The following is a 71,079-nucleotide window of genomic DNA, read 5'->3' as shown; positions in this document are numbered from 1 at the left end:
TGCAAAAGCGCCCTTGGTCCTCGGCCAGCGGAGATGAACGGGATCAGGAAGAGGCCCTCACGGCTTTTCACTAGTGTCCTTGTCCCTTCTTCCCTCAGACGGCCCAGGGCCGCACCTAAAGCCCACCTGAGCTCACGACCATCAGGCAACACAACACAAAGAAGGGACTGGACAGAGGGGCGAGTGCTCCACATCATTTAAAAAAACCTAAGAACGATACACGCTCCTTGTAGAAAATCTGGGAAATATAGACAAGCCCCTAATTAAGATTCAAATCAAACAGCAATGCTTTTTCAGCTGTCTAGACCTCAAGATACTTCACACGTGAACACATAAAGTCAAAGGCTGTCATGCTAAGATTCAGATTCTTAGCATTCATCTTAGATTCAGATTCATCTCAAGCGGTTTTTATTCCCTTCCACAAACCAAGAGATAAAATACTTAACTTTAAAATCATGACACTTGTACTGTCTGGTAAGTTATTTTAACATGTATATATTTGTCCTGTTTATTTTGTAAACATGTCTCACCCCTTTATTTTTTGTGTGCGTGCTAAATCTCTCCAGCTGTGTCCGAGTCTTTGTGAGCCCATGGACTGTAGCCCACCAAGCTCCTCTGTCCATGGGATTCTCCAGACAAGAATATTGGGGTGGGTTGCCATGGTATCTTCCAGGGATTGAACTCGTGTTTCTTATGTCTCCTGCACTGGCAGGCAGGTTCTCAAGAACATGAATTAAAGCATTTCTTTGCGGGCATGTCTCATCTTTAATTTACTCAATTCCAGGTTAGCAGTTATTTATGTAACTGCCATTTTTTCAGAATATATAAATAACGCTATGATATATATATGTGCTATAGCACCTGAGCATCAATCTCTACAAATATAAGAGCTGCCTTAGAAAGTGTGCACTTGTAAGGCATTCAATACCCTATGTCAAATTCACTCTACAGGGGGCTTCCCTGGTGGCCCAGTGGTTAAGAATCTGTCTGCCAATGCAGGGGACACAGGTTCCATCTCCGGTCGGGGAAGATCCACGTGCCTCGGGGCAACTAAATCTGTGCACCGCAACTACTAAGACTGCGCTCTGGAGCCCATGAGCTGCAGGGACTGAGCCCAGGCGCCCTAGAGCCTGTGCCCTGAAACAAGAGAAGCCACCGCAGTGAGAAGCCCACCCACTACAACCAAGAGGAGCCCTCGCTTACCACAACTAGAGAAAGCCCGTGCTCAGCAATGGAGACGGAGCACAACCAAAAATCAATCAATCAATAAAAATGTATGAAAAAGCACTCCGTAAAGGTTGTATCAACTTGCAGTCTCAGCAGCTATATCTGATAAGAGCACTTTTCTCAAAAATCTCATATTGAACAGCATAATTTTTAAAACCCGCAGCCAGTTTGGTGGGCAGAAAAGAGACAGGACATCTGAGTCTCAGCTTCTTTGTTCGGATGGCTACTGCAGGTGGATATTTTCCAGGTAGTGGGCCATTTGAATTCCTTGTGTGAATTGCTTGAAAATACTCGTTGCCTTTTGAATGTTGCATTAATTGCCAGACCTTACTGATTTACCAGTGCTATTTGCATACTAAGTATTTTAATTCGTATTAGCCGTTCATTAGAGTTAATCCCTACTCAGCCTTCTGGAAGCTGATTAGAAAGTCTTGCATGGATGTTGCTAATTTCCCGCCAATTTCTTGTTTGCTTTCTGATTTTGTAATGGATTTTGTAATAAGTTTTATGAAAGTTTTCTGTGCTCAAATGGGTTCATCTTTTTTCTCTATGACTTCTTTACCTATATGCTTAGAAAAAGAGGATATGGAACTGATATGGAAAAAAATTAGTAAATATTAAGACTGGGCAAAACCAGTTTAATCTAGGAATGAAAGAAACAAAGGAGGCGACGTCATACCTTCTGTTCCAGAAAGTAAAGTTCGCCTTCCTTGGCTGTTAGACTCTGCTGGGCTCCGTGTGCTTTCTTTGTTACTCTCTCTGCCCAGATGATGAGTCTGTGTTTAAAAATGTCTTCTCAGATCGACTCGACATAGCAGCTGAGGCTATTATTCTAACACAATAAAGAGGTTCCTCTCCTCCCCACCACCCTGCCCAACCCGGCCTCTATAATCCGGGGCATCTTCTTAAGCAAATCCATGTAGAGGAGAGCTCAGCCCCACAGGCAGACAGAAGGAGGGACACCCAGCTTCTCCACCACTTAGGCTGCAGTCCCACAACTGAGGACTAGCCGGGGAGAGCGCCAATGCCCTGACTCGTCCTCGGGACACCTTGCCAAGTACGTGCCGGGACCACCTCTTACAGAAGCCTGTGACAGCCTGGTCCCCGACCACAGCCCTGACGACGCCTATTCAAAGGGCCTGAGTGGAGCCCACGTGTTGCCACCTTCCACGAGACTCCCAGCGGTGGTGTCTACATCAGGAGTACCCCCTTCCCAGGCCCAGGCTTTGTTTCACAATTGAGGAGCAGGAAGCTCAAAGTGGGGAGGTGTTCATGGCCGCTCCCTGCAGAGCGAGGAGCCGCTCCCTTCAGCCAGCAGGCTGAAGCCTCGGAGCTACACAGATTCTCCAGCCCTGGGTCCCTTCTGAATCACTACAGTGTCGGATGGTGAATGAGCTTTCATGGCGGTCATAAAAAGCGACCACAGACTGGAAGGTTAAAACAGCAGAGACATGTTATACTCATGGTTCTGGAGTTCATAAGTCCCAAAATAGTTTGAAAAAAAAATAATGTATTACACTAAATGCTAAAATACACTTGTTTTCCCCAAGTAAATGCCAACTGAACCTGGCCAAAGGTAGTTATGAAAGAAACTCACCCAGAAAGGAAGAATTAATTATGAGGATGCACTTGACTTTTTTTTAGAGAATTAACAGTCAAAGGCAGACCTCCCAGGTGACTCAGTGGTAAAGAATCTGCCTGCCAATGCAGGAGATACAGCAGATACAGGTTCGATTCCTGGGTCTGGAAGATCCCCTGGAGAAAGAAATGGCAACCCACTCCGGTACTCTTGCCTGGGAAATCCCATGGACAGAGAAGCCTGGTGGGCTACAGTCCACAGAGTCATAAAGAGTCGGACATGGCTGGGCATGACACACGACCTAAGATTTTTCAGAAGACAATGGGTAGTAACTATAATTTATTGCTAGATACCCCTCTCTTGTGCCTCAGCGGAGAAGAATCCTATATGGTTCTGCTTTGTGGAAAATGCTGCTAATTAAGAACTAATTCCTAAATGACAATGTTAACAAGTTTACATGTGTAAACTTTGACTTCAAGTTTACATGTGCAATCGCTATCTCATTGGAACTGCACTTTGAGTAATTTAATTGCTTTTCTGGTTCAGGGGTGTATTAGCTCCTGTTTTAAGTGCTTATTACATATGACAGGCTCTGGGCAAAGCATGTTGCTGACATTATTTTGGGAGATAGATTTTAGTATCCCCACTTCTCAAAAGTAAATGAAGCTTCAAGATGTCAATACTACATGCGCTGCTAAGTAATAAAGTCAAAATTCACGCACATACATGCACACACAAAGTCAGGGTGTGGGCAGGGCCAGCGTCTCCCCAAAGACTCCAGGAGAGGACCCTCCTGGCCTCCTCCAGCTCCTGGCTTCGCTGACTGTCCTCTGCCTCCTCTGCCCTCAGCCTTCTCCCGGTAGCCTCAGGGCCGTCTCCTCCACATGTGTCTGTGGTCACATCTTCTCCTCTGCTTAGAAGGACTCCAGGCATTGGATTGACTTGATCATGTCTACAAAGATCCTATTTCCAAATAAAGTCATGTTCTGAGGTTCCAAGAAGGACACGGATTCAGGGCTGGGGTGGGGGGGACACTGTCCAACCAATGCACGTGGTCAGGTGGGAGGTGGGCATGGGATGGAGAATCCTCCATCAACGTGCCTGAGAGTCACTGGCCAAGCTTGTGCAAAACCTGCACGCTCACATCGCCCAGATGCTCCGAGCCAGGAAGCCTTACAAGCGTGTCCTTGGAGATTCTGACATATGGTTGTGCGTCCCCTTCGCTGGGGACAGCTGTGGAGCCAGGAACTACATTTCTCAGCCCCTTGAGTCGAAAGAGGCCCTGGGACAAGTTCTCATGGTGACACGCGAGCGGACATAAAGGGGTCCCTTCCCAGTCTGACTGGCTCAGAAGCGGGCGTGCATGCTCTTTCTCCTTTTCTCCAACCACCAGCTGAGTGAGGAGGACCACAGAGCGAGGAGTGGGGGGACCCCAGACACAGGATCCTGGATGACCTCACGGAGGGAGATAGTGACTGACCCACACCACCTGCGCACGACGCGTGCCCTGAGATGAGCAGGGTGCTTGTCACGGTAGCTAGCAGTCACCCTAACCGTTACAGGATCCCGGTGAGGAGGCATCGGTGTGGGAGGACTTGAGCCCTCCAGGGTTCCGTATGCCCCGCGTCCTCTTCCTATCACCTTTGGATGACCTCCGATTTGAATATGTGACTAATGTTTTGTATCTTTAACAAAATAGAAGTCAAAAGCATTTTTCCAGCGACCTTAAATAGGGACCGGCTCCTTCAAGTTCTCCTAGAATTGAATAACAGGAAGGCGCTGATGATCCTGAATAATTTCCATTTTGTCTTGGCTGCCAGGAAGTTCAGAGTAAAATTTTATGTTTAATTACAGCACCTAACTCGTTCCAGATTCCTGGAAATCGATCCGCCTCCTGCTCAGAGATTTCTGATCGGCCTTTAACTGTGCGTTCTTATGGTTTACGTGCATTTTAGGTTGTAAGCTGGCTCCGGTTCCTTTTTACATTTGGCAGCTAATAAACAATGAAGAATACACCCAGACATTGCAGGCAGTGACTGAGGTTTGCACTGGGGGCTGTCGCACACTGATTCTGGGGGCCAGCGAATCACCGCTGTCAAACGTGCAGCAGTTCCTGTTTCTATAAATCACCTCATCAATTAATGGAACAGGTGAATACTGAGCTCCTGCCAAGGACCTGGCAACGTGCCAGGCACCCAGACAGACTATGCAGACCTGCAGCGTTTCGCCATCAGGGAGCCTGGGTCTAGATGGGGAGACAGGTGTACTCATGAATGACCATGGTAACAATAAATATCAGGTAACACAGAACAAAAAAGTGTGAGTCTGAAGAGAACAGAAACACCAGTTTGGACTGGAGAGATTACAGGAAGGTGTCACAGAATCAAGGCATCTAATCTGGGTTCAGTGAGATTAAATAAAATACTGAGAGGCACAGAGCAGGTATGTTCGGAGCAAGGCCGAGGGAACAAAGAACAGGCTCGGCGTTTTTGAGGATCTTTTCATATTTTGTTCTTTATTCTCCCACCTCCTCTGCCCTGCGCGGGGGTGGACCGGCCAGCTCCTTTTTTCTTTATCATTATTTTTTGTTTTCTACTTAATGTGTAAAGTTACTTAAAATATTCACTTTGTCCTGGCATTACACTCTGAGTTTTTCCTAAGATGAAATCAAAATTCACCAGTCTCAAAGGTTCTGACCTTCAGGAACTTGATGGAAGTCTGACATGTTTCCCTTGGCAGAAGCTCGGGTTTCTTCCCGTGCCAACAATAAGAGAGTAAGATAATGTTGGTTTCAGATCTTGATTCTCCAGAAAAATGCCTCCGGCGTTGCACTTTCTGTAACATAATGGAGCGAACGGGACAGTTCCAAGAATTGTGCGCCAGGGTCCTCAGAGGACGCAGAGCTGGCTTATAATTATTGAGGACAAGCGTTCAAAGGCCCCATTACTCAGCACCTAGCCCTCCCCCTCGCCCCCCAGGAAAACAAAATGGCATGTAACAAAAGTGGCTGAGACAATCCCCTCTGAAAGGGCTGCTCATGCCAGGAGAAAACAACAAGTTAAAGAGAATTCTTTCCCATGGGCTCTCACCCTGCACACGCAGGATGGCTGTGCAAAAATGCTCACTTCCTGTGCTGTTTCCAGAAATGGGGGGTGGGGGCAAGGTCAGGGGGAGGGGGGCATTCAGGTTGGCCTCTTGGTCCCTTTGTGTGAGTCTCCCTCTGAAGGGGAAAGACCCTAGATTCACCCGCAGCCTCCCGTCTCCACGGCCACTCCCAGCCACTGGGTGCCCAAGGAGTCTCCCATGGCCTCCAGCTCCTTGGAATAGGGGTCCAGATCCCCCAGCTCCCTGAGCCTGGACAGCCTCTCTTTTCCAGTTGGCCCCCCCTCTTGTGTGGAGTCCTCTGTCACCCACAGCACCAGGAGCCCGTGGCTTGGGGACTCACACCTGCTGGTGCCTGGGGGGTGTGGCATGCAGAGGGGGGCATAACCTTGCTTTGCTGGACAAATGCACGACCAAAGAGGGAGGGGTCGAGGGGAGGAGGTGCTGCCCAGGCCCCTGGGACAGGCCGACGAATGCCCTCTGCAACCCTTCAGCCAAGACATGCCTTCCTGGTACCCAAAATGGGATGAATGACTCCAGCCGCTGGGATTCCTTCCCACCCTTGGTGCACAGACCAGCTTCCAGGCCAGGACAATATCTCCCAAGGCCCGAGTCCATCTCTGGCTGGGAGGACAGGACAGAAGTAAACCCTTCTGAGGCAAAGTCACAGTGCTCTGACCAAGGTGGAGTGAGGCTGGGCAGCACTGAGACAATGCAGGTATGCACAGCCCGGTCAGGTAGTGAGTCCATTCATCTGTGCATGCACGTGTTCATTCAGCTACGATTTACTGAGCATATACTATGGTCTGGGCTCTCAGGTCACTGCCTGCGGGCTCTCCTCCTACTGTCTGCAGAAGGGAGGGGGGCGGTGGCGTTCCACAGGGCAGGCTTAGCAGGGGTTAGGGGGCATGTGTGTCCCCTACAAGGCACTGGTCACTGAAGCAAACTGACCCTGTGACCTTAGCCAGCAACGCCTCTCCCCTCCCTTGTGACAGATCTCACTAATTCCTTCAGCAGAGCCCCATCGCACAGGCTCTGTGCTGCAGGGGAATCACTGATAGACTCAACATCACCCTCATCTGACCCGCGGCGACCTTCCCAGGGCCGTGACCCCAGTAATACCTGGCCCAAGGAGCAGGGGTCTCCTGGAGAGAGATGGCCCCCCCAGCAAGGGGCCCATACATCAGTCCAGAAAGAGCTATCCCCTTTGTATATTCCATGTCAACCTGGGAGCAGCCAGGGCCAGACGCCAAAGGGAAATTGTATCCTTTCAAAATGCAGCGGAGATAGTGCAGCACGGAGAGGGTCAGCCTTTCTGGGCTTCAGAAGGTCAGTGCACAGGCAGCAGGCACACGCGGTGTGCGGGGCCGCCATCCCGGCTTCAGCGGCTCTGAGGATGGTGACCTGCAGCAGGAGCCACACACGTGGATGGCCACATGCCGCCAAAGGTGCCATGGTGACAACCGGGCCTGGGAGGGCCGGTGGATGCATGCTGTCCTTGCCACGAACCCAGGGCTCCAGGTCACGGGGAGGGAGCCCCTCGAGGGACCTGGAAGACCTCCTGAGGACAGGCTGCGTTAGGGAGTCTGAGGTCCCTCCTCTGTGTGGGGCGCAAGGCACCCCAGCCCACAGGGTGGGAGCCCCTCCACTGGGCTCCGTAGTGGGTGGGTGGATGGATGGGAAGAGCTGACCCCCTGAGGCTGGGGCTGTGGTGGGGAAGCCTGCCTTTTGGCATCCAGCAGACCTGACTTCATGCAGGCCCCGCCTCCCTTCACTGTGTGGCCTTGGCTGACTTCCTCAACCTCTCGGAGCCAAAGCTTGCATCCAGAGCCTTCTGGTGCTCTGCTCACGGCCTTGGTCTAGACCTATTGACGTGCTCTGGCAGGAGACACCAGGGGCGGGAGTGAGAGCTGGGGCTTGGAGGCACAGAGTGGGGGTCAATTCCTTTGACTTTGAGGGTGTCATTGAACTTCTCCAGGCTCCCTCTTCCCCTCTATACAATAGCAAGACCACAGTACTTCCTAGAACTGGACTTAGAGTGTGTGTATTCAGTCGCTTCAGTCGTGTCTGACTCTGCGACCCCCGTGGACAGTAGCCCACCAGGCTCCTCTGTCCATGGGATTATCCTGGCAAGAGTACTGGAGTGGGTAGGCATTCCATTCTCCAGAGGGTCTTCTCATACTGGAGTGGGTGGCCATTTCCTCCACCAAGGGATCTTCCTGACCCAGGGATTGAACCAGCACCTCTTACGTCTCCTGCATCAGCAGGCAGGTTCTTTGCCACCAGTGCCACCTGGAAAGACTTAGAGGGATATAGGCAAAGCTCACAGCATGCTCAGCACCTAGAATAAAATACCTTGTGCCCCCCAAAGAATTATCAGTGTCACCCTATGGCACTCACCTCCCTTTACTGCATCTGTAAAATGGGGTGATAATTTCTTGCTTTTCAACATGCTGGGAGGATGCTGGGCAGCACCCTTGAGAGGCACACGGCTTCACATATGGGAAATGCTCCACAAGTGGCAATTTCCTCTTCCTCCTCTTAATTGCCCTTAATTGCCTTAATTCTTAATGACCCTGAACAGCCAAGCAGTCCTGGGAGGTCCTTGCCAGAGGCAAAGATACTAGGATGGTCAGCAGAGGCATGCCCAGGCCTAAGACATCCCAGTCTTCAAGCTAGAAGGTGCATTCCTTCCTCATTCCCAGGGACTCTGCAAATAGATTCATTAGGTGAATTTTATTCTTAATAGGTGTGGAGGAAATATTCCATCGTGTACTCAAGATTCCTTCTCCCCTACCAATAGAACTCAGCGAAAGACTTCGATGCCCAGGCTCTCTTGCAGCTATAGGTAGTCATGTGAAGCCATTCTGACCAATGAGATGTGAGCTGGGGTCGTTGCTAGGAAACCAATTTCCTGGATCCTGCTTCCTCCCTTCCTGCTTGACAGGCAGGGGAGGGGGTGCAGCCCTGCTGTTTTCATTTAACAGAGTGTCCTATGGCCCTCTTTTATCAGCTTCCATGGGCTTCCTGAAACTGCTTAATTTCCTTTTTTGCTTTTGCTTTTTAAATTTATTTATTTTTAATTGAAGGGAGGGGTCACCAACAGTTGGACATGATTGAGTGACTGAACTGAACTGAAGGATAATTGCTTTGCAATATTGTCTTGATTTCTACCAAACATCAACATGAATCAGCCATCAAGACAAGGTGTTCAAGACAGTCGCTCAGTCATGTCCGAGTCTTTGTGACCCCATGGACTGTAGCCTACCAGGCTCCTCTGTCCATGGGATTTTCTGGGCAAGAGTACTGGAGTGGGTTGCCATTTCCTTCTCCAGGTGATGTCCCCTCCTTCTTGAACCTCCCTCCCACCTCCCACTCTGCTTACTTTTCTTAAATGGTATTATTTCATTTGGAGTTCTAAATGTGTTGTCACAATGTGCTGCGTTTGAACTATAAATACGGTCACATGTTGTCATGACAGAAGGTACTGCATTTTAAACCTTGAATTGAAATCCAATACACCTACCGAAAAGTGCAGAAATCCTATGTGTACAGCAGGTGACTTTTTACCGGCCAAATACACCTGGGTAACCAGCACCCAGATCAAAAAACAGACATGAGCAGCCCCCAGAAAACTTCTGCCCTTTGTCACTCTCCCCCAAGGGGTAGCCCATATCCTGTGGCCTAGCAGTGTGGATTAGCTTTGCCTGCCTTTACGCTTGTCTGCAAATGGAATCCACAGTGTGTGCGCGCTTTGGCTTCTGGCTGCCTTTGTTCAACACCATCTAGGTGGGATTCACTTATTCTCGTCACTGTGAAAGATTTCACTGTATCTTCATTTGTAACAGCCAGTATTCTAACACCTGGGTGCACCATGCTGTATTTAACTGGTCCTCCTTTAACCAACCCGAGGGTTTCCATTTGGGGGCGATCGCAAGCAATGCTGCAGTTACACTCCTGAACACACACCTTGGTGTAGTTTCAAGCACAGTATCTCAAGGTGAATTCCTAGCTCATCTTTTGATCTACCTACTTCTGAACTGCTGGGCTGATTAACGAATCATCTAGTTCCCTTTATAATGAAGAGAATCTGATAAAATACATTCAAATGAACAGAACACCCAATGTCAGAGTGGGACCACTCCCTCACTCGGCTTCCTGCCTCTGTGAAGCACCCCCCCTTCCTCCCCTTGGGCTGAGGCAGCCTTGCAGCTCACAGCCCTTCTGTGGTGCATCCCTCCCATGTCTGGAAATGATTCAACAGCCTTGTGAATTTTATAGGCTCTGAGCATCCATTAGCAGACCTAATCATTTTCAGAGACCTGAAAGTCAAAGTTACCTGTGGTTCTGCCAAACCTTCACTTCTCAAAAGTTGGAATGGGGGAAGATTGTGTCCCCCGTGGTCCATGTCTCAGAGAGAATGGAGAAAAGGGTCTGGCCAGACCCATTTTCATTAAAGAAAGAGAATCCAGGAGGCCTGAGGGAGCTAATAAACAAGGTAGTAAGATGCGTTGTTAAGTGCAAAGAAGCAAGGTTGGGTTAAGGCAGGGTGCTCCCATATTCTGTGTGGCAACTGGGGGAAGGGGAGTCTTTGACACACACGTGAAAACAAAGCCTGCCCCCACTTGCGAGGCCCCTGTGCACAGGGAAGGAGCTCTCTGTCACCGTAGAGGGATTGTGTGGGATGGCGTGAGGGGGATGAAAGGGGCCAGACTTGGATTTCGCATGTTATTCCTTTCTGTATTGTTTCAGTTTTCTAGTCATGGGCACTGTGTTATTTTTTCTATTACGGTGTAACAATGTACCATAAACTCGCACATTTATATCTCACTGTTCTGAGGGTCTAGAGTCTGGGCGCAGCCTCACCGGGCTCTCTGGAGGCTGCCATCGGGGGCCGGCCAGGCTGCACCCTCATCAGAGGCTCCACAAGGGCAAGATTTGCCTCTGAATTCCCCCAAGTTTCTGACAGAATTCTTCTTCTTGCGGCCGTGGAGCTCATGGTGGCTTGCATCTCAGAGGCCAGTGGGAGAGTCTTTGACATCCAGGAGGGTGCCTCTGTCTCTCTTTTATGGGCTCTCACCTGATTAAATGAGGCCCACTCAAAAGAACCACCTCTTTAATCACCTAGAAATCAGCTAACTAAGGAAGGACTTTAACTACATCTGCAAAATGGTTTCACCTTTGCCATCTTCTGTGGGTTAGAAGGAGGTCACAGGGTTGCCTACAGTCAAGAGGAGAGAACCGCGGAGAGGTGTAAGTGTGGGTGTGGGGGCGTGCTGGGGAAGTCGGCGAGCCGTGTGGATTCCACCTCCCTCCGACATGCAGAACACTGACTTGAGGAACGTTAATAGGAGTTATCCGAGGAAATGGTCCATTGCTCACGTTTGGTTTTCTCTGTTTTCCTGTACATTTAGAAACAGAACCTGCACTTTTTGTAGCAGTACTTTGTAATGTTCATCTCCACTGCCTCTTGTTAGTTTCTGCAGGGGAACGCTGTCACATCCCTCTATGCCTGCCTCATGCTTACATGGTCAAGCACAACCATATAGAGCTAAATAGAGGTTTCACTCCCACACTTTTTGCCCCAACAAGATGGAACATTAAACATCACCCTGTAGGCTGGGCTATTTCTCTCCTCCTGTGGACACCTCTCTGATGCTTTTCCACCTCTTCCTGGTACCCCGCAGCACCTTCCAGGGAGGGATGCTCCGCTTGTGTCCAGGTTGCTTGGTTTATCAGTCGGTTTTCTTGCTTGCACTCCGTATGACGCTGTGACAGACATTCTTGTAAATATGACCTCATACGCTGGAGCTTTTCCTTCTGCAGGATGGATGTTCTGAGGAGAGACCTCTGGCCACATCAGTGTGTGTGTTGCATGTGGCTCTCTTCAAGGTCGTGGCAATCTGCATTCCCCAGGCCCTGATGAGCACGCCCTCTGCCCCCTCACTCTCCTGATTAAACAATTTGCCAGGCCTGAATTCAGATCCTGGTTTCCCCAGCTCCTTCCGTGTCGTCTGGGATAAACTGCTTAAATACTTCTGGACCTCAGTTTCCCCATCTGTAAAAGGAGAATAAGGATGGTACCCACTTCACGGGATGGACTTGGGGGTCGAATGTGTGTGCACACAAGGGCCCTGCACAGGCTGTGATTCAGTTCGTGGCAGCCACTCAGAGAAGCAAAAGCCGGCCTCCCAGGATCAACCCAAATCAGTGCTCCTCATCACCCTTTGCCTCCCCTGAGAGTCTTCTGTTCAAGCCTGAGTGGAAATGGGTTGTGAATACTAAACCTGCATCCTCCAGAAGCCAGGTCTCCCAAAGTGACAGGGAAAGCAGAATCATTAGCGTAACCATCACCACCACTGTCACTGTCACCTCTGTTGTCATGATGATCCCCACTTACTGAGCACTTATATTTGTTGTGAAGTTTCTCTGCAGGAAGATTGCCCTGAAGGGTGTCTCCCTTCTTAGACATGAATCAGACAGGCTTTTGGCTTTTAGTAGCAGAAACCCAATCCAAGACAGTTTGTACAATAAGGAAAACATACTGTCTCCCAGGAAAATTAGTTTGGAGGCTCAGAGGCTCCAGGGTTGGTTAATTCAATGTCATCAACAAGAACCCATGTCCTTCCTTCTTGCTGCTTGCCCATCCTCAGCAAATCAGCCTCTTCCTCACTATCACAAAATAGTTGCCACAGTTCCAGCTGTCACTTACAGATGTCCCAGTATCTGATGGAAAAAAACAAGCTGTTTCTTCTTTGTGTCTCTTTCTAAGAGCATGGCAGCCTAGCGGAGATCTGTGTACTTTCTACCCAAGTGCCCCTCTCCCATCTAGAGCCAGACGGATGTGCTCTGAGGAGTGAATGAATCCTACCCCCAACACTTACTACGTGGCAGGGGGTGAACCGCTTCACCTCTCTGTAACCCAGCTTTGTCATCTATAAAAGCTGATAAAGTAGTATCTGTTTCAGAAGGCTATTGTGAAGATTCCATGAATCACGAATGCCAGTCATGTGTACTTTAAGAGCCTTACCATTACTGCTGTCCCTGTTGTCACTGTTACTATTGTGGGTCTGGGGTAAGTCTGGCTTAATAAATACTTGAACTGCTGAGTGACTGACGGGAGGGACCTGTCACGTCAGCAGGCCGCGGGGAAGGGGAAGAGGTGTGGGAGAAGCAGGGGTTGACAAGCAGCCGGCACAGGGCCACCCAGCACGCCTGGATTTGGCGTTCGGACTGACTGATCCCATGCTGCAGGAAGACCCTGCACCCGCTGGGGCCCAACCAGCTGCCCCCAGACCGTCCTGGCCTTTTGTTTTTATCTGGCCTGCCCGCCAGCCCTCGGGCTGACACTCCGTGTCATTACTCTGCTTCAGACACTCAGGTACCAGCTCATTTGTCAATCAGCACGAGCGTTTCAATTGTCAAAGACGCTGCCATCTGTGTGCAGGCGCAGCCGGCTTCATAGCTGGGAAGGCCCCCAGCTGCTCCACGTGGAGCCGGGGAGGACGGCCCTGGGAGAGGCTGATATCAGGGGTTCGCTCAGCCCAAGGGAGACAAAGTGCACCCTGAGCCAGGCTGGAGACTCACACCAAAGGGATACGAGGATGCAGAGTCCTCTGGAACCGTGGCCCAGGGCCCCAACAGGTGCAGGTGACTGAATCCTCACGTCCCTTTTCTAGCTGAGCAACTCTGGACAAGCTACTCACCCTCTCTGAGCTTCCATCTCCTGAGAAAATGAGTCTGTCCAGCCTTTGATTCTACACCCAGTTCCCAGCATGAACAGGGCAGCCCAGGGAGGCAGGAAGTACACTCATGATGCTCTGGAGGGGGGAAGACGAGACTCCAGAGCAGCCCTGGCCCCGGGGCCCTAGGAGGCCACTCTGTGCTTGCGCCTCCATTTCCTGCCCCCCCAAAATCAGAAAGAGGGGGCTTTTCAACACGTCTGCCTTCTTACAGAAATATTCTTTACACTGTGGGTCTCTAGTGGGTTGTGAAATCAATGCAGTGGGCAGAATCCAGCACTTTTTTTTAAGAAACGGTATTGAATACAATGAAATATGAAAGGGTAAATAAGGCCAGGACTGTTTGGGAAGCTTTCCTGCGCTTCTCTGCGCCTGTAGAAACCGGGTCAGGGTGTGAACTCAAGTCCACACCATGGGCACAATCAAGAGGGTTGGAGAGTCACCACCAGCCGCATACGTTCTCAGGATCGCCTGTCACTTGTCACTTGACCACTGTTCCCTGCAGGGGCCCCGTGCCCGGTCCTGGGAGGAGAGGAGGTGAGGGGGCAATTAAGCTGGGCCCACAGTCCCACCCTCTCAACTAATCATCAGAAAAGAAGGACACAAATTACAGTCTTGAAGGTGTGATCGCGGCGCTGAGGAGGCACCTGTGAACAGGTGAGGTGTGTCCCAGTTCACAGGAGGGAAGTGATGTGGCATTTCTACTGATGCCGGTGGGATGGGAGAGGGGGGCGGAAGAACCATGGGGGTGGAGGCAGCTCCAGGTAAAGCTGAGACACCCCCTGAAATGACGTGTGTCCAGTTCCTCACACACATGGCCACCCTTGCAAGACTCCATGGCCAGAGCTAGAAGCCCCCAGGGCACCTGCTGCCATCGCTCCTCATTTTTCTTATCCACTGGCCCCGTAGTCCCGTGCGAGGGAACAGAGCTGAAGCCTGGGTTGGTCCAGAATTTGCATCCCTGGGGAAGGGAGGTGGACAGTCCTAGTTTTCCTCGTCCCAAGTCACTGGATGGGGCAGGTTAGTGGGATGGGACCAGAGATGAGTAAGGTGACCTGAGGGTGGGTGGAGGGTCCCCACACACAGCCTGAGGAGGGCCCCCCCCCGGGAGGCAGGGGCCGCGAGGGCTTACCTCTCTGCTCCTGCCGCTTGCACTCCGCTGCTGCACTGTAAACGCAGACGGCTGAGTCTCCGGAAGGGGAACTCAGGGAACAGGCCACCCCCAGCCCGGGTTCAACCCTGCTCCAGCACCCATGTCTCCCTCTTCCCCAGAAAGGAGCCTGAGACTCCCGTGGCCGGTTCTGCAGCGCTGCCAGCTTCCTGTCATTGCCCCTTAGAAAAGGAGAAAACTCCCGTTGTTTTAGGATTAAGTAATCAGCATGTCATTTATTTCTCCAAACCACAAGTGCAGGGCCTGCTGGAGATCTGGCATTGGGAAAGCACCAGGCCTTACGACTGAGCCCAGCTTCCTTTCCCAAGGAAGGTGCAGCGGGTCCTGCCAGCCGAGGCCCACATCCCAACTTGGCTGCAACCAGGATCCGGAAGGGGGACAGGAAGGGCCGTCCTCTGAGACCCTCTGAGGACCACCCCACCTCTCTGAACTCTACTGTCCCCTCCACAAAGTCAGCAGCAACCGCGGTCCGACAAACACTGTGCCAACAGCTCCCTGCCAGCAGGCCTGCTCAGGGCACCGCCCTAGGTTACCATGTTTCATCTTTAAAAATGGCACCTGAAAGGCAGGTGTTCTTGTCATCCTATTTTTACCCATTTTACCAGCAGCAGCCAAAGCTCAGAGACTTTAAGGAGCTTGCCCAAGGTCACACAGCCAGGATGGAGCAGCCCTGATCCCAAAACCCAACTTTTCATGACCTTCATCTTGTCCAGCAGCCCATAAGGAAGATGAAGCGGAGGTTGTGACAATACCTGTTTGTTTTTTTATGTCAGTCCTTCATTTCATTAATCAAGAGGTGGTTTTGCCTCCAAAGCCATTTTTAAGTGCACAATTCAATGGCTTTCAGTGTATTCTCATGTATGTATCACCATGGTCAATTTTAACATGTGCATCAGCATTCAGAGAGAGGGTTGCCTCCCTGGTGGTCCGGTGGTAAGACTTCCAACCCAGGGGGCCTGGGTTCCACCCCTGGTCAGGGAACTGGATCCCACACGCTGCTACTAGGAGTTCACAAGCTGCAGCTAAAAATCAACTAAAGAAAGATCAGAGGTGCCACACGCCGCAACCAAGACTCTTTGCAGCCAAATAAATAAACAAATATTTAAACAAACAAACGAAACAGAATGGCTGTGGGTCCGGTGATCATAGGTTCCAGCTGTCTGACCCCTGAGCCAATGCCACATGTTCTAGGTTTTTATTAGAGCAACACCCCTCGCCGGCATGGATTTCTGTATTAGTCCAGACAGGCTAGACATTGTCGCTCTGCGGACAAAAGAAGCCCTGGGCCTGCAGCGTCAGTTCTCCTGAGCATTCTCCGACAGGTTGAGGACTTCCCTCACCTCACAGTCCTGAAACTGCTGGCTGCTCCGTGCGTCTCCTCATTGCATCCCTGGGACAGCATCCCATGAGAACAGGACATGGCATGTCCCTGCTGTATCCCCAGGGGCTAGCGCAGCCTGGCTCGAAGGGTCCACCCCAGAAAGACCTGCTGAAAGTGCAGAAGGGGTGGGGGATGCAAGGGATAAATGCCCAATTAATGCTCGATAAAAGGAACGGCGACCGACCGAAGGAACGAGAGAGGGAGAGAGGGGAGGGAAGAGCGAGGAGGGGGAGGCGGCAGCCCCCACATTCTGAGCAGATTATGCTGGTGACCCAGGAGCTATTTTCCTAACTTCACAGAATCTAATAGAAACTGCACAGGGCCCAAAGTCAGAGTGACTTTAAGGTCAAGTTTCACTGCTTTTGGCACTGGCCATTCTGATTAGCTCATGCTCAGACTGGCGGCCACAAGTGTGTGTGATGAACGAGGAATGAGGAAGCAGTTATCATTTGGTAGCAAAAAAAAGTTTCAAAACGGAGACTCCAAGAGGGGGATGTGATAATGGGGGGGGGATGATGAGAGCCTCTCCCCTGGTGAATTGCCATGGATATATAAAGAGGGAGAGACTCGGTATTAAAAGATTTTTAAGGCAAGTCTGGCAAGTTTTAAAATATTATAAAATGAACATGCTTATTTCTGGGCTAGGAGTGAACACTGTTTAGAAGAGGCTCCAGACTGAGTGGGTAGGACCCACAGGTGGCAGCCTGTGGCCTCTGCTCCGGGGTCACCGTCCCAGGGGACGGAGCAGGGACAGGGGAAAGGCTGGGGCTGGACTCAGCCCAATGTTGCCTGATGATGTGAGAGAGACCGCAGAAGGGTGGGACCTCGAGGTCCTCAGGGCAACACTCTTCTTTGTGCTCAAGTCCTCTTTGCAGGACCCCCTTATGGGCTTGGATGCCCCCCCAATGGAGAACTCACTACAGCACAGGAAGGCGTTGTTGGACAGTTCTGTTGGGCTAGGGGAAGGGGCCATCACCATCCCCAGGCCTCCTGTCTCATCCGGTCCCTCCCTCAGCCCCTTCTTACCGTGAAGCTGTTTGTAAACAGACTCTGGGGCTCACAGTGGGGACTCAAATCCAAGCCTAGGTGGGTCCTAGCTCCAAAGTTGGGTCCTCCTGTGACCCCACACCTCCCCAACAGCAAAGCTGCATCGTCACGGGTAAGGAGCCTTGTCCCCTCTAGGAAGATAGACGCGCTCAGTCTGGGGGCAGGGGACGTGGAGTGAGGGTCCACGCCTCCCCCCACCATGTCCTCTCCTGGCCTGACTCCTTTATCAGGTGATGACATCAGCTGCGGGCAAAGTGTTCTCAGTCTGACTTTGGCCTGAGATGCCGTCTCCAGGTTAGAATCATTTTCACCAAAGTTGAGATTGGGTTTTTATTTGGCTTTGTTTGAGGACACCAGAGGAGGGGGCTCCTTCAGAAACATCGGATTCTCCAAAAGCTACAGTGGGGAGAGTTCCATTTCCTGACAGTGCCAGGAAAGGATGATTTCAGTGAGCATCGCTTCAGCAGCTCATCACCAGAGGAGGACCCGGAGGAGGCACCGATGTGGGTGGGTGTGGCCCGAGCTGCCCGGAAAAGCAGCACTTTCCTTCATCTTCACAAGGACCCTGAGGCCCCTGCGCTACCACCATTTTTAATGAGGAAACTGAAACTTAGAACACTGCACTAAATCTCCAAGGTAGGGTCATCAAGCAGATTCCAGCAAGGCCTTGCACGCAATGAATAAAGATCTGTTGACCAAACTTGAATGAACAACAAAGGTCAAACCGAACTCAAAACAGGAACAAATAAATTGGACAGAAAAGATAGGATGTGGGACGTTAATTATGATCGTAGTGTTATCTTGTGTTTTACATGACATCATGGAGCTTCTGTAATTTTTTTAGGAAACTTCCTTTTGATCCCTAATAAATAACAAAATAACAAATTAACAAGCATACATGCATACACACACACACACACACACATCACTTCTTGACACACACTTGGCTGAACTCATTGGTCCAGGCACCACACAGAAGCTGAAACATCCTTTCTGCACCAGCACTGACCCAGGAATTGAAATAGGACATTGAACCTCATTAACAAGTGTGGACCTGCAGTGTCTCTACTGAAAAAAATCTGTCCACTTATCAGGAGATGGCATTTCCTCAAGGGACATGAGCGTCATGCTGTAGGCGTGACTGAGTGCAAGGGAGAATCCGGGCTCAACACCCCGCCCGCCTGCCCCAGAGCCCCCGCCTCAGTGACAAGATCGGCGTCCTACAGCTGACACAACAAATGACCACACCCTGGAGGCCTAAAACAAAAGGAACCTCTCCTCCCACACTCTGGAGGCCAGAAGTTCAAACCCAAGGTGTCCCCAGGGTCACAATCCTTTGCAGACTCCAGGGGAGGGTCCGCCCTGCGTCTTCCAGCTTCTGGAGGCCCCAGGCAGCCGCTGGCTGTGGCCCCACCACTCTGACCACTGCCTCTGCTGTCCACGGCCTCCCCTTGGCCTGTGCTCTCCTCTCCCGCCTCCCACAAGCACACATGTCCTAGGATTCAGGATCCATCCTAAACCCAGGGTGACCTCGTCTCCACATCCTTAATCAATTATACCTCTGAAGACCCCACTTCCAATCCAGGTCGTCTCACAGGTTCCAGGGGCCAGGACGTGGACTTGGTTTTTAGGGGACACAAGCCAACCCATGGCCATGACCACAGCCAGATCAGACCTTCCCAGCAGCCGTGAGAGTGAGTCCTGTGGACCACGAGCTCATCTGCTCATCCCGCTGGCATCAGGCCGCTCACTGTGGATGCCCAAGAATTCCTGGAGGAGCACGTGGACGAGTGGGCAGGCAAGGGTGCCCAAGCCTGGCGGAGCCTGGGATGGCGACTTGCTCACGATGCCTCTGCCCTTGACGCCCTGCTCTGCTATAACAGCCCTGGTCCATCTAGTGCCTGCTGTGAGGATCAGCATCCTCAAGGCACCGGCAGGTCCCAGAGGCACTAATAGAAGAGGCAGCCTGGGCATCACCAGTCCTACTTCCTTACCTGCCAGGTGAGAAAACTGAAGCCGCACGGGGCATGGGTCCGCCCAGGTCACCCAGGTCAGCAGCCAGGTAGGGTCTAGAGCCCCTGCCCCTCCCAGGGAAGCCCCCGCCCCCTCATCTTCCTCCCCCTCCTCAGTCCGGGCCGCTCCCATGAGCTCAGCCCCTCCGCCATGCACCAGGCTCCGCATCTCATGCCAGTCTCCTCTTTTATTTCCCCCCATGCCAGAGCTTCCCCCACTGTCCTCACCCCCACTTTACAGACTGAGGTTCCCAGGGGTGAAATGCCTTCCCAAGGGTCTCACTTCTCCTGGCGAGAAGTGAAGCCAAGGCTCTAATTAAACTTGTCCTGATCTCCAAGCCAGGGGTGCCTGACCACAGCCAGATCGTGCTCACACTACCGAAGACAGGAGATAGCTCATGAGAGCACATAAAGTGTCCCTGGAGCACAACCACGGCCGTTGCTCGTGGGATCACCTGGGGCTGTCTGCCTGCAGCAACGGCACGGCTGAGTGACACGGAGGGTGCGATCTGCAAAGCCTAAAATATTTACTACCTGCTCCTTTACAAAGATGCCCGCTGACATTCTATACTGCTCATACTCTATCACACCATATTATATTGTACTTTCATATGTTTTATTGATTCTATTAGTCAGATTGTACGACGGTCTCAGCAAAGGCTACCACCCGACAAAGATTCAAGAGTTTTGCATGTCTGATTTCTTGGTCTCTTCATATTTGATTCTCACACGAAACCCACCAACGATGAACTTACAAGGGACTAAGCATTTCCCGAAATGATGGCCTTCCCCTTGGCGACCCTGTTTCCACAGGTACATTCCCCAAATGGATAATCCCCAAAGTGGCCAACTTAGAAGAAGAAGAAAGAAAGAGATGGAAAAGCCCAAGAAGCTGAACTGCTCACATTCGAACCAGAAGGTCCATTCACACTGATGTTCTATATGTCGGGAATTTTATGCCAAACGGTGACTCTCCTACATCAATAACGCATCACCCTGTCCCCGGCGGGAAGTGACATTACAAAAGCCGGAAAGGACATCAGACACGCTGGCTTGGCAGCCACAGGCACATGTGAAGCTGCCGTCAGAGTTCAAAGGAAGGGCTGTGAGGTGGGGCCACTGCAGGGCAGCATCACCAGTAATGTTTTTACCTCGTGGGACAGGACACGGTGACAGCCTGCTTTGACCTAGCCACCAGCTTCCTGACGCCCATGCTGAGCTGGCAGGGGGCTGCAGGGCTGGGTTTGGGTGGGCTGTGTGGCTCCTGGGTGTTTACCTGCTCCCACACGTGCCACCCAGCTCACCGGGCTCCACGCCCAACAGCCTCTGCAGCTGTGGTCCGTGTGAACCATTACTGTTGCCAGGGCTGGTCCACACTCTGAGGCCCGCTGCTTGGGAGCACTTTCACTGTGCTCTGCACAGGGGTAAGTGTGTAGCCTGGCAAGGTTGGAGTGGTCATGGCTCCCCCTTTATGACAGGGAAACTGAGATAGGTCAAGATTACCCACTGCAGCAGCATTCAGATCCAGAGATTTCATCACTCGTAACCACCAGGCTCACTCTCTCTACCCGGAAGCCTCCTTGGGAGATGCAGCCAGGCAAGCTCAGCCAAGGTTAGACCTGAGGGTGTGAGAGACTCACTTCTCCAGATAAGTCATCGAGCCTCCACATGGTAGTGAAATCTGCATCAGCTTTCCTGGTGAGACAGCTCAGGGCAATGGGGCAGTAAAAGGAGATAAGGCTCCTCTGGCCAAACAGGTGACTTGGTTTATCTGCTTGACTCATTAAACTGCTTGGTGAACTCCTACTCATCCTTCAAAAGCCAACTTAAATATCCCTTCCACCATGAAGTCCCCCTGGCCCCATAAAGAGAACTTATCAGCTCTTCTATTGTGCCCATGCAGTGTATGTGCTGTGGAAGCTTCTGTTATACCTTGCGGGTATGTGTCTCACCACCCTGTATGGTAAGTTCATCAAGGAAAGAAATTGTGTTTGGTGTACTTGGATCACCAACCTGTAGTAACAGGAAAAACAGCAACCAGCATTGACTGAGCATGTACTGGGTGCTGGACATTCATCTAAATGCATCATATGCGTGAATCCTTAATATTAACCCTAGGAGGTGGGTGTGGTTGTTATCCCCAGTGGTGGGACTCTGAAGCCAAACTAATGGGTTTGGATTCTGGCTCAGCCAGAAACCCTGAGCAAGTCACTCAGCCTCTCTGTACTCGGGGTTCTTATCTGTAAGATGGGGATAATCACAGCCACTACCCAATGGAGGGTTGAGACCAACCCGTGCTAGCTTGCAGGCACTAAAAGCTGGCCGTTACTAAAAATTAAATTCTGGACACTTGAAACTAAGTAAACTGTATTAAAAACAAAAGTAATAAATACTCAAAACTGGGACCTTCCTGGCAGTCCAGTGGCTAAGATCGCTCAGTCCCAATGCAGGGGGCCCAGGTTCGATTCCTCGTCAGGGAACTAGATCCCACATGCCACAACTAAGACTCAGCACAGCCAAATAAGTAAATATAAAGACAAACAAAATTAATATTTCAAACTCACTACTTCCAAATTACTTTACTATATTTTTACTGTTATCTCTGCTCTTAGGTTATTTATGTCCTCTGAATACTAAGAAACAGTGAGTATTCCTGACTCTGTCCATGTTCAGTGAGAGCTGGAAATCAGCCACAATGAGAGCATTTACACCATGGCATTCGGCAGATGCCGCAAATCAGGATATTTTTCCCCCTCAGAGAGCTGGCTGTTGAACGTTTACCAACCCAGCAGCCTAACCACCTGCAGTGAAGCGTCAATACCTGTAGCCATTGTCACTATTACTGATGGACAAGCCACAGAGATGAAATGACCCGCCCAGAGTATGAGAGACCAGACGCGGTCCCAGACTCCACAGCTCCAGAGCTGCCCCTTAACCAGCTAGAATTCTGTGCACACTGCAAGCAGCGCAGGCCCAATAAATGCTTGTTGGATGAACAAACAAACATTCAATTCATGGGTCTCAGATCTGCTGGCCACAGAGTGCCTGGGGAGCTTTGCTAACACAGCTCCCCACTGCCCCGCCGTGTTGGGCTCCAACACGCGCGTCTTCGGTGAGTGTCCCCGCCGCGGTTCTGGTTCCAGGCCCGGCCCAGTCTCCATTGCCAGCCTCCGCCCCCAGCCCGCTCTTGTGCTGGCTTACGGGCCTGCCCACTGGGCCCATCCTGCCATCCAGCCTGGAGGCGAGCGGTGGCTGTGAGATGGGGAAGCAGGTGGGGGCACGGGACACCCCCACTCCCCCCGCCAGTCTGTGCTCAGGCCTGGACCAGGAGGGCTCTTGAAGACCAATGGCTGTTCTCAGGCCTCCTCCAGCAGGAAGTGGGGAGCTGAGGGGCTGAGAAGGCCATGTTCATGTACACGACAAGATGATAAGGGTGAGAGGGGCAGGGAGCGCGGACGTTTGCGGAATGTGGACACACCACTTTGCAGCTGTGTGAGAAGTGAAGCAGGGCACACAAGGTCTTCCCCCATGTACAGACCAGAAAGCTGAGGCTCAGAGAGGCACTTGCCTACACTCCTAACTGCTCAGACCTGGAGCCTTGGTGTCCAGGCTGATTTCCCCCTAAAGTGGGGGTGAGAAGGGTGGAGAAGATGAAATTGGGGGTCCCTGTACGTCCATGTTTATACATTACCTTGGCTCCAGCTACTCACTAGCTGTGTGACCCTGGGCAAGTGTCTTCATTTTTCAGTGCCTGAAGTTCGCTCATCTGAAGAAAACAGGGAACCAATCGGCAGTCCTCTTGTACATTTGCTGCAAATGAATAGATACGGAAACGCTTCTTAGAGTGATGCACTGAGCGGGGCTCAATTACGTCAGAAACAGCAACCGCGGTAGCAGCTGTGTTGATACTGTCCCTTCACGGTCTCTCCTGGATGGCTCTCTTCTTTGAAAGGCGGCACGGATGGGAAGGGGAGGTGTCCTGGGGTGGAAGTCGGGGATGCTGGGTTGGAAACAAGCCTCATCCTGCCCACAGGTATTCCCTGGGGCACACACTGTGCTCTGAAGGTGCTGCTGACTCAATGGATTGTGAGGTCATAGCTAAGAGGGTGGGTGCCCCACAGACATCACACAACTGTTGGCTTGTGGTCTCCCTCAAGGCCCTACTCTCTCTAAATTTGTCTTCCCATCTGTAAAACAGGTGGGTAAGAGGATCAACCTCATAGAGCTTCTGTGAGTATAGAATTTTAAAGTGGAATTTTGCCAATAAGATGTGTTAGCCTGGGGTGGTAGGTCCCAATCTTGACTGTACATTAGAATTGTCTGTAGAAGCCAAAGTGTTAGTTAATCAGTCGTGTCCAACTCTTTGCAACTTCATGGACTGTAGCCCACCAGGCTCCTCTGTCCATGGGATTCTCCTGGGAAGAATGCTAGAGTGGTTTGCATGCCCTCCTCCAGGGGATCTTGCCGACCCAGGGATGGAAGCCAGGTCTCCTGCACAGCAGGCAGTCTCTTCACCATTTGAGCCACCAGGGAAGCTTGAAAAAATGCCACTGTGCCCCACCCCAGACCAACTGAATTAGAATTGGAATGAAGATAGTGATGATGGTGGTGATAGTGATGGTGTGGATGGAGGCAATGATAGTGGTAGTGGTGATGCTGATGAACGCGATAGCAGACATTATGATGGGGGTGGTGGTGGTGATAATAGATATCATGAAGATGGTGCTACTGATAATGAGAACAACTACCATTTTCTATTCTGTGTGCCTCAGGGATTCTCCCAAGTCTCCTCGTGGTCCCTTGGCTCACTTTCATCAGGTCTGTACACCAGTCAACGCCTCCTCCAAGAGGTCTTTCCTGACCAGCCCTCATACACCAGCACATCCCTGTCTTCAGCAGTCCCCACTCTGCTTTCCACTTCTTCCCTGCGTGTGTCTCCAGTTCACATTATATCACACATTGACTTGTGTACTTGTTGACTATCACCTGCCCCAACCCCTGCTGGTTGTAAACCCCCTGTGGAATCATGAAGGTCACACCTCAGAGTTATACTGCCTCAGGTATTTCTGCTCCTGGGGCAATAGAACCCAGCACTGAGGGTCGGCCAACATGCGGAGTGGAGCAGGCTTCGGTGATCAGAGGAGACTTCAGGCCAGGAGGTCTGGGTGCTGGGCACTGTAAGGGTCAAGAGCTAGGAGCTGGCCCATATCATCAGCTCCAATCTCTAAGCCTCAATTTCCCTCCCTCTAAATGGGAATATTCAGACCCCCTAACCTGTGCCGTTCTGGGTGAGGAAAAGCAGACCAAGCTGGTGAAACACAATGAGTGGTAGCCATCCCAGCCCCTTGGAATCCAGCATGGGGCTGGACACCTAACGGTGGCAGAGTCCATGCAGGGTCAGGTCTGGTAGGGGTGAGGTGCAAGGTCTTCGCAGTGGGACAGGGCTGGGTACAAGCCCCACTCAGCCTTTACCTGCATTTCCTAGACCAGGTGCTAACCTCATGTAGCGTCGGTCTCCGTTTCTGTAAAACGGGGTTGATGAAACCATCTCTTTTGGTTATTGAATGAAAGGAGATGTTACGCAGGATCACCTTGGATAGTGACACCTCCTCTGAGGAAATTCTCCCTTCTTGGTCGACCACTAGACTCTAAATTTAATGGATAGGGCACGAAAAGAGAGAAAAAGAAAAAAACAGAAAGCCTAGGACAAGAGGTAGAGAAAATGTGGACATGTGTGTGCACTCAAACGCAGGCCCAGCGGAGGGACCCCGTCGGCACATAAGCTGGAGGTGGGGGCAACCCCTGAAGCCTTTCCCCTGACAGCCGGTGGCGGCGGTGATGAATTTGTAAAGTTATCTCATTTTCCACTGTTTTAATTAGAGACTTGGGGTCTGAGGCCTCGCAGCTGGCGTCTTTGTGCTGCATTCTGCGGCCTGACAGAGAAAAATGTCTTCTCCAACTGCAGCCAAGCTCTGCTCCTGACCTGAGCGAGCGAAACTTCTGGGATTCATAAACTTGTGGTCTCTGGGCAGAGTGTCGTTTGAACCAGGCCTCCTCCTTGGGGGCCCCCCCCAACCTCCAGAGGCAAGGCCAGGGGGCCCGCCATCCCAGGAGGGCGCTGGGGAGGCGGCTGGGACCCGGAGGTGGCCCCTGGTTGCGTTTGGGGTCCTGAGCTCCCCGTCCACGGGCGATGGCAGCGCCTTTTGGCCTGTGATCGAGCCCAGCTTGGAGAGACAAGCTCTCTGCTTCTCTGAGACAATGCTTTTGATTGCAGCGTGTGTGCTCTGAGTAATCTAATTTATTGCTCATCTTTTGCCAAGTGATCTTTTACAACACAGCCTCTGATGAACGCGCAGTGGGGGTGGGGGCGCTCTCCACCTCTCCTGGCCCTCTGGCTGCCGGCTTCCTTGTGACTCACTTTGAAAAGAATCAGGATGGGACCTGGGGGACGGGGCGGGGGATGAGGGGACGGAGGCAGACACACTCCCATCCCATTCCTGCCCCAGCCGGTGGGTCCCAACCCCGAGTCCTCCTCCTTACCAGCAGAACGACAGTCTCAAGAGCAGTGGGCGAGTGGGGCGGTGGGGGGTGAATTAAGTCAGATGAGAAAAGCTGTCAGTTTAGGGAAAGGAGGTCCCTGTGGGATTCCAACAGGCTTTGGGGTGAAGAAATGCCTCAGGTGTGTGATCAGTGCTTTCGATGCTACGCTGCTGGGACCACCCCAGAGCGAGAAGAGGCCCCAACGTTCTCAGAGCGGATGTGAACTCACCATCTCCAAGGCCAGTTTGAAAGCACCTGTCAGGTGAAATTGGCGGCATTCTGTACCACAGCCAAGGCCAACCCTCCTGCCTACCTCTCAGGGAAGAAATCACGCCTTACACGCACATGTGTTAGTCCCGCACAGTGGCTGCCCCGAAAGGTGGCTGTGGGTGCTGGCTCGGTGACACTTAAGAAAATTCCTATGGCATTATTGCCACGGCAGGTAGGAGGAAAGTGCCTGTGACTGGGTTTACTGCTGACCACAGAAGAAGTGACCCCCACACCCTGAGCTCAGCCAGTGCTCATAAGATGCCCATCACAGACCCACTTCTTGACCTGAAAATCACACACAGGGTACTCTGCAAACATGAGTCAACTCCCTGCCTTCTTCATTAAAAAACAGAATTTAGCCCAGATTGTATACATCCCAGATGCTCAAAGGATTTACCGCCATTGGTCGCTTTCTGACCATACACAAATTGGGCAGATTAAGTCTCTGAGTAACTCCACTGTGTCCAGAACAAAGCTCCAGCACATTTACAGGAATATGAAACTATTTGGCAACCAGCAAGGCAAGGTTCACAGTATCTGCATTCAATTCACTGTCTTCCACAATGCAAAGAATTGGGAAAATGTAACCCATAACAAGAAGAAAAATCAACCCATCGAAAATAGAGGACTTCGCTGGTGGTCCAGTGGCTAAGTCTCTCCTCTCCCAATGCAGAGGGCTGGGGTTTGATTCCTGGTCAGGGAACTAGATCTCACATGGCGCAACCAAACAAATATTTTAAAAATAGTAAGAAATAGTACAGATGATAAATTTAGTACACAAGAACTGTTAAAGTCATTATAACTGTATTATAATAACTGTATAATGGGGGGTTGGGGGCTTCATCCAACACTGGCCTAGCCAACAGAAGAGAGACTCCTGAGAGGAGAAGCTGGGAGTCTCAGTTCCTGGTTCTAGAAGGTCCAGAATGATGGGAGGAGAGAGTGGGCAAGGGAGAGCCAAAAACCTACAGTGACCCTGTCAATGCCCTCCCCTCGTCTTCAGTCATATACCCAAATGTGCATTAAAAATGGGTATGAGTGGAAGACTCCAGTGCTTTGTGTCACGATGGGCTCAGAGATGAGAGAAGGAGTGAAGGATAGCTTGCTGATCAAATTGCAGCACCTGGATCCAGCCAGACCTGAAGTTGACATGCTCCTGGACTTCTCAGGTAATTGAGCCAATCTTCTGTTTTTAACTTGTTCAGGCTGAGCTGGGCTTCCTGAGATTTGCAAGCAGCCAAGGCTGCCCCGACACAGTAACTCACTCCCTCAGGGTCCCCAGGTGTCAGAGAACTAATCAGGGAAGCTTCTGAAGGGTTAAGTTCTGGTCAATGTAAAGCCCACTCCTCCCACTAGGAGCCTCTCCAGCTGAGATCCTTTTTCCAATCCCATAAAAGCCGGGCTGGGGGGCCCGGACGATTCTGACACCTCCTCCTCCTCGTCCTCTTTCATTTGAGCCATCTCTCTGCAGTGTCCTGCAGGGGATCACGATAAAGCTGGCAGCTGGCTATGAGGGGAAATGGGGAGGCCTCACCCCCTTCCAGTTAAATGCCTAATTAAAACCGAGGGCCGAGGCCCATGGACTCAAGAACATTAACCATGTGCCGCTGTCAGGCGGGGAGTTCACATCGCCCCACCAGAAAGGCACAGAAGCGCGGTTCTGGGGGCTGGGGCTTAGCATGGCCTTTGGCCCAGTGACCGTCTCCCTCTGCCCTGCACTCTCAGGGCCGGGGCTGAAGGCTCGCTCTGCCCTGGGCACAATGCGGTCAAGAATGCTGAGCACACGCCATTTGCAACAGGGCTTGGTGCATCCTCTGCCCCTCCTCCTGTCCCCTCCTGTCTCCCCCTCTTTCTCTATCGCTTGTCTAGTTCCCCATTGCCCTCTCCCTGCCCCTTCCCCTGCCTCGTACTCTTCCCGTCTTTCTGTCTCTCCCTCAGTCTCCTTGTCAACATCTGTGACTGGTCTGGGTGTCTGTCCATCTGTCCTAACCTCTCTTTCCATCCCTGTCTTCTCTCTCCTGGTTGTTTTCACCCATTTCTTTCTCTCTCTCTCCTGTCTGTCTCCTTCCTGACTCCTGCCTTTCTTCCCGGTTCTCTTTGCCCCCCCTTTTCTGCCTCATGATCAACCATAGCATCTGCTGGGAGAGGATGAAGACCCCAACCAGGAAGCTCTGGCTCTGAGCCACTTCGGGCCCTGGAGTGTGGGCCACCTCGTCCACCTTGTCAGGTCCTTTGGGGCCTCAGAGGAGCCCTGTGCTGTCTGTGGGCAAAGCCTCAGCCCAGGAGTGATGAGGTCTCCTGGTTATTCGGAAAACAGATGTCTGCAAATATTTGGGGAAGAACCACCTCCTGTGGGCCCTCAGCTGCCATCCCAGGTTCCTCCTGCCTCCTTGGCCTCCACTGGGGCCTTCGAGGCTTTGACTCTAGAGGCTGGACTGACCGTGGACCAGAGGCTGGACTCCCCAGATCCTGTGTAATGGGGCTTACATTAGTAGCTGTGCTGTCAGGATGAGGTGCCACATGCTGGCTGGCTTAAGACAACAGCAATCTCTTACAGTTCTAGAACCAGAAGTCGGAAATGGAGGTGTTAGCAGTGCCGTGCTCCCCTTGAAGGCTCCAGGGCAGGCTCCGGGGCTTTCTCTCAGCTTCCAGCAATCCCTGGCATCCCTCGGGCCGTAGACACATCACTCTGGTCTCTGCCTGTGTCATCGCCTGGCCGTCTTCCCTCTGTGTGTCCATCTGTGTCTTTTCTCTTCTTATAAGGACACCAGTCATGGATTAAGGGCCCACATACTCCAGCATGACCTCATCTCCCCTCGTCCGATCTGCAATGATCCTACGTCCAAACAAGGTCACATCTCTGTGTCAGATATGGATTTAGGGGGACACGACCCCACCCAGTAGGGTAACCGAAGGCTGTGTGTGCAGCAATTGGAAGCCCACTTGTGCACCATTGAGAAGGTTGCACAGCATCTCTGAGCCCCAGCCCTGACCCTTAAGACAGGGTGACAGAGCCACAATTCAGGGTGCTCGCAAGGATCTTCCTGCACGGGCACATGTACGGCAAACACAAAGCAGTTAGGATTACCCGTGCAGTGCAGTTTGCAGAGAACCCTGGGGTCCCCTATGCCCTCATTGACCCCTCCTTCCAGCCATAGCTGTGGCTGCTGTTGGGGAGAAGGGGTCCCAAGTGAGAAATTATTGGGTGCGGGATCGGGAGGTCCCCAGGAGAACAGGGGCCTTGACTGTCACTGACGCCTATGCTTAGAGACCAGATGCAAATCCCCCAAGTGGACACAGGAAATGGAGCTGGAGGTACAAAGAGGATGGCACAATGGGGACGAGTGGGCATTCTGAACCCGGGGCATCTGGGTGGAGGCATGTGGCGGGCAGCAGTTGGGCATCGTGCAGAGCCGGCTTGGACTCCAGCCCCATCGTCTACTCTCAGCCTGACTCTGAGCAAGAGGCGGAAGGGGCATGGGAAACCATGGGGCTGGCGGAGGACATGAGGTCTCCCCTACGAAAAACTCCGAAGAGAGTTAGAGACTGAAGGGAAGTAGTTCATGAGATGTGTTGCTGTGGGCGATGAACTGGCGTCCAGGGATGGCCTTAAAAAGACTCACATAAAGCAGGAGCTAGCAAACCACCATCTACACTGGTAAATGAAGCCTAACTGGAGCCCAGCCACGCCCACTTGCTTGGGAGTCGTCTCTGCTGCCTTGGCACTATGATAGCAGATTTGTGACAGACATCCCCGAAAATTTCCTAACTGTCTCTTTACAGAAATAGTCAGCTGACCCCTGAGCTAAAAGCTAGAACTCCCTTTTCTGGGTCACTTTCTGCAGCCAGATGGTGCCTCCTGCAGAGACGGGGCCACAAGCAACCCTGGGGAGGAGCTGGGTTCCAAGCTATAAACCACGTAGCCTGAGGATCACGTATGCTCAACCAATAGCAAATTGTATCTAAAGACCTTTCCTGGGGTTAAAAAGGAACAGAGTGACAAAGGAAATAAGGCAGGGAAATCAAGGGGTGAGGAAGATGCTGGTACTGGAAGCGGCTTCTCTCAGGGAAGGTCTGGTCTGACCCTGGGCTGGGACAAGAGACCCAAGCCCTCATGAGGGTTGTTTCCATGGTTCATTCACCTTTGGTTCCCCTCAATATTTAAGCAGCTATTTTAATCTAGACTCTGGTGTTCCACGCACACAGACTGCAGACAGCTGGAGCTTGTGGCCCCACCTCCAGCCAGGTTTTAATCAGGCAGCAGCCTGAGAATTGGCCCCCGCCCCGACTCAGACATGGGAAGAAAAGACTCGAGCCTAAGCGGGTCAGCATTTCACACCAATATCCAGGGTGGTAGGGGAGCAGGAGAGGCAGCCACTGGCTGCTCGAGGAAGTTAGGGAGGACTTCCTGGAGGAGGGGACTTTGATCTGGCCTTTAGAATTGAGTAGCAGTTCAGGAAGCAAACATGAAGGGCATACCTGGCCCCGGCGGCCAGCAGAGCCCCTCCTCCTGGCTCTTCCCCTGCTCTGACCAGGTGGTAAGAACACTTAATGCTGTCCTTAACTTCTACAAGAGAAGAAGCTTAATTGGAGCAGGCTACTTCCCTGGTGGCTCAGAGGTTAAAGCGTCTGCCTCTAATGCGGGAGACCTGGGTTCGATCCCTGGGTCGGGAAGATCCCCTGGAGAAGGAAATGGCAAACCACTCCAGTATTCTTGCCTGGAGAATCCCATGGATGGAGGAGCCTGGTAGGTTACAGTCCACGGGGTCGCAAAGAGTCGGACACGACTGAGCGACTTCCCTTTCCCTGAGTTCAGGGAGAGAGGGGACAGAAATGGAGAAGACAGAGGGAATGAGAAGCAAGAAGAGAAGAGGGGCCATGAAGAGAAAAAGAGGAGGGGCATCTCACACAGAATAGGGATCCCGAAATATCAGTTCATCAAAGCTTAAAACCATTGCTCACAGGTGCTTGGCATTTACACATCTCCTATGCAACCCTCAAAACCCTATCAAGGAGACACTGCTTCTTCCCTGTGCTATACGTGGGGACACTGAGGCTCACAGGGACTGGCTCAAGGCCACACAGCTAGGAACGGACAGCTTGGGACATGAACCCAGGTGGTCTGGCTGCAACCCCCTCACTCAAATGCCTGGTCAGCCTCACCTGCCAACTACCCACAGGATCTTTCCAGACACCACGGGGCAGGCGCTCAGAGCCTCCTCAGGGCCCCACCAATGGGCTGCGGGCTGGGTAGACTGAGGGGGCCCAGCTGGCGTGAGAGCCCCAGCAGGACTGCACTTGGCCAGTCCCCACAGCTGGTCACTATCCAGAGGCAGTGTGGTCACCTCTGACAGCCCCAGGCCACTTCTGCTGCTTTCTGCCTTCCCTCAATTCTTCCTGGTGTTCTCCCATAGATAAGGGGGGGACACTCAAGTTCACTGTATTTTCCCAGCCTGCAGCAGTGCTGCAGAGAGGCTGCCCTGGATTTCCCACCGAGGCAGCCAGCATCTTGGCCGGACTCTGAGGACTGCGGCTGGAGGCGGGGGACAAAGTGGCCAGGGTGTAGTTTCAGCTGCATGAGGACACTTGTCCTCCCTGGCCTCTGGGGCCTTGCTTTTACTGATCCCAGGGTCTTGCTGTCATCCGGAGAGCTCCCCACTTCCTGGGGGACCTTCCCCCTCGACAAGGAGTGTGTTGGCACTGCCTCTGAGTGTGGACATTTCTGTCCTCTGCCATCCACAGCCAAGTGGCCTACCTGCCCCCACCCCAGGGTGCCTGGCATGGAGTAGGTGATCGTTATCTAAGCCCCACTAACCCTTCTGGGTACCTCTGTGGAGCTAGTACTGTCTGAGCCACCTCCCTCTACTCCGCCCCCATCTGCCCCTGAGAGGCCCAGTAGGTGGACATCACTTCTGAAAGTCACCCAGCCCCAGGCCTGGAGGAGGCTCGTCCGCGCCCTAGGGGAGCATTACGTTGCCTCCAGGGGAGCAAAGGAGAGCTGCCCCCTCCTAAGTCGTCACCGCCAGCCCCAGAGGCAATTTTCCACTCTGCCTCCGGTGCTCGAAAACCCAAGTCTGAGTCTGAGAGCTAAAAAAATATACATTCTCCGATGACTAATATGGGGGAAAATCCAGGGCTTCTCAGGAAATAATAGTCCACAGGCCAGGTTACCTTTTGCTGGGAAACTCCCAGTTCCCACCAGAGAAACAAGAAAGGCCATCAATTTCCAGGCAGCTGAGCGAGTGCGAGAGAGCCGGGTCTCCAGGCACATCCCGTCGGCGGCGTGCGGAACACCTGTCCTGCGGCAGGAACAGACCCCTTCCGAGTAAACACTCGGCCTCGGGGAAGGAGCCTGGCTGGGGCGAGGCATCCATCCGCCCGGCTCCGGACATCCTGGACAAGAGTCCAAACGCTTCCTTCCACTGTCTCGGAGAAAAATGGCATCCTCGTCCAGCCAACTCTTCTTCCCTTTTCGACCGGAGAACCGTTCTGAGAACTTTTTCCAAGGAGCCAGAACTGCCTGGACATGGTCCCTGGGCTTGACAGAGTCTGGTGGCTTTTCTCATTCATCTTTCACTCCTTCATCTATTCAGTCAGCAGGTCTGCATTGAGCCCCAGCATGACAATGAAGCCCCCCGTGCGAGGGACCGTGTGGAACCAGGGCCCTTTCCCTGGGACTCTTGCACTGGCCCCCAGGAGTGGCCCGGGCAGCTTGCTGTCCATCAGCTCCTGCCCTGTTAGAGCTGCTGCTGGGGGGCGGCTGTCCAGCCCGGACCTGAGCTTCCCGGCCCTCCGGGCAAGTAAAAGGGAGAGTGGGACTCGGTGGGCAGTAAGGGATGTGGGGGACCCGTTGATGAAGAAACACATGTGGTCCGGCCTTGCTCTCTTTGCTTGCTGGGTGCTGGGTGCAGAGGCCTCCAGCACCCCAGGAAGGGTGGAGCCACAAGGCAGAAGGAGCCTGGGCTCTCAACTGACTACCCAGGAGCTGCCTCATTAGACAGCGAGAGTGCAAGAAACTCAAGAGGCTGGACTCCGCCCATGCATCGAGTCTAAGGCACAGGACCAGCCTCCTGAGTGGAACGCTCTCCCAGGCCAGGGAGAGATGGCGGGGCATTGGTGCCCGACGTCTGGTGGTAATCAACAAGCCCCCGGCGAATCTGACCAGACTCTCTGGACATGCGCTTCCAGAAACGATGTGCGTAATTTGCATAAACATAACATCATGCACACGGATTCAGGCTCTGCCAGGGGAGGGTCATCCGCTTCCCCAAAACCCTTTTATGGGCATCTGTGAGGTCCCGCCGCAGATCTCTTAGCAACTGAGAACTTAACTGTTGGGCATCAACTGGCAGTCAGAGTTATGAGTTGAAAGCAACAGAAACCATCTCCAGCTGATAAAAGAAAAGAGGAATTTATTGGAAGATCCTGCTATGGCTGATCGCTGCTAACTAGGGGGGCTGGAGAATCAGACCCAGAAGCTGTGGGCACAGAACTTATGACACCCACACAGCACCTGTGCGCTGAGCCCTGCCCACACTGGCAGCTGCAGCAGATGCTCCCTGCCCCCCTGCCAAGGCTAGGCACCCCAGGGAGCGGGCGCTGAGATGGGGTCAGCATGAGGGCCAGTCATCAGGGAGTGGCCTTGAGAGGAAGGAGAAGAAAAGAGAACTGAGTAGAGGGGGACGCCGAGCTGTGAGGTGATCCCAGCCAAGGACTCTGCCGTCCTGGTGGGGAGCTGGGAGCTGGGCTGCACTTTCAGAGCTGTGCCAAGTCAGGGTGAGGGGCTGGGATCGCACCCCTGTGGCCTGGGTTGTCCAGTGTGGGTGCCACATACAGATAGGACATACCCTTGGGCCACATGCGTCCTGCCTGGCCATCCCCAAAGAGAGCACATCTCTGGACATCCTCTCAGCGCCCAGGGAGGCGAGTCATTAGTGAAGGGGGATCCAGGCAGAGCCCCACAGTGCCCACCCCTCCCCAGCTACCCCTCCAGAGAGAACCAGCCATGGCCCCCGCTTCTTGCGGCCACGAGCTCCCAGCTGGAAGTCCAGGCCGGGCGTGTCTGGCCGGTGGAGGCCAGCCCATTTGCCCACAGCCCAGCTGTAGCGGAGCCGGGATGCTGACTACCCGCAACTGGTACTTCTCTCCTGGTCTCTGCCTCCTCCCTTCTCAGCACAAAAGGAGGGCGACCCCCTGAACACAGACGAGGTGATGGGTGGCCATGGAGAATGACACGCAGTCACCACTCACACAGGTGAGCCAGTGGTCAGTCAGGGCTCCTCAGGAGACAGTCCAGGAGACTTTTTAATAAAAGAAGACTCTTTACAAAGTGTTGTCATGGAAATCACAAGACAGTGCAGAGTCCAGCGCTGGGCGTGTAGGGGGCAGGATTACTAAAACCCCAAGAGAACATCAGGAGCAGACGCAGCTGACCCCAGGGACCCAGCAGGGAGAGCCTTGGGGAGTGAACCCCTGGTCCCTCTCCTCCCTCCACCTTCCAGGTCAGGGAATGTCCCCTTTCCCCGACCTGCCCCAGACTCGCAAAATGAGAACGAGCTTACCAGCTTACGAGTTTACGTGTGTTGACTTTTCCCTCTGTGTCAAGCATCTCACTAACACTTGACAGATCATCATCTCACTTATCCTCACCCTGATCTTGGGAATGACCTCCATTTTATTTGTGGCGGGTGCCCTACTCTTGGTCCTCACTATGACTCTTTCCCTGCACCCCGACCTGACCCCTGGAGCCAGCACCTGCCCTCTAGGATGTGGGGTCAATGTCCTGAGTCGGTTTTGGGTCCATAAAGCAGGTGGGAGAACTGAAGAGTCACCCTCCTGCAGAGAGATGTTCCCACTGTGGATTATGGAAAGCAGGGTGTGACTACCTCAGCTCCCTCGATGCCCTGGATGCTTCTGAAGTGCGCATTCTCCTTTGTTTTCCAGATTTTCTCAGTGGGTTTAAGCTCCAACAACCCCCATTTTTAACTGTCCTGACAACATGACTGCATGGCTCCTTCCCTCCTGGTCTCCCCTCCCCACTCCCTGTATGTTCTTCCTGTGACCACCTCTCAAATAAACTCCCTATTCAAGTCCTCACTGCAGGCTTTGATTTGAGGAGAGACTAAGAGGAAGAAGCCCAGCGAGGTTAAGTGACTCACCCCAGGTCACACAGCCTCACTCAGGTTGAGCAGCCAGGCCTTCTGGTGTCTCCTCCCCAGGACCTTGCTGAAGCCCCAAGTCTTAGAAATGGTGGTGTTCCCAGATTCAGAGACTCCCCAAGTTCCTGGACGGGTGCCCAGTGAATGTCGGGGTTCTGTCTTATGTGTGTCAGGCATGGCACAGAGTGTGCTTCCAGGAATGCCCCACGAGGAGCCTGGCATCGCCTCCTGGCTGGTAGCCAGCCGCATCCCTGCCGGGCGCTCGGAACGCGGGGCCTTCTGTTCCTGTCCACAGTACAGACGCAAGGAGGGTCTGCTCAGTGTCAGCGGAGTGAGCTCCAGCACAAGGAGCGGTGGGGAGCGGGGGACGGGGGACTGGGGGGGATGTGCCTGGTGCTCTGCATTCAGAGCTGTGCGCCGTCCTCATAGACAACCCTCCCACCCCGCCCCACCCTTCCCCTCCACCTTCCCAATGTGGCTCTGACCGTGTCACTCCCTGGTCCAAAGTCCTGCCCAGTCCCCTGGAATAACATCCTAAGTCCTTAACCTGGACCACAGCCCCAGTCCCCATGCAGTCCAGCCTCCTCCTCCTCCACGTTCCCCCACATGGCCCGGACTCCCAGGACGGGGCAGGAGGGGCGGCCAGATGAGCATGGCTGTGAGCTGACACACAGACCCCACGAGCTGAGGCGGGGGGTGGGGGCAGGCACCGGGCTCAGCACCTCTTCCGTCTACCAGCTCTCCCAGCAGCGGGGAAACTGAAGCACAGAGAGAAGCTTAGGGCTCGCCCGGGGTAAGGGAGCTACTGACTCGCTCAGGTGGATTCCACGGTAGCTAGGTGACTCTACCCAGGGGCCTCCCCTCAAGGGGCAGAGAGCTGGGACATCGAGGACTCCGTGGGACGTTGACACAAGATGAAAATGAAGCCGAACAGGAGTTCTCAGAGGGCTTCCAGGAGAAGGTGGCACATGAGTTGGGCTGGGAAGGCAGAGAAAGGTTTAGATAAATGGGAAAGGACTCTGGAGCAGCAAGGACAGTGAGTGAGCATTTGCGGTGACACGAGCCAAGGAAGGAAGGTGCCCAATGCCTCGGCCATTGGGCTGCAGAAGCGTGTGTCCAGCTGCAAAGAGGACAAGCAAGGTGAGTTTTCCGAGCTGCCCATCGCCCTGGCACAAGAATCTGTTCACTGAGGGGCCTGGTCTGAGAGCCCATTTTCTGTTGCAACTTCCCAGGGCATTTCGAGTGGAGTGTGAAATCACATTTGCACAGAGGGGTGAACCTTTCTGAGGAGCCATTTATCCCCCAAAATAGGTTCGCAAGGCTTGTAGGAAGCTGAGCCCGTGAATCCCATTATACACAGCCCTGGGCTTCCTCAGCCCCGTGTTCTCAGCTGCCCGGAGGAGGCAGCTCTGTGAGAGTGGGCCAGGCTCAGTCTCTTTTCTGTTTTTGCACCCTTGAATGTCTGGGTGCACGTTTACCAAGTGGATGCCTGTGTTGAATTTGGCAGTGGGTTGCAGGAAGGAGCTGGGAAGCCCTGGAGATATTTGGACCTGGCGAGGAGGTGGTCGTTGGCTTATAACAAATTTGCATTCCTGTACATCAGCTCCGCGGGGCTGGACTGGAAAGGAGGCTTATTCATCATCCAGGGTGGAATTCGGGCCCTGGGGTGGCTGGCTTCCATTCCTCTCCCTTGCCCATGTAATCAATCATGTAAATAGCAACCAATCTGTAAGGAACAATAGAGTTGTGTCCTGCGTTGGTACTGTCCTGGCACAGCCGAGCTCTGTGGGCAGTGGGACTGGTCACGAGAAGGAGACGCACTCAAGTCTCGCAGCAATGGAATGAACTGTGTCCCCTCCTCCATTAGTTCAGTGTTGCTACCCTAACCCCACTGTGATGGTATTGGGAACTAGGGCCCCTGGGAGTGACTAGGGTTAGATGAGGTCACAAAGGTGGGATCCTCCTGATGGGATTAATGGCTTCATAAGCAGAGAGGAGGGCTTCCCAGGTGGCTCAGATGGTAAAGAATCTGCCTACCAATGCAGGAGATGTGGGTTCGATCCCTGGGTCGGGAAGATCCCCTGGAGAAAGGAATGGCAACCCACTCCTGTATTCTTGCCTGGAGAATCCCATGGACCGAGCAGCCTGGCGCGCTACAATCCATGGGGTCGCAAAGAGTCTTACATGCCTGAACGACTAAACCACAGCAATAACTGCAACAAAGCAGAGAGGAGGAGAGTTGACCCTGCTCACATAAGGACACAGGAAGAGGGCGGCCGTCTGCAAGCCAGGAAGAGTCCTCACCAGGAACTAACCACGCCGGTGCCTTGATCTCGGACCTTCAGCCTCCAGAGCTGTGGGAAACAAATGTCTGTTGTCTAAGCCCCGAGTCTGCAGTGTTCTGTTACAGCTGCCTGGGCAGGAGGGTAACACAGAGGAGGGGGAGATGACTCACCAGGCAGTAACCTGGGATGGAGACCCAGGACAACACGATGAGAAGTCAGCGTCAGGAGGTTCAACAAGAAAGTCAGGTGAGGTGATGGGAGAATGCAGGGCTCCTCCTTCTTCCTTTTAGGAATAAAAGCCCTTCCCAAAGCTTCAGGAGGACACATGGCTACCAAGGTAGACCCCACTACCTTCTGCTGGGTGTGGTCTCGTGACTGTTCTTGCTTGGGGGGGCGGTGCATGAAGGGATGCGATCCACATCCTCACGGCCCTCAGATCCACTCTTCCCTGCCCTGGTCTAAGCGCTGATGTGGAGCTAAGCTTCTGTCTTATGGGCACGAACATCCCCAGGAGGTGACAGAGCAGGAGAGTGGCTGCTGAGTCCCTCCGCCTGGACTGTCCACCCCTGAGAGAGAAGCTGGGCTCCACAGGTGTGAGCTGCCGTCCGGAGGGGCCTGTTTGTTGCAGCAGCTGAGCCTAAACCTGACTGATCCATGGGCTGAACAGGAAGTTTACCCCCTGGGGAGCTGTCCTCACCCTGAAAGGATCCTGTTTTACTCTTGGGAGGAGGTTTGCTGTGGATTCAGTGGCTTGATATCAAGGCAAGTCAGATAAGCTCTGCTCAGAGCTGAGGCCCGTGAGGCAATGCTTCTGCCTACACGTTGGCCAAGATGTGTTTGTTTCCCTTGAGAAGCCTGGAATGACCAGCTGATCCATCAGCGGTACCTGGGCTCCCAACAACCCAGGACAAGCACGGGACAGGAATATAATCAGACCTTTGTCTTGTTAAGACACTGAGATTTGAGGGTTGATTGTATTTTTTTTTAACTGCATCAGAACCTCAACTGTCCTGACTGATGCACTGGCTGTGTGACCTTAAGTGGCTTACTCAGCATCTCTGAGCCTCAGTTTCTTCACCCTCAATACCATGGAGACGTGAAGATGATGCTTCTGACCTAATTCATTTTGTGGACAGGTTGAGGAAAAACTGTATCTTTTAAGTGCTTAGCAGAGACCCTGGCACTGGCTGGTCTCCATCAGTTCTTCTGACTCCTGCCAGTTCTGATTGATCTGCACTCTGCCCCACCCCCACCCCCAGGCTTGTCCACCTTTCCTTCTTCCTTGACTTTATTCCTGGACTGCTCGGTTTAGCAGGGGCCCCTGGGGTTTTGATGTGTGCTGTTTGACACCCAGGTGACATGTTACAAACTCCAGGAGCCTCTGTCAGGAAGACGAGGCCACAACGCTTGTTAGTTCCTCTGAGATTGTAGATTTTTTAATTCTTTGAGCCCACCCTTTCCATTAGCTGAACTTTTATAGCTTGGAAAGAAGACAGAAAATTGTACACACTTCCAAGAACTCTTAAGGCAGTTTCCATGGCATACAGGGCTCATTATGTCCATGCCTACGTCCAAGTTTGGGACCCAGAGACTTTAAAAGCCCCACAGAGAGCTGGGCTTGCTCCGGGCCATCCAGTGTGCGGGACAGCAAAGGACACAGGCTCTGGGCAGGCAGCCTGAGTCCCGGCCACGGCTCTGCCCCTGACGACCTGCTGCCTCACCCTCGCTGAATTCTCTGTAAAATGGGACAATGACAATGTCTGCTTCAGAGGGCTGCTGTTGGGTGAAAGCAGTTAATCCGTGAAAAGAATTTAAGAGCCGTGACTGGCATGAAGCAAAAGCTCAGAAAATTCTAGCTGCTGTTATTAATATGATTATTTCCAGTTTGGATCTGGAATAGCCTGCCTTTCCCCTGCCTGCTTGCTCCTCCTGGAGGGCCTTTCCTGTCCATCCGATATTCTCAGCCACTGCTTCTGACATTCAGATGAGTCGGGATCCCCTGTGTGGCAAGTCATGACAAACTTGCTAGAAAGAATTGTTCAAGTTCTGGAACTGATGAAATATGCAAATGATTCACTCCTTGCTTTATAAATTAGACTTGATTTGTAGATCAACATAGCATATTAAAAAGCAGAGACAGCCCTTTGCCAACAAAGATCTGTACAGTCAAAACTATGGTTTTTCCAGTAGTCATGTACAGATGTGAGAGTTGGACCATAAAGAAGGCTGAGCGCCAAAGAATTGATGCTTTCAAACTGATGCTAGAGAAGACTCTTGAGAATTCCTTGGATGGCAAGGAGATCAAACTTGTCAATCCTAAAGGAAATCAATCCTGAATATTCATCGGAAGGACTGATGCTGAAGCTGAAGCTCCAATCCTTTGGCCACCTGATGCGAAGAACCAACTCAGTGGAAAAGAGCCTGATTCTGGGAAAGATTGAGGGCAGGAGGAGAAGGGGACGAAAGAGGATGAGATGGTTGGATGGCATCACCAACTTGATGGACATGAGTTTGAGCAAACTCTGGGAGTTGGTGAAGGACAGAGAAGCCTGGCGTGCTGCAGTCCGTGGAGTCACAAAGAGTTGGACACAACAGCGACTGAACAACAAAATACACTTTTTAAATTAAACCTAATTTTTGGGGGGGTCACACCCCACAGCATGTGGGATCTAGTTCCCTGAGCAGGAATCGAATCTACACCCTCTGCAGTGGAAGCTGCAGAATCTTAACCACTGGACTGCCAAGGGAAGTCCCAAGTTTCTTTGTAACTTGTAAATTATTTCTTGCTTTATAATTTAGACCTGACTTATTCTCCCTCTCACAGCATCATTCTCACTTGCATTGCTGATATGCCTTCTTTTTAATGGTATAAATCTTTTTGTTAAAAAATATGTCAGTAAAACAAGTGAAGAAAAATTAGAAGATACAAATAAGTGAAAATGAGAAAATGAGAATCACCCCAGCTGAGAGGGAAGCACTGTTGACCTGTGGACATGTTGCTTCTGTATAGACGCTCATCGTAGAATTACACGGGCGACCTCTATTTCTCAGACACTATCCCTTTCGACGTCATTCTGAAACCCAGTTCTCTCTTTTTCCATGTAAGTTGCCGGCACTCAGAATGTCACATGGGGAATCGTGAGGTGCACAACCACCCAGGGCTTTTGGGTGGTGGAGGTGGACTGGGAGAGGAGGAGGGGGCTGGCCAGGAGGTGGTCTCTCTGGAGCAGGGGCTACATCCTAGAGTGGGTTCCACCTCAAGTCAGCTGTTGGCCCAGGCCTTGGGACTACGGGGTGGGCACAGCTTCTCTCTCAGGGCCCCCACTGGGCCAAGAGCACCTCTGCAGAGAAGGGAAGGAGTGGTTGAGAGCCCTGAGCAGGCTGGAGGAGCAGGCTGGTGGAGGGGACATGGCGGGGCACCCACTGTGAGCCATCTGCCATCTGGGTCAGTCATCCTTTTCCTGTTCTGCTCATCCCCTCTCGCTCATTGCCCAGGGCCCCCTCTGAAGGAGCCAGTGGACTGCTCCGGCCTCTGACTTCCAGCTGAGTTTGGTCAATAAGGGGTTCTGGCAGGAGCAGAGGGTGGCAAGAGGGTGGAGTCTGACAGGTGGGAGTGGGGAAGGCTCCCTGTTCTAGACTCGGGGCGCTTGTCAGTTTCCATGGACCCTGCCCTTCATCAGCCTCTCTGTGGTTCCCCAGTCCATTGTGTCCACCCCGTTCTGCCAGGGCCTGGCCTGTGCAAGGGCTTGTGGTCTAGCGGGGAGATGATCGGATGCAGAAATAGGGCCCTGAGGGGCCCTGGGCTCCTGCCCACAAAGACATCAAAGCAACCCAAGGATTCTGGGGCTCTTGCTCAGAGGACACGGGAACACTGGAGAGGGACATCCCCAAGGAGAAGTGCCATGAGCCCAGCATCACCCCCTAAGAAGGGAGCTGCCTTAATCCACTGGGGTGAGGGCTTCTCCTGCCAGGCCCTGTGCTGGGTGCCAGGGCCACTGTAGGACACGGGCAGGGGTGTCCACTTGCCTAACAGAGGTGCGTGCCAGCAGGCCAGGCAGAGAGCCGAGATGCAGAGGAGCAGATCAACGAGATCACTGCCGATGTGGACAGCCGTCCTGCAGGGGACACGCAGAGTGGTCACACCCGAGGTCAGCACTGGCCACAGTGCGGCGGGTCCCACGGCTGACACTGGGCAGTGAATCAAATTGACCCCCACACTGAGAGATACTGCCCTTCCCCCAAAGAGGACACTGCTTTCCAGCCTTCTGATCAAGTCTGGGAGAGACCCCCCACTTAGAGCTCAGAACTCCTTCGCCAGCAGTAATCACCGGGCCCCACCCCACGCCCCTCTAACAGGGGGACGGCAGGGCTGAGGTGGCGACGGGCCTGAATCCCATAGCAGTGTTTTCCTTTTCAGTTTTTATCTGCAGAGATACTGTTTCTGTGTGGTGATGCTGGTTTTCTGTTTACAGTTAGAGGGGCAGAGTTTCCTTTCTAAAATACATGCATTTAAAAAGTAAAAGGAGAATCCAGTTAAATAAATAGGCTAAATAATTAAGGATTCAGTCCAGGAGGGAGGCCTGGCAAGACCAGCCGCCCTGGTCTCGTGATTTCGGACGTTCAAGAACCCTGTGGTCTAAAGCGATGGTTCTCAGAGAGGGGGCCCCGGCCAGCGGCATCATTGGCCCCCGGGAGCCTGTAAGAGATGCGCTGTCTCAGCCCCCGGCCTGGCCCCCCAGGATCAGAACTCCCGGCCCTTCCCGTGGGCCCAGCCCTGTCCCTGGTGGAGGGGTGGGGGGGGATTGTGACACTTTCCCAAACCTGAAAGCCGCTGCCCTCAGCCTGTGCTGTTCCTGCTCAAGCGGAGCAGGAACTACTTAGAAGCGAAAACACTGAGCCAGGACCCCCGGGGCTGGCCTGGCCAAGGGCCCTCAACCACGCCGCTCAGAGACCTCGCAGCCTTCAGCACTCAGCTGACTCAAGATGGATGTCCGGGGCTTTCCAAACGGGTTCGCGACGCCCTGCTCCTTCAGGCTTTCCTTGACGCCAGGTTCTCTGCTTATAGGTGCTGGCACCCGCCAGGGATGAGGGGAGGGGGAAATGATCACCACGAAGCAGGGGGCCTCCAAGTTTTGGGGGCTGTTACCATCCCCCCACCCCCTGACTCAGACAGACAGTCTAGATCTCAGAACCCAGAGCAGAGGCTCATGGGTGACACTAACCTCCCCAAGAGCCATGCGCAGTGATCATTTTTATCCTCGTTTATTTATTTTTTTAATGCTGGTCTTGGCATACTATATTGATAACAGATCAGGGAGGATGGGCAAAGCTTTCCTTAAAGGGCCAGACAGCAAAGATTCTATGCTTGCTGGCCATGTGCTTCTGTCACAGCATCTCAAGTCTACCCCTGCGGCGTGCTCAAGGAAGCATTCCTTGCGGGCCAGGAGGCAAGCAGGCCTGCTGGCAGTGATGTGCAGCCCCATCCGGCCCCTCTGCGCCCACCTGTCCCTCCCCCCAGGGGCCATCGATGGCCCGCCGCTAAGGCCTGCTCAGACACTGCCCTCAGTGGAAGGGAGAAGCCCACCTCCACCGACCGGTCAAGCCTCAGATCCAGGACAGCTCCTCCCAGGACAGACCAGGGCCTCGTGACCGTGACCTTACAGTCCAACCTCCCCACCCTGGGCAGTGCTTCACCCCCACCAACTCCCAAGACAGAGAGATACTGTCAGAGCTCTCAAGAAAAACCTCTGTGCCTCAGGGCTCATCTCCCAGGGAACCCGTGGCCCACCAGAAGCTGCCACCAGCTATGAGAAAAACCCTGAGTGAGCCCATTTCTTGGACTCAGGAGGCGGCCCCCAGTGTCCAGACTTGAGGACAAAGCAAGGCAGCGCCTGCCGGCCTCCCTCCCCCCCAGAGGCTAGATGCTCTGCTGCGAACCCAGGAGATCCAGCCCCAGGTCGTGCAGATGCTGGTGGGGCTCCAGGCCGGACCCCTAGCATGAGGCTTCCTTGGATTAACTTGCGAGTCTCCAACAGGTGGCAATGTTTACTGGGCAGGAACCTACCTAATTATCTCACAGATGCTCACCTGGAGCATCTCAGTCCTTCCCTCCTCCAACCTCTCCATCAGCCCTGAGAAAAGGAATACACAGCTTTTAAGTCCCCAGGTTCTCGAGAAGCTTAGACTGGACAGAAGAGATGCACTTGGCCTATGGCAGCCCCTCTGAGCCAGCCCCCCAGGGAAGTAGAAAGTCCAAAGGGGTGTGGTTCAGTAACAGGAGACCAGCTGCACGCTGACACAGGGACAGAGAAGTCACAGCCAACGATCATGAAAAGAGAGCACCGACAGGCAACGGGATAAACAAACTGCGGTCCGTCCATACAGAGCAATGCTACTCGGCAATCAAAGAAACAACAACACAGATGAACCGCTAAAATATTACGTGAAAGAAAGAAGCCAAACACGGAAGAATGCATGCTGGGTGGTTTCCTTTGGATAAGGGTCCTGAACAGGCAGGAGTAGTCAATAGTGATAGAAAGCAGATTGGTGTTGCTCGGTGATGGGGAGGAGGGCTGCCAGCTGACCAGGGAGGCACACGCAGAGCTCAGAGGGTGGTAGGTGCTCCATCTTGATCTTGGTAGTGGTTACGTAACTGAACACCATCGCCCAACTTGGTGAACGGCATCTCCATGTGAGCAAATCTGGCTGGCATTTTAAGAGATGGAAACCAAGTCTTCTCCCCTTGAGAACAGGCCAGAGGTCGTGACTCACTTCGAACAAATAGAATTAGTGGAAATGACGGTGTGACTTCAGAGACCTGGTCATTAAAGACGCTGCGTCTTCTATTCTAGTCTCTCTCGGCTCATTCCCTCAGGGGGAGCCCTCGGCTCTGCTGTGAGGATGCTCTAGCAGCCTGTTGGAGGAGCCCTTGAGGGGAAGCGCTGAGGCCTCCTACCGGCGGCCACACCAGGGAGCAGCCCCTCCAGCCCCAGCTGAACCATCAGATGGGGAGACAGCCCTGCCGCGCTCCAGCTGCGTCCTCACCAAACACCGGCCAAGCTGTCCCGGAGTTCCTGACCCTCAGAAACGAGGAGGTAGTAATTGTTGGCTGTTTTAAGCCACTAAGTTTGAGGTGAGTTGTCACACAATAAGAGGTGAGTGATAAGAGAAAAATGCTGTTTTCCTTGCTGCTGACCTGTCAGTACACAGTACGGTGCCTGGCAGTAGGCATTCAAATTAATATTGATGGGTGAATGAAGAGTATGTGAATTAAATTATAAAGAAAATAGGAACTATTGTTCGAATATTGTATGATAGCCTTAAGGGAGATAAGAAAGCATTTGTTGTGGACCTACTACGTGCAGCCATTACCCCACATTGGTCTATTAACCTCACCAACAACCCCCGAGATGAATAGCTGCTGTCAATGTGCAGACGTGGAAGCTCTCTTGTGCTTGGAGGCCCTGTCCGAGGGCACAGCCTCCCTCACCACCAGCACCCCCACCCGAGCGGTGCTTGTGTCACAACCACTGACCCTGCACTGACCCGTCATCATCACCCAGAGTCCACGCTTACATCAGAGTTCACTCTGGGCCCTGACACGGACCTCCTTCATCCCTAGAGCCCTCAGTTCCTAGGAATGTCTTCTCATTGTAGAAGCATAACTGATGTTTGCTACACTGAATTTGAAGAGGGAAGAAAAATGATAGCGGGAAGAAGCGAAGTGCAAATATGAAACGTCAGCTTTCGGAAGAGGACACCAAGGCATGGAGAGATTCCATGACTCAGATGCAAACCATGGGCTGGTCGCGACCCAGCTGAGCCGAGCTTGAGAAACTGAGATGAGCAACTTCTCATCGAGGGAGCTCCCCTATTCGTCACTGTCATGGTGTCGTTTTATTTTACTTTTTAACTGACTGCAGAGTAATAGACGACTTTTTTGTAGAGATTGGAAACTACAGAAGAGCCTAAAAATTTCACGTCATCTACCTTCTCCCTTAGCCAAGAAGAAAGCAGTCGTGTATTTGGTGTACCTTCTTCTGATCATCTATACCATTTTTACGTAATAAGAACGGGAATCGTATGATGCATATTATGGGAAGGGTTTTTCAGCCTTGGCACGATGACTGTCATTTGGGCTGGATGATTATCTGTTGTGAGGGGCTGCCCTGTAGATTGCAGAGTGTCTGGTGGTACTCTGCTGCCTGCACATGCCAAGAGCTCACCCAACTTTTAACAACCGAAAATGTCTCCAGATGCTGCCATACAGATATTCCTCCCCAGCTGAGAACCAGCTACATCATTGCCTGCTTGTTTCACCTCCTCAGATGCCATAAGTGTTTTTCCAGGCCATAGGCATATTCTCACACAGAATGTTTTAATGGATGCTTGGGTTGTGTCTAATCCATGGGCCATCGTCTATTTACCGACACTCTTGGGGGCATCCCTGCAGCTTCCAGTTTTACTCGGCTTGTTTTCAAACCCTGGGCATCACTTCAGTCTTCACCTCCACTGAGGAATATCTGCACTGTGTCTGGTCCAGAAAAATACAATTTTTCTTTGTTCTGCAGAAAGTGCCCCGGGAAGTCTGGGTGGACTGTGGCTTCTGTAAGGAACTCTCTGGCAGGAGGAACTGCTTTCAAAGACTTGGCAAGCACAGCCTTCACCTTGCTGTGGATTTCCTGTGACGAGCTGGGGCCCTGAGATGCTAAACAATAGAGCCTCGGTGGCACGACCTCTTCCCTCGCTGCTGGAAGTCACTACAAAAAGCTCAACACTGCTTTCGCAACCAAGCTGCTCAGAACTAATTTAAAACTTTTGATTAAGCCAGCATCTAAAATGGCAGCCTCAGGCTATTCTTATTTCCTCTGAGTAGTTAATTACAGAGCTACTGGTCGACCTGGCCAGTGTATTGGATGAAATGCCTCAAACAGGGCTCCCTGGGGAGCCTGGAGTTGTAATGGAGAGAAGCTTGGACTGGGGGTTGGAAAACCTGGGGTGCTAGTCCTGCAGTGTGGACTTAGGAGGCTTAGAATCTGTGTGAGCCTCAGTTTCCTCATCTGTAAAATGGGAATAACACCTCCCGTATCCAATGCCCAGAGATCTTGGGAAGGTCCCATGAGTTTCTGTATCTGTAGATGCTTTGCAGAGTGTCACAACTTATAGAAATGTCAGCAACCAATGGGAGACTTACGTCAGGAGCAGGCTTTGTAACTATGATGCTCCTCCTCAATTAGATACTGTTTCCCTCAGGATTCAGGGCAGGAAAGAGAAGTCATTCTAAGAAGTCAGATAATGACAAGTGTTAGGAAGGATGTGGAGAAGGTGGAACCTTTGTATTCTGCAGTGGGAAGGGAAAATGGTATGGCTACTGGTAAATCATCTGGTGGTTTCTCAAACAATGAAATGTAGAGTTACCACATGACCCAGGAGTTCCACTCTTGAGTACACACCCAAGAGGACTGAAAACATCCGCCCACATGAACACTTGTACACAAACAGTTACAGCAGCATTATTCCCTAGAGCCGAAAAGTGGAAGCAACTCACATGTCCATCAAAAGAAGTGAATGGATGAATGGAATGTGATCCATGCCCACAAGGGAACAAAACTCAGTCACAGAAAGGAATGGCACACGACGCAAGCTACAGTGTGGGTGAGTCTTGAAAACACTCTGCTGAGTGAGGGAAGTCAGACGCGGAAGGCTGCTCGGCATGATTCCATGTATATGGGGTGTCCAGAACAGACAAATCCATACAGACTGAGAGCAGGTTGAGCAGTTGACTGGGCTGGGGGATGGGGAAATAGGAAAGGTTGCTAAAGGGTACGAGATTTCTCTCTGAGCTGGTGAAATGTTCTAAACTGCCTGTCACGATGCTTGCACACATCTGTATAAAGCAGCCAGGTTGAGCAAAGTCTTGGGCGATACAGAAAATAGTGCTAATTTTAGTTCTGATTTTCAAGTCAAGTGGGGATGACAGTGGCTTGTGCCTTTGTGTGTGATGTTCCCTGTCACAGCGTCGCAGGGAACACACAGCAGATGCTCAGAAAATAAAGGCCGCCAAGTGAGAGAAGGAACAAGTGGGTAAACAGAGGATGGAAACCCTGCTATATGTGGCTTATTCAATGATAATGGACGAATCTTAGCAATACCATGAAGGAGGCGGGAAGAACTGGGAGACCAGGATACACACAGATACTATTGATACTATGCATAAAGTACATAACTAGTGAGAACATACTGTATAGCACAACGAACTCTTTTTAATGCTCTGTGGTGACCCGAGTGGGAAGGAAGTCCAAAAGGGAGGGGATATATGTGTATATATGGATGATTTATTTTGCTGTACAATAGAAACCAACCCAACATTGTAAAGCAACTATCCTCCAATAAAAAATTAATTGAAGAAGAAAAAAAAAATAATAACATGACATTAACATTTTCAGTCCCTTTCTTTGCTGAATGTTATCCCATGTAGGAAATCTGTTTTGCTTCTTTAGATCTCGCTAGTTTACCCAAAAGTCAATAATAAAAATGATTTTTTACATATGCATTCACTCGCTACATGCTAGAGCACTTCACTCATACTGAGACGTGGGTCCTAGTGTTATTTCCATGTTATAAATGAAGAAACGGAGCATCTCAGCTGCTCTAGCGATGTAACGGCCTGAGGTACAATCGCATTCAAGGTCATTCATTGCAGCACTAGAGTAGCAAAAGATTGGAAACTAAACGCCCAACAAGTAGGCACTGTTTAAATGAATGATGGTATATACTTTGGGTAGAATATGATTTAGCTGTTGAAAAAAAGAATAAGGCAGGTATTTATACACTGATATAGAAGTATCCCCAAGATATAGTAATTGAAAATAAAAATAAAAGCAAGAGAGAGCACAGCATGTGTCAGATGCTATTATGTATTTTCTGGTACATGCTCTGGTTTTATCTGGAAGGATATTAAGCAAATAGTAAGAGTGGGTGCTTCCAAAGAGGGGTCTGAGAGGCTGGGTGTATTGTCAGGAGAGGCATGTGTATGCTGCAGTAACAAACAACTGCCTAGGTCTAAGTGGCTTAAACGACAGAGGTTTTGTTCTCATGTGTACAAGACGGACACAGGACAACAGGGGTTCTCTGGTCATAGATCACTCAGATGAAGGCTGACGGAGCCGTCACCATCTCTGACAATGCTGGTCATCAGAGAGCTCTGATACTCTGACAGTGAGCTCCAGCCTGGAAGTAACACGCATCACTTGTTTTTTTTTGCTTGTTTGTTTTGAGTCATGCTGTGAGGCAAGTGGGATCTTACTTGCCCAACCAGGGACCAAACCCTCACCCCTTACATTGGAAGCACGGAGTCTTCACCACTGGACCATCAGCGATGTTCCTAACATGTCACTTCTGCTCATAAGTCCCTGGTCAGCCCTTGTCACGTGATTCCCCAGCCACTGAGGGGCCAGGAGATGGAAATCTATGTGCACCTGGGGGTGGAGAACCTCTGTGCAGTATTAGTGCCAGCCACCCAGGAACAGACGTGGGCGGGAGGGTAACTTTTTCCCCATAGACCCTTGCAAACATTTGAATATTTTTCTTGGGCATATACTGCCCAAGCATGAATGGAAATGTCTAACAAGCGCCTCTATCAGAGTAAAGTAACAGGCAAAGTAGGCATAATTTCCAGGGAATCTAGAACTGAGAGGCCACAGATCTTGCCAGTTGAGAGGGGGAGGGATCAGTGCAGGCTATTTGACTTTCATGGTGCATTTAAAGAGCACCTACTGTGTGCTGGGGTGGGCTCTGTAATGGAAACATGAAGGAGCTCAGAGTCAACTGGAGGGAAGCTGGGACACTTGGGTTCAAGCCCAGGCTCTCCCTGGGTATCCTCATTCGCGTCACCCATTTACAAATGGGCCTCCAAGCACCTACTATGGACGGTTACACCGAGGGGGTTGAGGGTGGCGTGAACGGGGATTCTCTGGTCCACAAGGCACCTCACAGGTGGAAACAAGTGTGCATCTTCACCCGCTCCACCCCCCAACACGTTTGCAACAGGACATAGAGCCACCTCTGGGAGACCTCCATCCTCCCATTTTCCCCTCCTTCCTTTCACTTCCTTCTTTCTACTAATGGACCGACTCTCTGGGGTTAATCAGACCACTTTTCATTCTGTTAAACAGCATCATTTTTGATCTCTCCACTCAACAAATCTGCACAAGCCACGTTAGAAGTTATTTGTGGAGCATAATCTGCTTAGTATCTTATCAAAACTTTGAAAGCTGTAATTCAGTTCAGATGGGGCACTTGGGGGCTGCAAAGGGGGAGGGAAAAAAGAATGTCAGAATGCTGGGATTATCAAGATTTGGATTAGCAGGCAATTTCCTGAGTTCGCCGACTTCATAGATGAGGTCAGAGAGGTCCGTTCTGAGTGGAGCCCATTAATCTCCGTTGTTAGCGAGGAAGCGTTGGAAAGTGCAGGTGTTAACAGTCTCCGTGTTATTTTTGGGAGAATGTGGATTGAACACCCGCAGGAAGTGTACTATTCCCTTGCCAGCATCCTGGAGTGTTATTTTAGGCAGCAGAACTGAGGCTTGTGAGCAGAAGCTGGCTTTCAACACACCTTTAAGGCAAGAAGGGTACTCTGCAGGCAAGAATTCTGCTGCAAAGGTGGGGAAAATTAAAATAATGTGCTCTGCAAGGATGCTCATAAAGGTCGTCCATAGACCTCTCCAGGAGAGCAACGGCCTCAGCTAGGTCCATCTGACTTGGCGGAATATGTGGACCCGTCCTAGTTCTCTGTGTCAGATGGGCAAGTCTGAATGAAACTAGCCCGCACGCACACACACACACCCCAACTCAGCGTGCACACCTCTGCCTACATAAGGGCTGTTTCCCCTCTAATTTGAGGAGTTTACTCTTTAAATATAGATTATAAATTCTAAATTACAAAAAAAAAACCCAAAAAACAAAAACAAGAGTGTGTTCAACCTTCCTGAAAGGCTGTGTTGGAAATGCAATGGAATTTTCTCTTTTGCCCCCACTCCCCCAGCTGCACAGCAATTTGGAGTGAACGTCAAGAGCATAAGCTCTTAATGCCCAACTGCCAGGGTTCTGGCTTCCCAGCTGGGGGCCCTTGGGCAGATTTCTTACCCTCTCTGTGCCTTAGTTTCTCCATCTGTAAAATGAGGGAGGACGTAACTGTAATAACGTGTCTATCTAAAAAGGTGGTTTTGTTGAACTAATGCGAGTACAGGCACACCTTGCAGACATAGTGGCTTCAGATCCAGACGCTGCGAGAAAGTGAACATTGCAATGAAGAGAGTTACACAAATTTTTTTATTGCTCATGCATATAAAAGTTATATTGTACACCTGAAACCAATATAACATTGTAAATCAACTCTGCTTCAATAAAAAAGTGATGTTCACACTGTGCTGGAGTCTACTGGATTGCAATAGCATTACTAGTATTACTACTATTACAAGACTATAGTCTCAAAAAAACAATGTGCAAGGTAAAAAGCAATTCTTACCTTGAGTAAAAATATTTCATTGTTAAATATTTTATTGTTAACAATGCTATAACATCAAAGCAATAGCAAATGTCACTAATCACAGATCACTATTACAAATACAATAAGTTCAAAATATTGAGAGAATTAGCAGAATGTGACACAGAGACTTGGATTGAGCGAATGTTGTTGGAAAAATGGCGCTGATAGATTTGCTCACCTCAGGGTTGCCACAACCTTCACTTTATACAAAATGCTGATACCTGCGATGTGCAATAGAGTGAAACATGGTAAAATGAGGTACGCCTGTAAACCACCTGGAACAGCACCGGGAGCGCGGGAGGTGTGATGTGAGCTGGTTTTGAGGATGACAGTGGTGATGGTCACAGTGATGAGGGTGAAGGTGGTGATGGCGATGATGTGATTGATGATTATCCTGGTCCACGTGGGTGGCTAGGACAGAAGACCCTAGATGGGGTGACTTATAAGCATTTATTTCTTATGGTTCTGGAGGCTGGGAGGTCCAAGATTAAGTTGCTGGCAGATTTGGTGTGTGCTGAGAGCCCACCTCCTGGTTCATAGAAGGCCAACTTCTTGCTGTGTCCTCGCATGGCAGAAAAGGCAAGAGATCCCTGCATCTTCATTAAGGGCACTAACCCCATTTATGAGGGCTCTACTCTCAGGATCTAATGACCTCCAGGCCCCACCTCCTAGTACCACCACACTGGGGATTAGGTTTCAATGGATGGATCAGGAATATGGGTGGGGTGGGGACACAAACATCCAGTCTATAGCAATGTGGCTCCCTGTGTTTAAATGCATGATACACACAAGCTGTGGAGTCTAGGAATACATACGGGGTGGGTATTCATGAAGCTTGTGTTCTTATATCCTGAGACTACTAATTAGAGAGATCACTTGTGGTTAGCTGTCAACCAGCAAGCCCCACTGAATGGATTAAAATATCTCCCAGGGCTTGATTAGGACCTGGGAACACTTGGTTAGAGAGTCTGTGGTCATTTCTAAGGACAAGGAACTCCAGCCCCTTCCTGAGGAACACAGGCTCCACTGTGTAGATTTCGCTGGGAAAGTGAGATGGACAGTGCATTTCCCACGCACAAGAAGACCATCTATGCAAAGAGATGGGGAGAAGCAGAGAGCCCTCTGGCCTCATGACAACCTGCGAGATAAGATGCTGACCCGGCTGTTTCACAGACAAGGAAACCAAGTCCTGGAAAGACCACACACGGGGTGGAGGGAGCAGGCAGGGTTTGAAGCTGTCTACAGAAATCTCATCTCGAGCCAGTCACACCAGGGGACAGCGTGTGTGACTCGGCCGAGTGCTGCTGCTGTTCAGTCGCTCAGTCGTGTCCGATTCTTTGTGACCCCACGGACTGCCGACGACCAGGCTCCTCTGTCCATGCGCTTCTCCAGGCAAGAATACTGGAGGGGGTTGCCATTTCCTCCTCCAGGGGATCTTCCCGACCCAGAGATTGACCCCACATCTCCTGCATTGGCAGGAGGATTCTTTACCACTGAGCCAGCTGGGAAGCCCTGCTATCTGTGGTGGCTGCCAAGTCCAGAGTTGGCATTCTCAATCTTTCTGCCAGGGTGTCTCAGACCCTGGTTCAGGAGGTTCTTCTTCAGGCAGATGTTACAATGCAGATTCCAGCCGTGGCCCCGCAGATGTGCTCAGCTTGGAGGTCCAGACGTGGGTGAGGAGTCTGCACTGCACCGCGGCCCCCAGGTGAGAGGACTGAGGGACACTGCCCTTGGAGAAACATGGATTTCTACTCCACTGCCGCTGGTCTTCAGCCACAGTCTGGGTTTTCTAAAACAGCAGGCCAAAGGGACCAACCCTTTCAAGTGGACTTTGTTGAGACACTTGATGTCCAGCATAGAGGAAGGCAGATAAAGAAACAGCTCAGGAGCAGAAGATGGAACCGCAAAGCGGGCTCCACTGCTTCTTAGCCGGAATGTCACTTTGGGCCTTAGTCTCTTCATCTGTAAGATGGGTGCAACGGTCCTCATATGGTCAGGGTCCAGGAGATGAGGCTTCTGAAACACGATGCTATGTGTCCACCACTAATGACCCTCATTCCCAGAGCCTTCAGCCCCTTCTTCCTGTCCACAACAGAGAACACATCCCCAGGTGCGTGCCCAGCCTTCTCTGGGGAGGATAACTCAGCAGACAGGGTCAGGGTTGGGGACTCATCAGTCCCACCCAAGCCCATTGGAAGCAACAGCTTCACGTGGAGGAGGCTCTAATTACCTCACACAAGGAGGCAAATGGGGGATAAAATTACTGGCAACTCGAGTCATAAATACTTACTTTCCCTTTTAACGTTTTTACGATACTCCCTCTTTTCAGATGCAATAATTTACCCTAATGTGTTCCTCCTGCTGTGTTCTCCACTCATCTGACATCTGTGTAAATGTCGGGACAGCAGAACCAGAGTAAATCACATTCTACTGATTCTATGCATTTCATTCTACGGTGCAATGCTGAAGCTGCATCAGCTTTACCTGCCAGCGTGAGGACCGAGAACACCAGACTCTGCCCTCTGTGTTATCTTGATGAACAGGACATAAATTTTAACTCCCGCAACTGGAAGAGTACCAAAATGCCATCGAGTTGGTCTGGATGTTTTTTAAGGAGTTGGGATGGAACATATTTGTCTCATCCCGTTCACCCGGGGAGTCATGGATCAGTGTCTAGTGGGCCTGCCTCTAAACACTTAACGAGAGAACTTCGGAAGGACATGCGGAGAGAGAGGCTACTTGTTTTCTAAGATCACATCGTATGGGAAAGTTTCCCAAATGGAATTTTGTTGAGGTCTGATGTCATTTAAAGAGATAGACAGTGTCTCCATTGGGATTAGGCTCCAATGAGGAAGACAAAACAAACAAACAAAAATAAGTAATGGATGGTGGCTTAAACACACCATATTTGATTCTTTAGCATAAAAGAAGATAGTCAAGGCTGGCGTGGTGCTTCCATGAGTTTAACAGGGGACAAGACTCCTTTCAGCCTCCTACAGGGTGGCCTTCCTCCTTATGGTCCAAGATGGCTGCTGAGCTCTGGCCATCACATCCAAGTTTCTGATGGCAGGATGGAGGGAGAGAAGAAAGTCCATGTCTTCCTTCTTTTTAGAAAAAAAGAGTTTTTTAGAACTATTTTTAGTATTATTATTTTATTTTTGGCTGTGCTGGGGTTGTGCTTGCTGTGCTGGCTTTCTCTAGTGGCAGTGCACGGGCTTCACATTGCCCTGGCTTCTCTTGTTGCAGAGCACGGTCTCTAGGACTTGTGGGCATCAGTAGTTTCGGCACATGGGCTCAGCTCTTGTGGCTTCTGGGCTCTAGAGCACAGGCTCAGTAGTTGCGGTGCTCGGGCTTAGTTGTTCCATGGCATGGGATCTTTCTGGATCAGGTATTGAACTCACATCTCCTGCATTATTGCAAGCAGATTCTTTACCACTGAGCCACCAGGGAAGCCCTTGTTATAATTAATGAGTCAATACTGATACATTAGCATTAATGAAACTCCATACTTTATTCAGGTATGTATGTGAGAGTTGGAATATAAAGAAAGCTGAGCGCTGAAGAATTAATGCGTTTGAACTGTAGTGTTGGAGAAGACTCTTGAGAGTCCCTTGGACTTCAAGGAGATCAAACCAGTCCATTCTTAAGAAATCAGTCCTGAATATTCATTGGAAGGACTGATGCTGAAGCTGAAACTCCAATACTTTGGCCACCTGATGCGAAGAACTGACTCATTGGAAAAGACCCTGATGCTGGGAAAAATTGAAGGCAGGAGGAGAAAGGGATGACAGAGGATGAGATGGTTGGATGGCATCACCAAATCGATGGACGTGAGTTTGAGCAAGCTCCGGGAGTTGGTGATGGACAGGGAGGCCTGGTGTGCTGTAGTCCATGGGGTCACAAAGAGTCGGACATGACTGAGCGACTGAACTGAACTGATACTTTCTTCAAATTTCCCAAGTTTTCAGCTAGTGTCCTTTTTCTGATCGAGGCTTCCATTCAGGGCCCTCACACTTGACACTTGGTCACCAAGTCCCCGTAGGTGCCTCTTGGCTGAGACAGTTCATGCCCCTCCCTTCTGAGGAGACTTCCCAGAGGTGCCACGTGACGTGTCCTCTTGCTTCTCACTTCTCTGCATGACCTCAAGTAGTCACATGGCAATGCCAGCTGCAAGAGAGTCTGGAGGTGAGTCTTCCTTCCCGGTGCCATGCGGATGGCAGAGGACTAAGGAAGAGGTGGAAAATGGATCCTGGGGACAAAGAACAGCTCCTGCCATGGAAGGGTCTTAGGAGACCACCCTGGTGGGCCTTTGATGTGTTCCTAACAGCCCCAGTGGGCCAGGAAAGGTAAGCAATTACCCTGCGGTCACTCAGCAGGGCCCGGAGAAGAGCCCACCAAGTGCCCTTTCCCATCTCCCAGGCTCCTCCACACTTTCATCCGAGCAGATTCCAGCTATCATCCTCCTCTCACGTCAAGCCTCCGTTCAAGCCCCGCAGCCTTCAGGAAGGCCTCCCTCATCCCTGTCACCCTGGGCTGGATCGAAAGGACCAGAGGATGTGTTCTCCAGCAGGTCTGCTCGGTGAGTGCTCCCTGTGGGGCCAATTTTGTTTGCTCAGGGCTCCACACTATCTCCTGGAACCCTCAGAGCCATCTCACAGAGCAAGTGTGATTATTCTCCTAGCTTCATATAAGAGGCGGCTGAGGGCTGGCTCAAGGTCCCACTCGGCTCGGGATGGACCTGGGTTCCCAGGCAGACCCATCTCCAGAGCCCACGCACAGAAGTAGCGTCACATGGTGTAGGGCTGGGCCACCTGTCTCCCTCACGCGGGGATGGGGCATCTGTGGTCTCTGGGAGGCTCTCCCAGCTCCCGAGGGTCAGCAGGGCTGGCTCCTGCTTGGGGACCCGGAGGACCCCTGCCCCTGCCTCTCTGGCCCATTCTGCCCCTGTCCCGGCTCTGCACGGTCGTCACACGACAGTCTTCTCGGTGTTGGTGGGTCTGAGTCCGAATCTCCTCCTCTCGTAAGGACACGAGTCATCGGATTAGGGCTCATTCTAACCCAGCACGACCTCATCGTAACTTGATTAGACACGATTTCCAAATAAGGTCACTGTCACAGGTCCTGGGGGTTAGGACTCAAGCACACTCCAACGCACCCCAGGGAGCTGGGAGGAGAGCTACCCACATCAGCACAGTCCACTGGCCTGCCGGCTTGTTTAGCTTCTGTAGCAGAGTGTCAGCGAGAAACTCGTGTCGCTCTCGAACGGGGACCTGAGAGGGCTGAGTAGGGGAGGATTCACAAGGGACCTACAAGGGGTGGTGCAGCCATCTCAGCATGAATGGGGGGCTGCTCAGCTGGCTGAGGGGCTGGTGGGAGGAGTTCCCAGCGCCCCTGGAGTAGAGGCCTCCTGGGAGAGAGGCCTGTCTGCGGGAGCTGGGGCCTTCCCCAGAGGGACATGGACGATGTGAGCCTGAGCAAGGCCCACAGGCTCCCCACCGGCTCTCCCCCACCCCCTGCTCTCTTGCTGGTGCTTTCATTGGCTGAACTCACACGGAAGCCAAGCCAGGGGAGCTGCATTAATACTGTACAGTGTGTTACATGTCACAGCCTCCAAGGGCAGAGTGGAGAAGAAGAGGTGGCGGGAGGGTCCCACCGGAGGGTCCCACCCAGGGTCTAAACCACCCTGAGATGTGCTGACCGCCCAGGGCTCATGGAATGGCTCCCCCTTGGCTGGGGTGCAGGCGGGTAACCTGAGTCCAGCCCCCGCTGAGATGCCTGGCACCGACATCCCAGTCTGGGGGCAAGGCTCTCTGGGGGTCGCTGTGGGGCCACCAGCCTGGTTCAGGATTTCATTTCCAGGCTCTCATCCCACATCTCACAACCTCTTAGAAAGTCTGTGTGCTCGCTAACATGCTTTTCCAAATGCCTTCGCTCCCGGGACAGGCCAGAGTGAAGGTCTGGTTCTAACTCAGATTCCTAAGTGATGTCAACCTGGGTAAATGGTCTGGATCCCCCCCAAGGGAGAGACCTCACCCTCGGCCGGGCTTCTGAAGACACTTGGAGTGGAGGGGCTGTTCCCAGAGGTGTGAGAAGGGGCTACCAGCAACTCCCAGAAGACACAGACACACTCAAATCTGAGTGGGGAGAAAACGCTTTCAGAGCCCGGCGGAGCCCCGGACCCTGTGAGAGAGAGTGGCGTGGGCAGAGGGGACGTTGCTGCCGCAATGCCGCAAAGGAGGGTGACCAAGAAGAGTCTGATGTCTCTCAGCGCCCACCCCCGCCCCAGCCTCCTGCTGCCTCCCCTGTGGAATCCCACGGCGAGCCGGAGAGAAGAGATCCTGGGAGCCCAGTTGCACTGTCTTCCTCCTCGGGCTCAGCAGGACACAGGGCTGGGGAGAGTGTGAGGCTGAGCAAACCCCTTTCCCGGGGGGACAGACACCTGCTGTGGCTGCCGGGCACTCTCCAGAGCTTCACCCACATGACCTTGTCCAGCCTGGATCGTGTGCAGCCTCTGAGACGTGCTGGCGGGCTGCAGCTCAGGCACCTGTCCAATGCAAGGCCGGAAGGACAGCTACCCTGTTTGCACTCACAGCAACCCTCGTGGCTAAGCAAGATGTGTATCTTGTCCCCTTTTTCAAGACAGAGAAAACAGACTCTGAGAGGCCAGAGTCACTTCTTGAACGTGTGTCGATCAGTAGAACAAGGGCTGGAACAAGCACCCTCAGGCTTCAGGAACTCAGCCCGACACAGGGTCCTCTCTCGTCAGGTCCAGCCCAGGATGTGGGACGGGTGATCCGCTCCATGTGGTCACTCCAGAACCCAAGGCCCGTTTTCCTAGGGTCGTGGAGTCTCCCACTGGATCCCAGTGTCCAGTCAGTGGCCAGGGGATGGTGAAAGATGGTAGAAGTTTAGGGGCCAGCCTGGCCATGGCAACAGGGCGCTCCTTCCTGTATCCGTTGGCTGGAACCCAGTCTCGGGGCCCCACCTGACTGCTGGGGTGGGGGATGAAGTGCACTGTATGCCGGGAGGCAGGGGTGACATCACAGACTCCATGGGGCACCTCTGGTGGGCACCACATTGGGGGCAGAGTGGAACCGCGTGGCTGGGGAACGGGAACTCAAGGCATGAGATAGGGGGTGAGAGGCAGGGCCCAACGTGCGGCCCTCCTGAGCCCTGGCTTTGGAAGCCATTGAGGGGAGACACGACAGCAGACTAATTGACTCGGGTGAGGCCGCTCAGCCGGTGACCTGCACCCATGCTCTCCCGACCCCCATAGCTGATTCAGTGTTATCAGTGGTGGCAGCTCTGGAGCCTCCATCTCCAGGCAGGAAGGCGCTCTGCCACTGCCCATTCTTCTCAGAGATGCTTTGAGATGCAGGTCCACAGGCCTCTGGGTCCGGGGTCTGCAGAGCCAGCCCCTCACCTGTGCTGGGCAAGTCCAGCCCAGCCTTTCTCCAAGGCACCTGGGAGCCACCCCAGGCAAGTCACCACAGGGCCGGCTGCAAGTCAGGCCGCCTTACAAATTACCCCGTGAAATCTAAAAGCTTCAGCAATCCCCAGGATTACGAGGAGCCCGGGCGAGGCCTTGTTAGGACGGGCCTCCGGGAGAGCATGGAAGGTATTTACATTTGTTGAAGGGCTCATTTTGGTGAAGGATGACAGGGCCTCAGCCCCGGAGAATCATGTGTGCATGAGGGTTTTTTTTGCAGCAAACACTCGAACTCTTCAGAGGTCAGATGCAGTGCAGAGCAGAACCTCACTCAGCTTCAGGAAGGGTCTTGTTGTGGGTGGGTCTCATTGTGGGCGGAGTCTCATTGTGGGCTAACCCAGTGCCCGGTGCCAACCTGCATCTGGATTTTGGTGCCTTCCAGTTCTGCCTTCTGTGAGCTTGGCAAAGGTGACACCAGGGACCTTTTCATGGGTTCCAATTGGATTCAGCAAGTGCCTCGCCTGATGTCCATGCCAGGCACCTTCCATTCCCTGCTCTGAGGATCTTCCTGGCCTTGGGGGCCCAGAGGTGCCGTAGGATTTGCCCAGAGCCTATCCCTGCATGACTGAGAGAGTTCTTGCAACCTGGATGAATCATTGGCCAATGAGCAGCAGAAGCCAGTGGATAAATGTCCCTCCTTTCTCCTCCTTGAATGAGCTGTCCTGAGCAGCAATTGTTCATATGGACTTTAGGAAGATGGTCTCATAAAACCAAGTGATGGCTGGTTCTTAATACCAGGTGCTGGTCAGTTCAGAACAGACCTTCCTGCTGGTTCTCCTTGCCCTCACTTCCGCCTCCTGGGGTTGTACCTCCTAAGAAGGCAGGAGTCTGTAAGCCTTGCCTCGGGCTTTGGTTTCTGGGGAGCATGCATGCACGCACACACTTGCGCACATATTGACACGGTGATTATCTTGAGACTTCCCCAATCCTGGTAAGTCAAAGGGTCTTTCCTTCCACAAAAGGATCAACACGGCTCTCATCCATCTTGGAGACTATGGTTTCTATGGTAGAGATGGATGAACTGTCCTGGAAACCATTCCCCTTCACTCCAGGGCACACACCCACATCTCTGGCCTCCCGTGCCGCTAGGGGTGATAGAGTGTGAAGATATTGGTGTTGACTGCTCTGCATTGGATCCATAAGACGTGAATCTACAACCTTCCACTCACTACCTGCTGAGTGGAGAGGCCTCCAAGGACTAGGAGGAGGCAAACGCGGAAGACAGGAAGGAGGAATGTTTCCAGGAAAGATGCCCAACTGTGGAAATCAAGTCGGCGCTGGACTGCTGTGTGATCAAGAAATAAACCTCCGTGCATGAACCTCTCAAACACAGGGGCCGTGTACTACGGCAGGAAGACCATCCTCGTGAGTCTAACCTGCAGACTGCATGGAGTACATCTCTATGCACCATCCCACTGAAGCTTCACAGAGGAAGCACAATTCGTATTAAAACTGGACTGCTGTGGAAATTGAGGCATAGGAGTTTGCAGCATTCAGACCTTCACATGGTGAGCAAATGAGGGGAAGGCGCTCTGGAACTTTAGTGCTAAAAAGAACTCTTGCCACATGAAGCATGCCCTCCTCCACTTGACAGATGAAGAGACTGAAGTTCAGAGAGGACCAGTGACCTGCTTGAGGTATCACTCAGTTCCCTGGAGTGCTGACAGTGAGTCCTCCAGCCTCCGGATCTCCGGTGCCCTTTCTAAGGCATTGGGGACAGACATGTATCTTCACAGCCCTTGGCTGTCTCTTCTGGGGGTGGGGGGGTGGGGGGAAGCAAATGGTCCTTTTCATGAAGGCAATGACCAAAGAGATGAATCAGACACATCCAATGATTCAGTGCTGAGGCCAATGGACATCGGGCAGAGAAGGGGTGATGTTGTGGCAAAGGGCATAGTCAGAGAGTTCGAACCCATTCCTCTACTGACTAGCTATGTGGTGTGGGATAAGTGACTGAACCTCTCTGTGCCACAGGTCCTCATTTATAAGAAGGCTAGTCGTGGAGCCCACTCAGCACAGCTGTCCGTAGATTCTAACAAAGTTGTCAGATGAGCTACTGCGTGTTGCCAGCACATGGTAAACCCTCAAATGTTAACTATTATTATTGTTGAAATTCGCTGTTTGGCCAGTTGCAAGACTATCACAGTTTACTAACTCACTCTGTCCCTGCCCAGACCCTTTTTCTTTGTCCCTCCAAAGTTCTTAACTCACTTCCCAGCTTCAAAAACCCATGGTCACACACTGACTTCCTTCTCCTCTCATTAAAGTAAGCTTTCAGGAAAAGATCTAATATTAGTTGATAATGTAAATTGCTGAGCTGCCCTGCCCTGCCCAGGGAGCCTGCACCTGAGTTTTCACTGCAGGTGTGGTGGTACACCCCCTGGGGTGGGGGTTTGGTCTGGGCTGGCAGACAGGGGGCAGAGGCGGGGGACAGGAGCCCCTCCTGGAGTGTCAGGTGGACATCCCCGCCCTGCTCCCTGCCTGGATGCCCTGGACCATGTATCCCATCAGGCACTTGGGGCTGAGTCAATGATGACAGGGAAGCCCTCAGCCTTCTCTCTGAGCCAGATGGAAAGCTCATAACATGCACCTCAGCTTGCCTCTGTGGTTTTTCTGTTTTGTTCATTTCCCACAACAATGTCCTCAGGAGGATGAAGTCCTGGTGGGCTGATTCCTGGAAAGGGTGGGGCAAGAGCAATTATCTTTGGGGCAACAAGACAAACTTTTCCAAAGAAGGGTGTGGAATGTTGGCAGAGATGGGAGAGGAGGGTGCAAAACACTCCACCCAAATGTGATTGAACATGATCCGAGGAGACCTGGGTTTTCCCTGCCACCTCCACGGCAACCATCACCCACCCAGGCTCTACTCACCCATCCATCAGTCATCCAACCTTCCTTCCATCCATCCCTCCATCCAACCATCAGCCATCCGTCCTTCCTTCCATCCATCCATCCATCCAGTCCGGCCATGTGTCAGTCATCCATCCTTCCTTCCATCCATCCACCCAGCCCAGCCATCCGCTGACACAGTTACTCAAGCATTAGCTATGGGCTAGCACTGTGCCGGGCACTGGGAACTTGACGCAGACGCTTCCCCCACGCCCTCGGCTCACTGTCCAGTGGGGCACCCACAAAGGTAAGGATTCAGCTGGGCTCCCCCCGAAGCACACCCTGAGGCAGGGAATGAAAACAATGCATTTGGAAGATGGCCCCAGGGAAACCACCACGGGAGAGGGGAGAAATGAGTTGCGGAATTGAAGGCACCGCAGAAGAGATGCACTCCTGGAGCCCCACCCTGTTGGAAACCTCCGGCAGGAAGGCTCGAGGAGTGTGCCTCCGAGAGTCGTCCCAGCTGAGAAACCGCAGAGCTGAGGCCGCGACCACCACTGGTCAAGGGCTGCTCCTGGGGCACCGACTCCACTGAGCCACCCATGGGCTTGGGGAGGGGCAGCACCCATCTTTTTACATCCATGCAGACATAAAACTATTCTGGAAAGACAAGCAGAGACCACAGCCAAGTGGGGCTGTGCATGGGCTCGGGACACACAGATCCACAGCCACCCCAGAGGGAGGCAAACAGCAGAGACAAGACATGGGCAAAGCCCAAAATAAAATGCCCTCTCAGGAATTATCAGGCATCTGGGAGACTCCTTTGCAAGAAAGCGCAGAACTTTCATGGGGAAACTGAAAGCCTTACTAAGATGAGAAGGAAGGCCTGCACATATGAGGAGAGCATGGGGGTAACAGAACTGGGGCAGAGGCACCCCCTCCAATGATCCCCACACCCCCAAATTGGATGGCAAGACCTGCACCATCTTGAGAAGACCTTGACAAGTGTGTTTTCTGTAGTTCACACGGAAGGAACTTCTACAAACGGATAAGACAATTTTGCAAAAGCACCAAATGTGGTCTTTAGCTTAACGTGTTTCTTATACCCTCATCCTGGTACCCGCACTCTTTGAATGTCCTTCTTTCTTTACACTTTTGTGCAAACACCATTTAAATTTTAATAGTTTAAAAGCCTCATGATAATTCATCTGGTGGCTTTAACTTAATTTCCCTAACCACGCCCCTCCCGTTGACATTTCAAATTTCAGCTTTTTATCTTTTAAAAAAACGCCATGGGTGAAATTTCATTTTTTTTTTTTTTAATTGTGGTAAGAACACGTGAGATCTACTCTCTTGCCAAACCCATAAGTGCGCAACACGGTGTTGTTCACTGTGGGCACCGTGTTAGACAGCACCCCTAGATTGTAGCCGCCTTGGATCACTGAAACTTTACCCCTGCGGAATGACCAGCCCCTCCCCCAAGCCCTGATAACCACCATTCTGTGCTGTTTCTTTGAGTCTTACTTTTTTAGATTCCACGTATAAGTGAAATCATGCAGTATTTGTCTGTCTGTGTCTGGCTTATTTCACTTAACGTAACATCCTCCAGGTCCATCCATGTTTCACAGATGGCAGGGTTTCCTTCTTTTTGAAGGATAAATAATATTCCATTCCACATCTACGGTGTTTTCTTTATCCATTCATCTATCGGCAGACACTTAGATTGTGTATCTTGGCCACCATGAATATACTGCAACGAGCAGAGGAGTGCAACTGTTTCTTAGATAACCTAATTTTCATTCCTTAGGATAAATATCCAGAAATGGGATTGCTGGATCATATAGTAGTTCTATTTTTAATTTTCTGAGGAACCTCCTTACTGTCCATAATGGCAGTACAGATTTACATTCCCACTAACAGAATACATGAGTTTCCTTTTCCATACATCCTCACCAACTCTAGTTTTCTTTCACTGTAACTTTGTAATATATTTTGAGATCAGCAAGTGTAATGTCTTCAGATTTTATTTTTGTTCAAGACTGCTTTAGCTATTCAGAGTATTCTTGTGGTTTCATAAGAATTTTAGAATTGCTTTTTCTACTTCTGTGAGAAGGTCTTTAGAATTATGAAAAGGATGGCATTGAATCTGTAGATCACTTTGGGTAGTATGAACATGTTAACAATATTAATTCTTCCAATGAGATGTCTTTCCACTAATTTATGTTTTCTTAATTTCTTTCATTACTCTTCTATAGTTTTCAGTCTTTTACTTCATCAGTTAAGCTTATTCCTAAGTATCTTAGTCTATTTTGATTCTATTGTGAGTAAAGTTGTATTCTTAATTTTCTTTTTAGATAGTTCATTGTTAGGGTAGAGAAATGCAACAGATTTTATATGTGGATTTTGTGTCTCATAACTATACTGAATTTATTAGTTATATGTGTGTGTTTGTATGGAATGTTTAGTTATGTGTGTGTTTGTGCGGAATGTTTAGAGTTTTCTACATACAAGATTGTGTCACTTGCAAATAGATAATTTTACTTCTTTCTTTACTATTTGGACACCTTTTATATCTTTTTCTTGCCTAATTGCTCTAGTGAGGGCTTCCAGTAGTATACTGAATAGAAAAGGCAAGAGTGGGCATCCTTGTCTTTTTCTGATCTTACAGGAAATGTTTTCAGTTTTTCACCATTGAGAATGATGTTAATTGTGGGCTTTTCATACATGGCGTTTCTTATGTTGAGGTACACTCCTGAAGAACAGAAAATATCACACACCACACTCAAACTATCACACACCACACTCACAGAATGCAGGATGAAAATGCTTCCAAACTTCCACACACCACACTCAATAGATGCAGAGGAGTTGTCTGGCAAACCTCAACACTCTTTTGTGATAAAGGTTTCTAACCAGCCAGATACAGAAGGGAAAAATTTCTAGGTATCAGAAATAGCTTTAATCCTCTGAGTAATGGCTTCATTTTTATTTTATGGGTGCTGCAAGCTTCAGTATCATTCTATTTTCTTCTAACTTTGTGAGGTAGGGAACGGGGGAATGAGAGAACTCAGAGCTACCTCTGTGGCCAGTGCCAGGCATCACGTTGGACATTTCTTACAGCAGTTTCACTGCAAGTACCTTCTACATCCCTGCCCGTATCTATCTGGGTTAAATACTGTTAATCAACTGTTCTAACTCCGGACACTGCCGAATCCAGACATGTTCCCCAGCTGAGATGCTCTGGAGATGCTCATGGAACTGGGCTTCATGGAGCCTCAGGGGTGCTAAATATTGGAGGTGACAGCCAGGACTAGCTGTGCCTTCTCCTGATGCCCTTTTATCACTGGAAGGCCTGCTCAGTCTGGTAGCACGGGTTGCTGACTGTGCAAATGATGGATGGTCATTGGCACGGCACATGGGTTTGGTAGACGAGCTGTCTGGACATTCCTGCACGGAGGCCCCTAGGGACTGGCAGTCTGGCCAGGCACAATGGATGGAGCAGAGCTGCTTCCCTAGAGCAGCCCGGGTGGAAGGGCAGGCGGAGCAGCCTGACTCTTCAGGAAGGACGGCCGTGTCCCCGGCGCTCCTCCAGTCAAGTCACTGTGAACATCAAGAGTGGCTCGTCCGAGTATGACTTTCCTTCCTCTGCGGAGACCTCCCAGGGCCACTTTTGTTCAAACTCAGTGTCAGGATTTCGCAGCCACTGCCAAGGGCTGCAGCCATCAGTCAGAGGCCTAAGTCCTTGAGCTGACACCATTTGAGGCCCGGTGACCCCCCATTCCGTCTCCCAGCCTGGGGAAAATCCGGTCATGGGGCATGAAGCGGCCTCAGCAACAAGAAGGCTGAGCTTAGGAAACCTGAGGCTCAGCTAAGCTGAAGACGCCAGAAATCACCACGTCCCCACAGCAAACCCCTCGTTTTCCTTGAAAACAGCTGACATCCACTTAGGCAACATGCTGCCTCTCAGAAAGAGTCTTTCCGCCCGGGCAGAGGCTCCCTAGAATACAGAGACACATATTTTTTTTTTCTCCAAGTGGCAATAACACACCCCCTGGGCCAAGTCTGTTCTGGAAACATCCACATTAAGGCAGAAACAAGCCCAGAGCAGCCGCTCAGCCCAGCAGAGCCCTGGGAGCTGCTGGAGTCAGGGCTTCAAAAGAGATTCGCTTCCAGCCCACCCCCCTTGGCTGGGTTGAAAAGTCAGCCCTGAGATCTTTTAATGACAAATGCCTCCCGAGTCAATGCGCAGTGGAATTTAAGGTTAAAAGCATAATTAATTAATTAAAAAATAAACAAGTCACTTTTCACTCAACGCGTGTGTCCTGAGTGCCCACCTTGTGGCCGGGGAGGGTTCAGGGTGGAGGTGGGGGCAGGGAAGGCAGTGGGGACCCTGACCTGGAGGAGAGGGCAGCGGCGGGGGGGGGGTCACGAGATGTGTGAGCAAAGGAATGGGTGGTGTGGGGGCTGGTGATGGCATCAGAGCAACGGCCCGAGGGGCAGGAGTGCAGGGGCCCTGGGAGGACCAGGGTGTCAGGAGGTTGGTGTCCAGGGTGAGGGTGCTGGCCCCCGAGGCAGGGAAGTAGCTGGGGAGAGAGGTGTGGGCAGGTCAGGTGGGAGCTTGTGAGCGGTGGTGGGGTACGCACATGCACACTCACACACACAACCACACTCACACACACACCCGCACACACCATCGCTCCCTCATAGCCCTTTCGGGGAGCATATTTCCAGCTCCGATCCCTCCTTCTGTTCATGGATTTGAGCTGCACTCCCGGCTCGGCGCCTCCCTGCCTGGAAATCCGTGCAAAGCAGGTGTGTCCCTGGCCTGGGCTCCTGACCCCACGCCCCCACATGTGCTGGAACTGCAGCAGCGAGGGGCTGGCAGGCTGGGGAGGTCGGGGCCGAGGTGTGCAGTCAGCGCCCACTCTCTGATGACACCAGGGACGCCAGTCTCCCAGGGACGAGGAGCCTGGACGCCCAGCATCTGGCCAGGTGTCACCCAGGAGACTCAGCGCACAGGAGGAGCCAGAGGCTGGTGATGCAGGCTGGGGACCTGGGGCTTTGAGGGACGCTGGGCAAGGAGAGGAGAGCTAGGACGGGGCCGGGCACCCATGAGTACAGGGCTTCAACAGGACTCACCCGGCCCGTGGTCTGGAAAATGAAAGAAAATGTGAAAGGTTCTCCTTGGGCAACACGTACGGAACATTCCGCACCGAGCCTGGCGACAGACACGCGCTTTCATCGGCGCTGCCTCCCGGGGCCGGGGCAGGGGGCAGGCCCCACGGCTGGTGCGGGGCCTCCCTCTCTAGCAGATGGAAGGGGTACCAGCCGTCCAGGCAGAATCCTGAATGGCTTATCTCTGGGCCCTGACGGGAAAGGGAGGTGTTTACAAGGGTGCAGGCCGGCCGCTGGCCGTGGGCCAGCTCACATCCTCTGCAGAAGGTAGGGTTTTTTTCAGACTTCCATGTTCTGTTGAACCGAAGAAAAGCATTTTTCGCACAGAAAAATAAATAAATAAATACCGGGAAAGAGAATGCGTTTAGCCCTCAGGTTGTTGTGGCTTAAATGAGGAGATGTGGACGTGGGGACACCATGGATTCCCCGAGCTCCTCACTGAAGCCAAAAAAAAAGAGAAAGAAATACACATTTTCCTGCACAGACACAAGTCCTAATTGCAGATTTTCAGACCTTTTACGTATTTTAAAATCATTGCCGCCTCAGATAGCACTCCTGCCCAGAGCTGCTGATGTCTGGTCTGGCCACATCCCCAACAGAGTCTTACAGGCCTTTGGGAAACGATTTTAAAAGAGAGATTAAGAACGAGAGAAAATAGTCATGTAGTAAAAATCTCACTTCTAGAAATTTACTCCAAGGAAATAAGCAATATGAGAAGAGAAAAAACGTGTGTAAATGTTCGTGCCAATATCTTTAGAATAGAGAAGAGAGGACCTGAAGAAATCCACCAGCAGAGGTGTTACATCATCGACGTGACGAGATGTGACCTGGCCAGAAGGTAAAAGAAGGTGACCCTTGCATTCCATGGGGTTGCAAAGAGTTGGACACGACAGCGATTAACACACACAACACAGAAGATAAAAGAAGGCAATGCTTAAAATTTTAATAAACAAAAAAAGCATGTGTGTTCATTAAAATATGCTAAGAGCACCTACGGAGAATGTAAGCAAACGAAAGTTAAGAGGCTAGCTTTTCGAGGAGGTGAGGTTAAGAGTTCATCATCATTTCTGAGTTTAGGGGGCAACTCATACAGTATAAGAGTCTTTATGCGGCTTCAAGATACCAAATGAAGTAAATAAGACCACTGCTGTCAAATGAATAGGCAGGGGGCATTTGGGTGGGTGGACCGCCAGCCCCCGGGGATCCCACATGCTTGCTGAACCCCACTGACTGGCAGGCATCCACTGGCTGTTCTTCCTAATCATCTGGCAGCAGGAGCACCCCTTGCAATTATGCAGCACCACTGTGTGCGGCTCAGTAGTTAAGATCATGGCTCCAGGGTTGGGGGGCCTGAGCGCAAACCCAGCTCAGCTCCCGAGGAACTGCCTGCTTGTGGGGGAGTCATCATCTTGGCCAGTCTTCTATCTCCTTAAAGCTCTCCTTACATAACAGCTGATTCCATGACCCAAATATGTATTATGTATGTCTTGATACCTTCCAATAAATCTCAAAAATCATAGTATTGCTGAACCTTGACACTTCTGAAAAAAAAAATTAATCCTTCCATTTTGGGTGGTAGGCACCTAAACGTCTGGAGGCAGGTGGTTGGCTGTCACGACCTCCAGGTCTCCTAACAGGTTACAATCCTACAGCCCTAGCTCTTGGCCCCCCTGGGTGCCCTGCACTGAGCGGAGACAGCCTAGAACTCAAGCTGGGGTGTCTTTTGTCGTCAACATGAGCTGTCTTCAGCATCCATTCAATTGTGTGTCCCACTTGAATGCAAAAGCATATGCCTCCCGCTGGCTTTTAACAGCTCACACACATTGTTCCCGCCCAGGCCTCCATCCTCTGAAATCTCACATTGGGTGCCCATAAAAACGCATAGGCACTAACCTTCCTGTTTTCCCAGGCACCGGCTCTCTCAGGAAATGCATCACCAGGGGGGTTTCACTCCGGTTCCCAGGCCTGTGATGGCCGCTCATGTCGTTTTTTGAGTTTGCGGCCCAGGCTCCCTACATCCAGGTCTCTATTCTCTGGAGGATGGACCTGGGGCAGCGGGGCTGCCCAGGGACTCATCTGAGGGCAATGGCGGCCAATCATCCAACCGGCGCTCATTTAATAAGCATATACCATGTGCCAGGGAGTCCTGCCTTCAAGGAGATTCCACTTTGGTGGGAGAATATTCCAGCTGGGTAGTACTGTGTAACAAATCAAACCCTAACTGAATTTTGGCTGAAACAACTGAAAACAACAACCATTTTATTATCTTCTGTGTTCCTTTGCTAGTGCTGTTGGAACACAGGACTGCACACTCCAGGTGGCTCAGAAAACAGAGAGGTATAGTCTCAAGTTCTGAAGGCCAGAAGTCTGAGGTCAGGGTGTCCCAAGGCTGGTTCGTCCTGAGGGTTCTGGGGGACAGTCTGCTCCCTTTCGGTGGCTGCTGGCCACTTTGGCGTCCTTTGGCTTGCAGAAGCATCACCTGGATCTCTGCCTTCATCTTCACCTGGTATTTCCCTGTGTATCTGTGTCCAGTTTTTCTTTTCTTTCAGAAACACCAGTCATGTTGGATTCTATCCCTCCCTAACAACCTCACTGTAGCTTGACGGCGTCTGTGAAAGCCCTATCGCTGAATAAGGTCACTTTCTGAGGTCCTGGGGGGTTAGGATCCCAACATATCTTTCTCTGGAGGATGCGGTTCAAACAATGAGTGTCTCCCAGGGACTCTGTGGTCAGGGTCTCAGGCGGAAGGTGGTGCTGCAGACGGACGGTGGGGGGTCCTCTCTTCGTGAGGCCTCAAGTCCTCTCATGCGGTTCCCCCGACGTGGAGTTTGGGGTCCCTTGTGGCGTGGCTGCAGAAAACTTCAAGAGCAGCAGAGGAGGGGCCTTGCCTTTATGACCTCTGCATCCTCCAGTGGGTGAGACATCAGTCACATCTGCTGAGTCGAGGGGTGGGCAGTCAATCCCCCTGTTACAGGCAGCGCGTCATGGTCACATGTGGGATGGGCACACAGCGTCTGTGGAGGAGGCCACAGGGCACAGGGCAGAGCAGGACGCAGACACATGGCATGGCTGGTGCTGATGCTAGAAGCCTAGAAAGCGGGCATCCGGGCCCTGGGAGGAGCCACGAGGGCTCGCAGAGGAGCAGAGGCTGCGGCCTGACAGGGGTGAGCAGCCGTAAGCGTGACAAGGGGCAGGGTGGAGGCAGGCCCAGCAGAGGGTCTGTCTGTGCCCCTGGCCGGCAGGTGGGATAAAGCGTGCAGGTTCTGTGGGAAGCTGGGGGTCCACAGGCCAAGAGTGCTCTGCCAGCTCTTGAACAACATCACAGGCTCCTCCCATATGCAGACCTTGAACGCGGGCAGTAGATTCCATCTGATATTTAATCCAGACTAACAAGTGACTGTCCTGCCACACTTGGGGCCCCCGCTCTGGTTCTGCTGCAGCCACTGTCTTGAACTGTATTTGTCTCCACCAGAGATCAGCAACCTTTCTCTGTAAAGGGCCAGATAGTAACGTTTTTGCCCTGGCGGGCACACGGTCAATATCACGACTGCTCAGCTCTGACCTTTAACCCCAGGGAAGCCGCAGACTATGGGCCGGTGAGTGAGCACGGCTGTGTTCCCGTAAAACTCCACTTACAAAGGCAGGTGCTGGGTCATTGTCTGCTGACCCCTGACCTAGACGGAGGCCCAGCTTCCCCCATGTAATGTGTAGCTCTGGACAAGTTGTTCAACCTCTCTGAAGCTGTTTCCTCTTACACAAAATACACACTGTCACTGTCCCAACTACTCCACTCTGCCCTAGTCAAGTCCAAAGGATCCTCTTTTCCACCCAGGATGGGAGGAAAAACAAGACAAGCACGGGAGGGCGGGCAGCACCAGGGTTAGAGATTCCAGTGTTGCCACAGCAACCCTGTGCAGGCCCCGGCTGCCCTGAGCCTCGGGCTCCTCATCTGTAAAACGGGAAAAGTGTGGGCAGTGAGGACGACTGAGGCTCCCGGGGCCATGCACTGTGGGTCAGAGGCGACCCCCCATTTGGAATCGGAACTCTCACAGGAGGACGGGGCAGCCACACTGCTCATGGTGGGCCGGGAGTCTGGGTTGGAGGCACTGGGCAGCCCTCCGGGCAGATCAGAAACCCTTTGAGGGGCCAGCCCTCATGTATCTTAGTCCTGCAGGTCTAAGCTGCATATTGATCACATTTTAGCATTTTAGAAATCAGAAGGCCTCTTTGGATCAACACTTGCATGTAATACCATGCCTTTCCACCCTCCTCTGCAGTAAAGGCAGCTACTAAACTGTGTGCATCTCATGGGTTTGGGGAAGGAGGAGTGAGCATAGAGAGACAGCTCCCAAACCTGCACAGGGATGTCACCGTCGAGGTGGCCTTGAGCATCACCCATGGGCTGAGCACAGGACCCCTCCCCAGAAGCCCCTCCAGTCCGGGAGCAGGGATGTGCATGGCCACCCGCGGTGAGGTGCCTTCACCCCAGACCCCCACTTCCTCGGCGGGGCAGGCACTTCCTTGCT

General features: G+C 51.9%; 3 long non-coding RNA genes across 3 annotated transcripts; 1 reads left to right on the top strand and 2 right to left on the bottom strand.

Annotated features, from left to right (window-relative positions):
* Window positions 1-15,922: 15,922 nt before the first annotated feature.
* Window positions 15,923-23,303, bottom strand: LOC145515066 (uncharacterized). The gene is made up of 2 exons (XR_014060660.1): window positions 22,953-23,303; window positions 15,923-16,310 (listed from the first exon to the last, which is right to left on the bottom strand). It is a non-coding gene; the product is annotated as an uncharacterized LOC145515066 (long non-coding RNA).
* Window positions 23,304-34,337: 11,034 nt separating this feature from the next.
* LOC145515068 (uncharacterized) lies at window positions 34,338-37,122 on the bottom strand. The gene is made up of 2 exons (XR_014060662.1): window positions 36,040-37,122; window positions 34,338-35,542 (listed from the first exon to the last, which is right to left on the bottom strand). It is a non-coding gene; the product is annotated as an uncharacterized LOC145515068 (long non-coding RNA).
* Window positions 37,123-37,236: 114 nt separating this feature from the next.
* LOC145515067 (uncharacterized) lies at window positions 37,237-59,481 on the top strand. Its single transcript, XR_014060661.1, has 4 exons — window positions 37,237-37,760; window positions 54,579-54,890; window positions 55,211-55,406; window positions 55,480-59,481. It is a non-coding gene; the product is annotated as an uncharacterized LOC145515067 (long non-coding RNA).
* Window positions 59,482-71,079: the final 11,598 nt, after the last annotated feature.

This window comes from Giraffa tippelskirchi, chromosome 7 (assembly GCF_054371585.1).
Source record: "Giraffa tippelskirchi isolate mGirTip1 chromosome 7, T2T-mGirTip1v1.2.pri, whole genome shotgun sequence".
In the NCBI taxonomy this organism is placed as follows: domain Eukaryota; kingdom Metazoa; phylum Chordata; class Mammalia; order Artiodactyla; family Giraffidae; genus Giraffa; species Giraffa tippelskirchi.
Note: the sequence above shows the minus strand (reverse complement) of the source record. Positions and strands in the feature narration are given on the sequence as shown.